The 68500-nt window shown below is 50.1% G+C and overlaps 2 protein-coding genes and 1 non-coding gene across 4 annotated transcripts; all 3 read right to left on the bottom strand.

Moving 5' to 3' along the window:
* Nucleotides 1-3452: 3452 nt before the first annotated feature.
* Dtx2 (deltex E3 ubiquitin ligase 2) lies at nucleotides 3453-43046 on the bottom strand. Of its 2 annotated transcripts, XM_032886816.1 has the most exons (11): nucleotides 42905-43046; nucleotides 41218-41380; nucleotides 26701-27042; nucleotides 24593-25229; nucleotides 15597-15700; nucleotides 10242-10379; nucleotides 8294-8367; nucleotides 7637-7795; nucleotides 5806-5967; nucleotides 5140-5229; nucleotides 3453-4038 (listed from the first exon to the last, which is right to left on the bottom strand). In XM_032886816.1, the coding sequence occupies exons 3-11, from the start codon at nucleotides 26966-26968 to the stop codon at nucleotides 3811-3813; spliced, it is 1860 nt and encodes a 619-aa protein (XP_032742707.1). In that variant the 5' UTR covers nucleotides 26969-27042; nucleotides 41218-41380; nucleotides 42905-43046; the 3' UTR covers nucleotides 3453-3810. The 2 variants fall into 2 exon arrangements, with proteins under 2 accessions (XP_032742707.1, XP_032742708.1); XM_032886817.1 differs by lacking the exon at nucleotides 10242-10379.
* On the bottom strand, nucleotides 4524-4628 carry LOC116885985. The gene has a single exon (XR_004386062.1). It is a non-coding gene; the product is annotated as a U6 spliceosomal RNA (small nuclear RNA).
* A 9095-nt stretch (nucleotides 43047-52141) lies between the features above and the next one.
* Zp3 (zona pellucida glycoprotein 3) lies at nucleotides 52142-59041 on the bottom strand. Its single transcript, XM_032886999.1, has 8 exons — nucleotides 58710-59041; nucleotides 58200-58318; nucleotides 56571-56674; nucleotides 56306-56489; nucleotides 54683-54800; nucleotides 53474-53565; nucleotides 53218-53348; nucleotides 52142-52371 (listed from the first exon to the last, which is right to left on the bottom strand). The coding sequence occupies exons 1-8, from the start codon at nucleotides 59016-59018 to the stop codon at nucleotides 52160-52162; spliced, it is 1269 nt and encodes a 422-aa protein (XP_032742890.1). The 5' UTR covers nucleotides 59019-59041; the 3' UTR covers nucleotides 52142-52159.
* Between the last annotated feature and the right edge of the window lie 9459 nt (nucleotides 59042-68500).

The raw sequence follows: 68500 nt of genomic DNA on the forward strand, positions 1-68500 counted from the left end.
AACTCACTCTGCTCCCCAAGCAGGACCTCAAACTTGCAACCCTCCTGCCTCAGCCTTATAAAACAGAGCTGGCGGACCTGCACAACCAGGCCTGGTCCGTGCTTGGATTATTCTCATGTATCGTTCATTCCATGTATTGGTGTGCGTGGGAGGAAGGTGCTCTACCATTGGGTAGAGCATTGGTGTATGCGTGGGGCTGACAGGTCAGCTTGCAGCCATTGCTTTCTCTGTCTTCACAATGAAGGACATGGAGATGGAACTAGGGTCATCAGGTCCACGATACTCAGTATCTTTTTTTTTCTTTTGAGACAGTTTCTGTGTGTAACAGTCCTAGCTGTCCTAGAACTTGCTTTGTAGAGCAGGCTGGCTTCGAACTCCCAGAGATCTGCCTGTCTCTGCCTCAAGAGTGCTGGCATTAAAGGCCTGTGCCACCACGCCCCAGTTGCTCAGTTTTGTTTTTTTTTTTAAAGATTTATTTATTTATTATATATAAGTACACTGTAGCTGTCTTCAGACACACCAGAAGAGGGCGTCAGATCTCACTACAGATGGTTGTGAATCACCATGTGGTTGCTGGGAATTGAACTCAGGACCTCTGGAAGAGCAGTCAATGCTCTTTTTTTTTTTTTTTTGGTTCTTTTTTTCAGAGCTGGGGACCGAACCCAGGGCCTTGCGCTTCCTAGGCAAGCGCTCTACCTCTGAGCTAAATCCCCAAACCTAGCAGTCAATGCTCTTAACCGCTGAGCCATCTCTCCAGCCCTGTAGCCTGATTTCTTATACAGCAGCAGACAGGGACAGCACTGCCCACAATGGTCTAGGTCTTCTCACACCGACCAGGAGTCAAAACAATGCCCGCTTGACCACAGATCCATCAGGTGCCGTTTTGAGGTCCCCTCTTGCCAAACGTAACTAGCTTTTGTCAGATTAACAAAGCAAAACTACCACAACCAAAAAACTAACCAGGACACTCAGGCTGGCCTCGGACTGGGACCCAGGATCCTCCCACCTTGACCTCTTGACAAACGGCCTGGCTTTTTCATTCAGCATCTTGCAGGGCTAAGACACGAGTGGCTCATTTTTTTAAGAATGAATGTGCTATCACGTGCAGATGCCAGACTTGGGGTTTTTTTTATGGGCTGTTTCTACTTTTTGACGATTAGGTCCATTGCTACACACATTTGCATACAACTTCTGTGCAGGCATGTTCTCGTAAAACAAGCCTCTGTAGGTCCCTGGGAATAAAACTCAGCAGTCATTAGAGTTTTTGAGGAACTGATTCCAGTGTGGCAATGTTCTACATGCCCGGCAGCAATGGGTAAACGCCCAAATTACCCACCCAGTCCCTAAGCGGTTGTTTTTTGCCACGTTGGGCTTATATTTGGTTTCTTGCTTGCTTTTGTGCTCTCTCGTTCTAGCTCCTTGAACTGGCAGAGGCTTTCCTTCCCACCTTGTCCTCCCGGTGACTAAGGACACCTGGCTCCAGTGCCTGGCATGTTTCCCTTAGTTTTTTTTTTTTTTTTCTTTTTTCTTTTTTTCCGGAGCTGGGGACCGAACCCAGGGCCTTGCGCTCGCTAGGCAAGTGCTCTACCGCTGAGCTAAATCCCCAACCCCTTCCCTTAGTTTTGAATTGCACGATACTGTTTCTGGTGCTTGACGGTCATTTGCCTTGCTTCAGACATGTTCTTAGGTCTACTGCATTTTAAATGAGGAACAAAAACCCTCATGAGAATTAGCTGCTTTTTACCGCTGAGCTGTGCCTCCAGTCCCAGTGCCGGTGTGTGTCTTTGTGCATGTGCCCTTGGAGATCAGAGGCACTGGATGTCCTGGAGCTGGAGTTACAGTAGTTGTGAGTCCTCCAATGTGGGTGCTGGGAACCGGACCCACATTGTTTGCAAGAACAGTAAGCACACTGAACTACCAAGCCACGTCACCAGACCGTGTCAAAAAAAAAAAAAAAAATCCAGCTGTGGCACACATCTTTAGTCTTAGCACTAGGGAGGCAGAGGCACACAGATCCCTGTGGGTTCGAGGCCAGCCTGGTCTACAGAGTAAGTTCCAGGACAGCCAGGGCTATACAGAGAAAGCCTGTCTCAAAGTACAAATTCTTTTTATGGATGTGTTCACATGCCTGAGGAGGGCGCTGGTGTCTGGGGCTGGAGTTGCAGGCGGTTCTGCCCTGCGTGACAGGAGTGCTGCGGGTCAAGCTTGGGCCCACCCTCTGGAGGGGCAGCACGAGCTCCGAGCAGCTGAGCCTCTCTGGCTCCCCTGCCCGTTTCTGATGTGTTCTTCTGCGCTCTAACAGTTCCTGACACCACTTCCTTCCTCATCAGGTGTGTGACATCCTCTCCCTGAATCTCACTGTCCTTCCATGGTAAAGCACTAACACTCCGTCAGAGACCAGGGGGTGATGGGATTTGGGGATGCACCCCAACTGCTGTCCTGAGGCAGCGTAAGCTTGGGGTCTGGGGTGCAGCTGAGTTAGGGGCTCTGCCGGGGAAACTGATGGCCTTCTCCCCAGAGCTAACTTACCTGAGTCTTGGGCTCACAATATTTTAGGGCCACCTAAAAACATCCTTTAAAATCAGAAGAGGAAGAGGGGAAGAGATACTGTGAGAGCCAGAGGCTGGAGTGCTACGAAATGCCGTCTTCTGCACATGACACGGTCACTGCACTAAGTCCCAGTGAGGTCTAGTGACAATCCACCATGGATAGGGAGGGGGACAAGGAGGGGAATGGAAACCACACCTCTCCCTGAGGAGCTTCGGAAAGTTAGTGATGGCTGGGGAGAAGGAGCCACGTTCCCCAGTGGTATGCCCAGGGCTGAGCTACCCTTTGCAACGTTTCTCTAATGAAACTCTGTAGCTCACAAACACGGGACACCAACATAGGATGGGGCTTGTTAGGGAGAGGGGGTTTAGTAGAAGGGGGCGGGGTGATGGGAGAAGATTAACAGGAAGGGAAAATAACCAAAATAAGGGGAAAAATAAGAACCTGTCATGTGTGGTGATCTACACATTGTAATCCCAGGACTGCAGAGGCTGAGGCAGGAGGATCATATGGATTAAACAGTGAGAACCAGTCTCACAAGCCAGGGCCTTAGAGGAAGGCCTCAGAAGGTCCCTGCCAGTCACCTCCAAGCACCCTGATCACTGGGAAACACCAAGGCAGCACCCTCCCTGTGTGAAGAGCACTTTGTAAGAGTAAGGGGTGGCTGCTGTGACAGGGCCACCGTGCTGGGGACCACATGGCAAGAATGTGTGTGTGTCACAGGAGTCTCGCCATGGAGCTCGGCGGCCTTCGTCCTCACTTTCTAGATGTGAGTTGAATAAGCATCAATGAAGATGGCTCCTGCTCCACCATAAGCCACTCAGTGTTATACACACATCACCACAGACAGACAGACAGACACACACACACACACACACACGCACCCAAACTTCCCCACAGATGCGTGTTGGCTATAGAGTCTTTATTGCAAATAAAATCTGAGGTACGAGAAGCTGACCAGAAGCTGGGAGTGTGGTAGTCCCTGCTGATCCCTTCCAGGTCACCAGGCCGGGCCCACCCGTGCACTGAGGTAGCTCCAGTCCAAGCTCCCACAAGTACAAACTGAGGGCGCCCCTTTTCCAGGCAGACCCCAGCTCAGACAGGATGGTGGCAAAGAGACAAGAAGAAGCCCAAACTTTAGGGAGGTGCAACCCCAGTGGGCTACACAAACCCAACAAACACTCTTGCCTCTCAACAAAGGCGCACCTTCCTGCCCAGCCGCCAGGGGCTTTGGAGTGGTCCACAGAGGCAGGCCTGAAGCTGTCACTGCTGCTCCAGGCAGTCTTCGGTCACTCCCTGGGCAGCAAGCTCAGCCAGCACGTTCTGCAGGTAGTTGGGGTCTGGATAGCCATGGCCTGTCACATTTCGGTCCATCTCGGTCTTGTGGTGGATCTCGTTCCACACTACGGTGTCCGTCTCACCTGTGGTGCTGGAAGTCCCCACAGTAAAGATGAGCCGTCTCTTCCAGGCCACCTTCAGGAGCTCCAGGACCTGCCGGAAAGAGGAAAGGACATCGTTTTGACAGCCACTGGGGCTCTGCTCTGCCACACTGCGCTTGGCTGATGAGGTGGGCCCACGTAGGCCCAGGTACTGAGCCCCACGTGGGGACTGGAGCCCTTCCCACCAGCCTTGGGCCAGCCCAGCCCTCTCCGCCATGGTTTCACCCTGAGCTGGCCTTTCCTCCAGATCTGACTGGACAAGTGGCCTCCTCTCCTGCCCTGAGGTCCTCCACACAGATCTTGAGGCAAAGAGTGGACCTCAGTGGTGGAGCACTTATTTAAGAACGGCACTGTGAGCTACATAAACCTGATGAACCCAGCTTGGTGCCCAGAGCCAAGTAATGGTGAGAGAAGGACTGCAGGGCTGTCTGACGATTTCCACATGAGAGCCATGCGTAGCCCTTACTGCCCCGTTCCCAAATAAAAGAAACCAACCAAGTCCAGCTCATCACACCATAGTCGGAAGAGTTTACTTTTTTAAATATGGAAGCTTTGCTAATTTGCATGCCCTCCTTGAGCAGGAGCCACGCTAATCCTCTCTGTACTGTTCCAATTTTAGTGTATGTGCTGCCAAGTGAGCGCTGTGCTTTTGTTTTTGAGGGGAATTGGGGTCTTGCTATATAGCTGAGGATGGCTCTGAAATCTTGATGCTTCTGCCTTTAGCCCTGAGTCCTGGGACTGTAGAGATGTGCCGCTGTGCTCGGTTCATGGGCATCTGTGTACACCGGGCAAGCACTCCGCACCGAGCAGCCAGGAGAGCTGCCCTTGCTGTGGCCTCAGAATGCCTGGCCTGGGGCAGGCCTGGAGCTTCCTCACCCTTGTAGTTTGGGCCCTGCCCTTCCCAGGCCTATACCAGGCTCCTAGTCAGCCCGTCTATGGCCCTGGAAGCCTCCCTCTTCCTTGACTCTGAGTCCTCGCTGAGGTCCCAGGCTGGCAGGTGTCCCTGCTGTTTCCTGTGGCCACCCAGCATGGAGCCTGGCTCTCCTCTCTGCAGTTACTGTTCAGGTCAAGTCTCCCCACACTCGGTGGGTCCCTGGTGAGGGGCAACAGGCACGGGGGTGGGGGGGGGCAGCGTCGAGGCGTGGGGACTTACCTTGCGGCCCTGAGGGCTATCTGGCAGGTAGCACTGCCGGGGAAAGCCTCGGGCAGTGAATGGTTTCCCAGGGCTGGGGTGCTCCGGTCCCTGTGAGAGGAATGTGACAATGTGATGGCAGAACTGTGGCCGGCCACAGCCTAGCCTTCCAAGCTGGGTCCACTCCTGTGCCATGCCTCACAGCCAGTCGACATGGCCTCCCAGCCATTCAGCCTACTGCCATGGCACTGGCAACTTCCTCTTCCCTAAAGGCTCTCAACTCTACCAGGGGCAGGGTGGGTGCTCCTGCTCTGCTTGTCTTTCTTCATGACCCCCTGGATTGGGTTTCTGACACCGAGCCTTGAACTGAGTCCCTTAGGAACAAGGGGCCTGCCCCACTCTTCAGTCTTCCTGCCCTATACCCCACCACCTACACAGCACACCTGTGGGCCCCCAATCCTCCAGCCCTAACACAGTGTTCCTCGTGTTTTATGCTTGGTCTCCTGCTCAGACCACATGAGCTCAGCCGACTCCTCCTATGGGAGCCTTTGTTCACTCGGAGAAGGGCTGACACCCAGCATTCTTCCAGGCAAGGCCGTCCTGACCCGGTACTGGGTGCAGATGGTGAAAAGCATGCTGGGCAGGGAGAGGATGCTCAGGAATGGTGCTTCTGGCCAGGCCCCTCACCTGGATGCCATGAGGGATGTTGTAAACAATGAGTATAGTCCCACAGTCTTCGTGGCCTGGCAGGGACATGTGGAACCTGAACACCTCCATCTTCCCCCACGGCTGCGTTCCAGTCTTCTCCCCATAGATGGTTTTGCAGGACGGACACTGCAGACTCCCATCCTAGAGAAGCGGGTGAGACAGAATGAGCCAAGCCCCAGTCCACAGAACAGCCACGTCCAGATGGCAGGAGGGAGAGGTCAGCAGGGGGGACTCCGGCACTGTAGAAGGCCGCACTGTGTACAAAGTCCTGATCCCCTAAGACGCCAGGAGACCTGCACATGGCAGGAAAATGAGGGTCAAGTCCCCACTTAGTCACTTTCCCAGACCTCCCTGCACATGGCTGTCACGAAGTGGACAAGGAAGTGGGCCTCGATGACTACTGTGTGACTGACTTGGTTCCCTTGAGTCCACATGCCCAGGCTGACTAACAGGCCCGAGGAGGGCTCTCCCTGTAAGGGGCATGCAGCCTGCAGTGAGGAGTGCACTCTAGACAGACGCCGTTTGTTTGTTTGAGCTATTTCTTTATATTAATATGTGTGTGCATGTGCATGTCAAGGTCAGCAGACAACTTTATGGCTGTCCCTCCATCTTTACTACATGGACTCGAGGTTAGACTTGTTCTGGAAGCTCCTTTACATGTTTGCCCTGTTCGTTTGTTTGTGGTCTGAGGCAGCAGCCTAGGCTGGCCTTGCACCCGTACCTGAGTGCTGAAAAAAGCAGGTGTGCATGCGTGCAGCCCTGAGCCTTTTCATCTGTGCATGGCTTACACTTCGGGACTCTATACAAGATGTGTGCAAACGACATATATGGAGTGGTGTGTGCAGGAGACAGAAAAATAACGCTCAGAGGAGCTAGGATCCCTCCCACAGGCGAGCTGGAGAAGTCATGTACTTAGCCCTGTCAGACATTCCTAAAGCTTGGGGTGGGGCTCAGGGACCCAGATGCACACTCAGAAACATCTTTTTCTAATCTTGTGGGTGGAACCTAGGGCAGGGGCTCTCCCACTGAGTCACGCCCCCAGCCCCTCACTGGGAGATTCTAGGCAGGGGCTCTCCCACTGAGCCACACCCCCAGCCCCTCACTGGGGGATTCTAGGCAGGGCTCTCCCACTGAGCCACGCCCCCAGCCCCTCACTGGGGGATTCTAGGCAGGGGCTCTCCCACTGAGCCATGCCCCCAGCCCCTCACTGGGGGATTCTAGGCAGGGCTCTCCCACTGAGCCACGCCCCCAGCCCCTCACTGGGGGATTCTAGGCAGGGGCTCTCCCACTGAGCCACACCCCCAGCCCCTCACTGGGGGATTCTAGGTAGAGGTTCTACCATTGAGCCATGCCCCCAGCCCCTCTCTGGGGGATTCTAGGCAGGGGTTCTGAGCCACGACTTTGGCCTAGGTAGGCCCTTATTGGTCTAATTAGGAGTGATTCCAAGTCTTGTCACCCCATGGCTTAGCAGCTGCCCTTCAGCCTGCTGCTGTACTAGCACCAAAGATATCTTGGCTACTTCTCTGTTTTGTTTTGTTTTTTTTTTTTTTTTTTTTTTTTCGGAGCTGGGGACCGAACCCAGGGCCTTGCGCTTGCTAGGCAAGTGCTCTACCACTGAGCTAAATCCCCAACCCTCTGTTTTGTTTTCTTGAGACAGTCTCTCTATATAGCTTGGGCTGACCTAGAACTCAATGTTCCTACTGCCTCAACTTCCAAAATACACAGGTACATGACAGCATATTGAGCCAGTAGGTTTAAAAAGGGCCATGGGGACAGGCCCCTGCTGCCCTACCCAGACCGACTGTGGTACCTTGTTCCCGTTGCAATACATGGCCAGCAGGCACAGCAGGTGGAAGGCATGGCTGCACTTGGTGAGGCGGCCCACGACCATGGGCCCAAGGGCCTTGCTGTCAGTCACGTCACTGTACCCAGAGGCCACAGACAGTTTCTCCATACAGATGATGCAGTCCTGCAGGGAGGGCACACAACACACTCTTGCCACCGAGCACCCACTGTATGGGTCACAGTGATCCAGTGTAAGGGATCAGTCTTAGCCCTGTCAGCAGAGGATGCTAGGCCATCAAGTCAACCCAGAGACTATTCTAGAACATAGGACTACACAGGTATCTCTTACTTATGTTCTTGAAAGACTGACCAAAAACCATAGGCCAAGAGGCCAAAATAACAACCCAATGGTTCTTACTAGAGACAAGAGCCAGAGGAGAGTGTCCCTTAGACAAGGCCACCTTGTTCTTTCACAAAGCTGGCCTGAGTAGTCAGACAGTCATGCCTGCCCGACAGGCCTGAGGGGAAAGCACACTGCTCAGGACACCTCAGCTTGGCCATGAGGTGAGAATGAGCTCTAGACACTGCGTCTGAGTGATGTCTACCTAACCATGAGAGGCTGGACCCAGTGTCAGCCCCTTGAAGGCCCTGAGGGCTGAGTTCCTCCTCCTAGGACACATACCTCTTCGGGGGCCACTTTCAGCTCCTCCGTGTACTTTCTGATCACCTGCTCCGGCTCGGGCTTAGGCACCCCTTCTGGAAGAGAACGGGATGTGAGTGCTGCCCCAGACATGCAGGAAGTGCAGAGCAATGCTGGGAGGAAGGAGGCAGGCAGGCAGGCAGAAGTTCCGGCTGCGAGGAGGAAAGGTTAGCAGGGCTGAGACAAGAGAGTTAGCTTGAAAGACAGGGCAGGCACCGGACACCTGACCCTGGCTACCCGCTTACAGACGGGACTGGTCCAACAGGGGAGACCACAGAAGCAGAGGACCCGTAATAGACCAGCATGTACCCCTGAGCAATGTCCCCCAGGAAGCCACCCCAGAAGTGTCAAAGACACTTTTAATATGAGAGCAAAGCACCCCAGGAGATCCTGGAGGTGCTGCCTGTCCAACTGTCAATTCAGTGAGAGTGGCGACGGGGAGGGGCGACATGAGCATCTGTGTGCACTGAGAATGCTGTCACACCTCACTCCTACCTTGGGACTGGAGGATCTGGGTCACGAGCCCACAGGGTTCAGGAACCCAGTGATCCTGGAAGTGGCTGGCTGTACATGGGGCTTAGGGGAGCCCTGAGCTGGGGACCAGAACTCTCCAAGGAGCAAAAGAGTTGAGACAGAGGAGGCAGCAGGGTCTCAGAGTCTCAGTCAAGCTGGAGGAGCAGAAAAGGGACCAGAGAGAACAATGTAGGAATGAAGCAGTCACCCCACTAGGGCTCCACTGTCACCGGAGGTCACAGTCCGGCTCCTGTTTGAGGCCAACTTGAAGCCTTCAACCATGGCTGCAGATTTGTAACCTGAGAGCCGGACCACAGGACCCCTCCAGCACAGAGAAGCAGGTGACAGCCACATGCCAAGGTGGTTTAGTGTAGAAGCTGGAATCAGGGGCCGAAGGGCTTGATCTAGTTTAGATCCGACCACCTCAGAGATCCTGTCACTCATAGGAGGCGCGGGCCGTTAGTTAGCTCCTGGGGAGTGTAGCAACCAGCATCGGTACTACATATATCTCATGTGTCTTATACTCACCAAAGATACACACACAACACAGACACACATGCACACCCCTACCCCTCACAATCCCTGCAGACACACTCTGGCCACTGGTAAAGAAACCAGACCAAAAGGTCAACGGCACTGTAGCTACCACAGAGGGGATCAGGGAGCCTTTAGATCAGCCCAGTCAGTCAGGCCTGGTGGTGCAACGCCTTGAAGTAGCCTTGGGTAACCAGCAATAGTTTGTCTCAAAAACAGGTCAGTGGCTACAGAAGTCTCGGGAACCCTCTTCAGCACTGGCTCCTGAGTCCCTGTCTGGACCAGCTAAGCGCCCCTTGCCCACAGCTTTCCAGAGCTGAAAGGAGCTTCTGTTACCAGCATTTCCCAAAGCGGGCAGGCCAGCCACTTCAACCCCATGAGAAGCCTACACCCAAGGAGGCCAAGTGTCTGTATTCTTCCCAAACTGGCTACACTAAGAAGCTGCCAGCCTGTCCAGTCCACAAATCTGCATCTACAGAAGCAGAATACTAGTGTGTGCAGACAACTAGGACTTTTAGCTTAGCTGGTAGACTGCGTGCCCGGCATGCATAGAGCCCTCCCCGGGTTCCACACTCAATGCTACATGAACTGGATGTGGTGGGAAATGCTAGCAAGATGACCAAAGTTCAAGGTGGGTGAGCCCCCCTGAAGAGACAGCAGTGTCACAATCGGCAACAAACACTGCAAAGTCCCATGTCCTCGGTGACAAGCCCATCATCCAACAATGCCAACTGCGAAATGCCAGCAGCCACCTGTGCTGGCAGACAGGGCAGGGAGAAGAGGTGCAGGAGAAAAGGGCCACGGTGGGCAAAGAACAGAGTCCAGGCAGCAAGATTTGGAGGAAGCTGAGCAGGGCTAGAGAGTGTGTGTGAACCAGAACTACCTTTTACGGACATTTTCCTCAGCCTCTTAACTGAGCTGTGACTTTTAGAGGTCGGACGGGAGGCGGGAGGGCCGGTGGGCCGGGGTGCACGGCTAAGACACACAGGGAGTCCAATGGCTGACAGCACACTCGTCATGCCTGCACGGGTGCGAGATCAGACATGCAGAGGGACAAACGTTAGAAGGAGGCATTTCACACTTGGTGCTCCTGACCCTGGCCATCAAGACCAAAATCTCCCCAGGAGAGGGGATCTGATCGCTGGAAGGGTACCAGTGCCTCCCCAGACCTGCAATGCAGTAAGTACTCCAGGGCAGACACCAGAGAACCTGGACTCCAAGCTCCCCAGGAGTCTGCATAAGCAACTGTGCCCACGGTATGTGGGGATGGAGTAGGGGACAAGGATGGTGGCTTTACGAGAGCAAAGGCAAACAGCCCAGGGGACTCCTGAGTGATGTCTCTCATGCCAGGCGCAGGGAAGGAAAAGACAGGAATGTGGGAGTGTGCAGCCAAGCTGTGGCAACAGGGGGCAGTCCCAGCAGCGCTGGCTCCAAGAGACTGGGGCCTTCCCTTGACCCTTTGCTAAAGCCACTTGGCCTGGTTGCCCTGCAGTGAGACGCTGTCCACAACCTGCCCACAGCCCTTCTGGACACTGGGTAACCATGGCTAACACTAAATGTCAACCTGATGGGCTCTAGAACCAGCAGGAGACATGCTTCGGAGCACATCCATGAGTCTCCAGATCAACTGAGGCAAAGCCCCTCTGACTGTGGGCAACTCTGTCCCTGGGCTGCTGTCTGGACTGACAGGGTGGCGGTGGGGGTGGGGGTGGGGGTGGGGAAAGCCAGGCCACCAGTACTCATCTCTGTCTTCCAAACTAGGATGTGACGTGACCAGCTGCCTTCCCCACCACGTCCTCAAACCAAGACAAAATAATCCTGATTCTTCCTTCCTCTCGCCTCCTAGCTCTTTTTGTCTGGTATTCTGTCACAGGAAGAGGTAAAGTAACCATCTACAGCTTCAGGGACACTGCTGAGGTGGCACCGCTCCCCCAATGAAGCCACCCCCAGGACCCCCAGCTGTGGCCTCTTTCATCTACTGAAAAAAAAAATCCACAGTAGGCATTGATGTTGACACTGGACAGGCTCCTGTCTCCACAGGACTATCCCATTGGGACCCATACTTCCAGATGGACACTCCCTGAGGATGTCCCTTCTTTGCATTCTCTAGTAACCTGACACTTCCCGGGAAAGAATGTGCTCTTGCAGGAGGTCCTTGTCCCTCCCACACCCTACACACACACACACACACACACACACACACACACACACACACACACACACACACACACACACACACACAAGTTCTCCCAGATCTCCGTCTGATCCCAAAGGCCCTCCTTTCAGGAATGGATGCCCTGGCTTCTTAGCCACCTTGAGGGCCTCCAGAGCTGGCACAGCTCTCCCACGCCCCATTCCTTTCAAGGACAGGTTGAACTGGAGAGCACAGCCCGCAGCAGAGGTGCGGTGGAAGAGCTGAGGGGCAGCCAGGGCCACCGCCCTCAACTAGGTAATGAGTAGGCTGTGCTGGGGACAGAAGCAGAAGCCAGGCGCCACCTGGGCAGCACAGCAGAGGCAGGCTGGGGACTGTGTGGTGGCTTCTCACTAGGAGGCATCAAAATGCATGCAGGAGAAGCTTACTGGGAGGGGCCATCACAGTGGGTCACCCATGGGACCCCACTCTAAGGATGCTCCTAGGGTCAAATGAAGTTGCCACAGGAAATGGGGGTTTGTGGCAAAAGGACAAGGAAGTGCAAATGGCAGAAAAATGAAAGGGACAATCAATGGACTGGCTTTCCTCTGGAGAACCCTGACATTTACTCTTTACCTCCCGACTGTGTGCAACGCGACCAGATGCCTCACGTATTCACTGCTGTACACCCATGAAGAGCTGTACCCCGTGGGACCATAAGTTGAAATCAAAGCGCTCCATACTTAAGTCTCAGGCCAGGCGTTTAGTCACATGGCAAGGAAACCAATACGCAGTGATGCAAGTATGCTCTCAGCCAGCAGGCATCACTGCACACACTGTGGGTGAGACCCCACGTCACCTCCACCAGCTTCTTCACTGTGCACCATCTTCTTTCCATCTAGCTATCTGACAGCCCTCAGGCCTGTTTTAGCTGGTAAATTTCCTCAGCATGGGCCCCATGAGATAAAGACGCCACTGACCTACTATATCTGCCCAGCATTCCGGGCAGTTTATCTACCTGTGCAGGAGGCGTGGTAGGTATCTGCAGAGGAGCACAGGGGTCCCTGCACCACCACCATCAGCCCCCAGGAACCAAGTCTCATGATTCCGGCCCCTCTGACAGTGTCCAGTCCTACCACTCCAGTCATACAAAACCCACACAGGAATAAGGAAACCGCTCTGGCGTGGGGCTGTGGCTCAGCTGGCGAGGTGCTTGCCTAATGTGCACGACGCTGAGTTCCCTCCTCAGTGCTTCACAAGCCGGACGCGATGGTGCACCCCTCTAATTCCAGACTCAAGAGACAGAGGCAGGAAGACCGGGAGTTCATACTCATCCTCAGCTACACTGAGGTTGAGTACACTAGCCTGGGCTATGTGAGACTGTTTCAAAAACAAGAAGTTCCCACTTCAAAGTTATGTAATGACGAAACAGGAACACCCAGGACCACACCACTCATCACAGCCGACGCTGCAGGGTGACCCTTTCCCACCTCACACCACCTCTCCAGATGCCAAGTTGAAAGGGTCTTCTTCCCAGATGGCTGAAACTAAACCTCCTCCTGCACTCCGCTGAGACAGACTTTACCTAGGTGTGAGGCGAGGCCAGGCTGCATGTGACTTCCCTGGCCACAGCTTGCCATGTCTAACTAACTACCCAGGGTACCTATAGGGATCTTACTGTGAACAGGAACTCCATTGTCTAACCCCCTGGTCAGCTGTAAAGGACCAAGAGCCATTGCTGTTCCGGTTTCATCTAAAACGATGTTTCCTTGCCAAGCATGGCGGTGTATTCCCTTAACCCTAGCACTCAGGAGGCAGAAGCAGGCAGATCTCTCTGAGTTCAGGGCTAGCCAAGGCTACATAGTGACTCAAAAATAAATAATTATTTAAAAAATATTTCTTTTTCCCTAAGTATCTCTTTGTGTCAGTGTTTGGGTATGTGTGTGCACAGGAGTGTCACTCCTACAGAGGGGGTGCGTTCCTGAGCTGCCAGTGTGTATGCACAGGACCAAAAACAAACCAAACACCAAACCCCAACTCGTTTAAGCGCATGAGCGCTTTGCCCACACAGATGTATATTTCCATGTGTGTGCCTGGTGCCTGCAGGGGTCAGAGAGAACACGTGAACTGCAGTTGTTAGCCTGTCACGTGGGTGCTGGGAACTGAGGCCCGGACCTCGACAGTAGCATCAAGTGCTCGTAACTGCTGAGTCATCTCTCTAGCCTGTCTTCCTTTCCATACACCCCAAAAGTGGCAAATGACCTCAGTGGTTCCCCAAAAAGGTCTGATAAAATAGCAGCACGGATGGTTACAGAGTTCTTCAGTGTCTCCCACAAAGCCAAGGGCACCCACACTTCCTCTGAAAACAGCTCTCCTGAAATGGACGGCCACACTCGTGGTACCTCTGGGCTCCACCTGCCTGTGGCCTGGCCATCACCCCATCAATGCTCTTGACATAACTCAGAACATCGATGCATCACAAAGTAGCTAAGGAGGGCTGGAGAGATGGCTCAGCGGTTAAGAGCACTGACTGCTCTTCCAGAGGTCCTGAGTTCAATGCCCAGCAACCACATGGTGGCTCACAGCCATCTATAAAGGGATCTGAGGCCTTCTTCTAACATGTAAGTGTACGTGTAGACAGAGTACTCCTACATCTAAAAAATTAAATAATTAAGTAGTACAAAATACTAAGAATTGCACTGTGTCTTAGTCCACAGTGGGTATTAAAAAAAGAAAGAAAGAAATGGACTTCATACCAGACAGAATTCAAGAGGCTGAGGCAAGATGATCAAGTCTTGGGTTATATACTATGTTAACAGTCAGGAGGTTGAGGTATTGGGCTAAAGCGTTTAGGGCCTAATGGAGTCATGGAGTCTCAAACAAGACAGGCACAGTGCTATGATAGTAACTCTGTCACTTGAGAAGTGCAGGTAAGGAGGGTCAGGAGTTGAAGGCCTTCTGTTACAAGGCTGGGCACATAGGCCTTTAATCCTAGTGCCTAGAAGGCAGAGGTAGGCAATCTCTGAGTTCGAGGCCAGCCTGGTCTACAGAGTGAGTTCCAAGATAGCCCAGGGCCATGCAGAGAAACCCTGTCTTGAAAAAGAGATGGGTGTATCCAGAAGACGAAAGGACAAGGCACTTCATCAAAGCCCGATGGCTTGAGTCTGATCCCTGGGACATGACAGGAGAAAACTGCCCCCACAGGCTGTTCTCCGACCTCCATACATGAAATTCCTGAAAACTGCACAGCCTGCCCACCGCTCCTACATATAAGTAAATGTAATTTTTAAAGCTTTTGAGGCCTGGGAAGATAGCTAGGCCACATGAAAAAAGCTAGGCCCAGTGGTGCTCATCATCGTCCCAGGCGCTGGGGAGGCGGGAACAATCAGATTCCTGGAGCTGGCTGGCTGGGCAGTCAGCCAGCCTAGCAGAAGCTGTGAGTCCCCGGCCAATGAGAGACTATTTTAAAACACAAGCTGATTGGCTGCTGAAGCCTGAGGCAGTCCTCTGGACCCACCTGCATGCGTACTCACAAACACAAACCCAAAACGAAATGCCAAGACCTAGGGGCTGGAGAGACAGCTCAACAGTTAGAAACACTGGCTGCTCTGACAGGTCTGGTTCCCAGCACTCAAACCCGAATCACACAACTGCATTTCTAGTTCCAGGAAGTCTGATGCCCTCTTCTGGCCTTTTCAGGAACCAGCACTCATATGGCACACATACACCATTCTGCTGCATACATATACATAATAAACAAATCATAAAACACACACATAAGACCTAATTGGGGCCAAAAAAAAAAAAGGTCTCATGAGGGTCCTGTAAGGAAATGTTCTAACTGTAGTTGAACTGGATGTTGAACTAGTTGAACTAACTGTAGTTGAACTAGAAAGGTCTCCACCAGGCCTGACACGCCCCAGGGCTAGAGAAGCTCCTAGACTTGCTCCCTGGAGGGTAGGGGAGGTATACCAATCACCCCAAAGAAGCACTGATCCCCAAGAAGTCACTTTGGATTTCCCTGAGGACTCAAAGGGTGATGGGGCCTTCACTCCACCGCTCCCTCCCCAGTAAGCCGGGTGGGTCACCATCTGTTAGGACACTTACCTGCAAGCGCCTGCTGGACCCTGCTGGGCTTTGGCATCTGCACGGGCACAGTGGTGGGGGCGCTCCCTGGGCTGCTGGAGGAGGGACCGCTGGGGAAGGAGGCACTTGAGGAGAGAAGAGAGCAAACTCAGTGAGTGATGCCACAGAGCACTCAGGCCAATGAGTAGCTCAACCCTTTATTGGTGCACTTCCTGTCACAGAACTGGCCACTCTGAGTTTAATTCCCAGAACACAGAGTGGAAGCAGAGAACCAATTCCTGAAAACTGCTGGTCTGCATGTGGGCTGTGGCACGTGACTCCCTACACACTAAATAAATAAATAAATAAATACACGCAAAAGAAATTTAAGGAAAGCTCTTGGCTGGGTATCATGGCACACACCTATAATCCCAGCATTCAAGGGGCCAGCCTGGGCTATATGAGTTCAGAAGCACCCAGGGGCCAGTCCAGTCTACATCTCAAAAGACACAGAAACAGAAACAAGACAGGAAAGCTCTTGGGTACCTACACAGACAGCGTTCAGCAGGCGCCACTTTAACAACAGAGACCCACAGTGCCAATAAGGCAGAGTCAGCATCGTACACTGTGCTCCAACACAGTTTCTGTACAACTCCTAGCAAAATAAAATGATGGACTTGGTAATTTTAGTGAGTGCTTATCTTGTGTGTAAGGCAAACTCTGGGTTCTATCAGCTCTGCAACAAAAAATAAAAATCTGTAAAGATTTTAGTATTAACTCAATGCTGTGTATGTACGTGGGTATGTACATTCATATGCGTGTGAGCGTGTGTGAGCGTGTGTGCGCGCGTGCGAGTATATGCGAGTGTGTGCGTGCATGTTTCACTCTTGCACAGAGGGAACCTAAGTCACAGGCAGCTCTGTATCCTCAGGGCTTCTAGGCCAGCCAGCCTAGCCAATCAGTGAGCTCCAGGTTCAATGAGAGACCCCATCTCATTGAAAAACAAGCCAAACAAACAAACAATAAAAACAACAGAAATGAACCAACCAAGCAAACGAACAAACAAAAGACAGAGGCAGGTGGGTCTCTGTGAGTAGGAGGGCAGCCTGGTCTATGAGCAAGTTCCAGGCCTCCAGGCCAGCTAAAGTCACCCAGTTCAACAGCAGCCTGGGCTACACGGGTGTGTGTGTGTGTGTGGTGTTGGGGGGGGGCGTGTGTAGGGCCTGCCTGGGCAGCTTGCTGAGACCTTGTTTCAAAGTAAAGAAAACCTGGGGCGCTGGTGAGATGGCTCAGTGGGGAAAGGCACTTGCTGATGAGTTCAAACTCTGGAATTGATCTGGTAGAAGAGAGAACTCACCCCTGAAGGTTGTCCTCTGACCTCCATGTGCACGTGAATTAGCAGAAACAAGTACATGTGTACATATGCATGCACACGCACACAAAATACATACATGTTGTAGCTCAGTGGTAGAGCCTTGCCCAACACGAGTGAGGCCCTGGGTTCAATCCCTAATACTCCAAAATAAACACATCATAAGGGAACACCACACGCAAGACACTCTGGTTTGGGGCAGAGCTCTACTTCTAGAACAGTTAGCTAAAGGCGTGAATTCCTTCCTAGCAGCTCCCCCTTCCCACACAGAGATGCTCCTCAGAGCAGGAACATAGAAGGCACTCGGGCACAGAGGTTAGGCACTATCTGGCTCCTGTACAGCTATGGGCATACCAGCCCCTGCCTCCCGGGTCTGCCCCAGACCTGCCCCACAGACAGCCACAGATCACAGGAGTGGAGGGTGGAAGCTGCAGGCAGCTGGTGATCTCATCCAGCTGGGAAGCCACACGCCCAATTGGAGCTGGGCTGAGGGAAGGCCTCCTGCGGGGTCTGGAACAGAGCAGTGCTCCAGGGTTGACCTCGGTGCTAACACAGGTTTTATTTGCCAGGCAGTGATGGTACAGCCTTTAAACCCTCCTGCACTCAGGACGCAGAGGCAGGTGAATCTCTGAGTTTGAGGTCTACAAAGTTCCATGACAGCCAAAGTTACACAGTAAAATCCTGTCTGGAAAAAATAACAACAAAAAAGGTGTTTTAAGTTTCTTGAATGTTCTCTGCAAATAAGCCTCATGTGGTAGGGCTTCCTGCCCCCTCTATTCTCAGCCCCAGAGGAAGGTGAGGCTGACGGCATTGTGGGTGAACTGATAAAGCCAGAGCTGGGCTGAGGTATTGATGCTACCCCAGCTTGCAAGCTCCACCCCTCCCTAAGTCTGTTTCTACCTTCTTTTTTCCTTTAGCCATGGTAACATGCAGCCGAGGCTGGCCTAGAACTCACTGAGTAGCTGAAGATATGATGACCCTCAACTCCGGCCTCCAAACTCTGGAGTGTTAGAATTACAGCTGTACACTACCACACCATTTACACAGTTCGAACGATTAAACCAAGGATGCTCTAGGCTCTGCTAATTTAGCTATAGCCCCAGCCTACGAGCCCCTCTTTAGATAGTCACATATATATTCCAGGCTGTCCTTGAACTCAGCCCGTACCCCAGGCTGTGCCAGCTAAGTGCCAGGATTACAGATGCACGCCAGCACAGCAGGCTGCTTCCTGTACCTCTCCCCGACCCCTCTCAAGAGGGCCATCTGTGGTGTGAGCCATTCAGATGCTCTGTACCTAAGCGAGGGCACTCAGCCCAGCACGATGGCACACACTGCAAACCCAGCATTCTGGGCAGCACTGCAGAGGCAGGGGGATGGCCCAAGTTTGAGACAAGACATACATAGTAAATTCCAAGCCAGGGAGGGTCAACAAACACAACAACCATGCCCTTCACCCACTTCACCTCTCCAGGGAGCAATGAACTTGAGCCCAGAATCAACACTGCCAGAAAAAACAGAGTTTGGCTCTATGGCTTCCCAGCATGAGAATGCTGTTTAGAGAGAAAGCCCAGGGCCCCACATAAATGGGGTCCCTGGCTACTTCCCCATTCCCAAGCCTTCCCTCACCAGAAAGACACATGAATGGGGACACTCCACACCAAATGTAGCTGAGAATAAGAGACAAGGACTTTGAGTCTGTGTGTGTGATATGCACATGTGTGCATGTGTGTTTTTGTATGTATGCAGGGGCATGTGGACATCATGTCCAACATCCCACTCAATTGTTCTTCCTCATTTACTGAGGAAGAATTTCTCAATCAAACCCGGAGTTCACCAATATGGCTGTTTGCCAGCCACCTCTGGTGGCTCTGAGGATGGAATTCCAGAAGAGCCACGCCCTTTGTGTCTGTGTTTCCAGGGGCTCTGAACCCCCATCTTTGCACTGAACAGCCAAGAGCTGTAACCACAGAGCCTCCTCCCCATCCTGACTTTCAGTTTTCCACACAGACAGAACCTGACAGTCCCAGGCACTAGGGGCTCAAGTCGAAGAAAATCCAAGGTCGACCATTCCCCGCCCTGGACTTGGGCTACACTCAGCCCCAATTTGGACAGACTAACGACAGTCTGAGGTGACACTACAAAATGGCGGGCCAGGTCCCACTCCAGAGCTGCCACTCCTGTACAGGGCGATGACTACAAAGCCCAATATAAAAATCTCCAGACCCCTCATGTCTTCCGGGTGCAGAAACAAGACAAAGCAGACCCCCAGAGCCCTCACTGTGGGAAGATCCACAGCAGCATTAGAGGAAAAGGAAAATTCTGGGGTCAGCAAGATGCCTTAGCAAGGGAAAGAGCCTTGCCACAGGCCCAATGACCAGAGTTGGATCCCTGGGAGCCGTAGGAGGAGAGAACTGATTTCCACAAGTTACCCTCTGACCTCCACACTTGTGCCATTGCACGATGTATACTTGTGAGTGTGTGTGTATGTGGACACACACAAATGTAATGAAAAGTATTTAAAACAGCTGAGCATGGTAGTGCATGCCCTTCACCCCGGTCCTCAAGGAGGCAGAGGCAGGTGAACTCTGTAAATCTGAGGCCAACCTGGACTACACGGTGAGCTCCATGACAGCCAGATCCTGTCTCAAAAAAATAAGTTAATGAATTAAATAAAATGTAATAAAAAGAAAAATCCTGAACCTGCAACATACAACACCCAACTCTCACACAGGACAGTGGCTGACACAAGGACCCACGGCAAGAATAGAAACAAGGCAGAGAGAGTATCAGTTCTAATCACACCGGCATGGGAGCCAGACTCCCAGTGCAGAGGCAGCGAGGAAGGGGGCCCCTCAGAGCAGTGGTGAGAACACAGCAGATGCTGCTGGGTGTGGTGGCTCCCGCCTGTACTCCCGACAGTCCGGAGACTGAAGAGGACTGAGTTCAAGCCAACTCCTGAGTTACACACAAGGCAGCTGACTACACTGCAAAATCGTGTCTCAAAAAAAAAAAAAAAAAAAAAAAAAAAGTGGGGGGGGAACTGGGGAAGGTGGGGGCAGGGTAAGAAGGCTCAGTTGGTAAAGGGACACGCTGAGGGCCGGGCCTGATCCTTGGTACCCACATGTTGGAAGGGGAGAAGCAACTTCATGAGGAAGCCTCTTATCTACACTTGGAGCGTGGTGAGCGAGTGCATACTGGTGCACACACAAAATACATCAGCAAAATTAATATAAAAACTATAGTCAGGGGCTGGGGAGACGGTTAAGAGCATTGGCTGCTCTTCCAGAGGACCCAGATTTAACTTCCAATTCCCACAAGGTGACTCACAACCTTTTATAACCCCAGTCCCAGGAGATCTAACACCTTCTTCTGGCGACACACACACACACACACACACACACACACACACACACACACACACACACACATCATTTTTTTAAAAATTTTAAAAACAAGGTGACTAGGTCCTCTGACTTTCATGTGCATATAAACCATGTCCACAGCACACATACACTCTCTCGTCTTACATGAGTTGATAATCATGTGTTAAGCCACATTCATGGCTATCCTCAGCTAGAGGAAGCCTCTGGAGCACAGGCTAGACACACCTGGCTAATGTTTCAAAACTGCCAGCTCTCGTCACCGCCCTTCACCAAAATGCTAGGCAAGTTGTCCCGCCCGGCTTTACAGAGGCGGGTGGCGCATGACACATTTTGGAAAGTTTTCCAGCACCCTCATTAGAGCACGTGTTTTGCTGCTTAAAGGGATAAGACTTCAGCTAGGAGGAAATGTCGCCTTACCCAGAAGCTCAGTTACAAATGACACAGCTTTGTCTGGAGTGCACGTTCCCAGGGGGCACAGCCAGTTTCACCTAGACTGAGCACAGGGGGAAGGGAAACCACAGGAGCTTTACAAAACGAAAACCTAAAGAAAGGGTGTGAGTTTCCACAAAAGCCTGGGGTCACTTTTAGTCAGGGCTCAGCAGCAGGCGAGTAGGTCCCGGCTCCCCGAGAGCTGTGCTCTATTTCAGACTGGCCCTGCCTGACTGCTGCTGCCTCCCCCCAGACAGCTCTGCAAACTCTCATCTAGTACAGCCGACCCTACCCTCCCGTGGCTGTAAGGCCTGTTACCACAGCCCCTGGGGAGACCGAGGGGCCAAATGTTTGCATTTCTCCCGGTGCCAGCTGGGGGAAGAGACCAGAGGGTTAGCTAAGCCTCATGCCTCTACAACCCATCAGAGCAGAGAGCTTGAGGAAGGCCACAGAATAAATTAGACATGGGAGGCTGGCGACATGCCACCAATCCTGACGGCCTGAGTGCAATTCCCAGGACCTACATGGTGGAAGGGGAGAACTGACTCCAACAAGCTGTCCTCTGACCTCCACACACACCAACCCACCCACACCTATGAAACAGACATGTAATGTTTCAATCTGAAAAGATATGGGTAAACGTTTGCTAGTTCAGACTGGATAGGTTCGAGCAAGTGAAAGGATGCCCCTCCCAGCCCCTGAAAGGCCTGAGGAAACACGGATGCAAGCAAGGCACTTACGCCAGGAGGCAGCCAGCTTGCTCTGAAGCTGTCCAACCAACACAGCAGGCTGGCCCAGTTCCCCTTGTCTCCTGCCACCCAGCAAGTAACAACAGGTAGCAGCTACCCAGCAGCAAGGTGGCCCAGTGACCTCCATCATCCGCCTGGCTTGCCAGGGAGTCTAAGCAGGGTCTGTAGGCCTGATGTGGGGAGGAGAGGCCCCAACCTACAGAAGCCCAAGCTGAGGAGAAAAGATCCAAGACCAAGGCTGACTCATCCCAAGCCGCCAGGTAGAGGCTCTGTGGACGCCTCGCCTCTGTGAAGGGCTCACAATTATAACCCTGGTCCTCGTGAGCTGAAGGATTGAAAATGAGAGGGAGCCTGAGCTACAGTAAACTCTAGGCCAGGCTAGAGAGAGAGTGAACTATTACCTGGGAGAGGAAGAGCGAATAAAGGAACAGGGAGGGGAAGGGGAGGAAAAGAGCAGAAGGGAAAAGGAGACAGGAAAAGAGAGTGGGACCGAAAAATTGAATTCAACAAAGCTGAAGCTGCTTCAGTGTCCTCGGCTGAGCACAGAACCCCATCCCCTCAAGGACTGACCACACGCTAGGCCTAAGAGCAAGAGAGGGGGACATCCCGGGAGCCCTGCAGGCTCATGTCCACGTAAAGCCTGCCCAGGGCCGGTGGTGCCTGTTTGGACTCCCAGTTCCCAGTGGAGATAGGCCCACATGTCCCGGAGTATGCACACATGTCCCAGAGTATGCCCACATGTCCCGGAGTACGCACACATGCCCCACCGCAGGAGAAAGACAGGGAGGATGGTAATCCAGGCCCGACTCCGCCTCGTCCAGCAGACATCTCCTCGCACTCCGCACACTCAAACCAGCTTCCGTGCCTGTGTCCCACCCAACTACCTGCTTTTCCTTTTAGGGAGCCGGCAGACACCTAGGCACCACGCTAGGCAGACAGTATCCCACTGAGCCACACCCGAGACTCTCACTGGGGGATTCTAGGCCGGTGTTCTACACTGAGCCGCGCCCCAAGCATGGAAGATTCTAGATAAGTCATTCTAGTGCTCTGCCGACCTGCAGGTCCTGATCCGCAGACTCTAGCCAGACATCTCTGATGTCCATCTCTGCCGAGGTATCAAACCCCTGGGCAGCTCGCCCTTGTTCAGGTGGGGTTTAGAAAACACCATTAGCTTTTCTAAGATGCCTGTGTGTGCCGGGCACCTTTATCTTTTTATTTTATAATTTTTTAAAAAATTGTTTTAGTGGTGATGCTGAGGATGGTAGTGTTAACACTCCAACGGGAGGAGGAAAAAAGAGAATGGAGAAGTCCAGGCCAGCCGAAATACAGAGAGACTTCTTTCTAAAAACAAAATGAAATTAAAACAAATAAACATAAAACACCAGAGCTGGTGAGATGGTTCAGTGGGTAAAGAAGACTGCGGTCAAGCCTGATGACAAGTTCAATCCCAGACCCATACACGGTAGGAGAGAACGGACCCACTCCGTGCACTGTGGCACCTGCAGCAGTGCGCGCGCGCACACACACACACACACACTCTCACGGTGATAAAATTATTTTTAAAAATTACTATCTAAAACCAGGCATGGTGGCACACGCCTTTAATCCCAGCACTCAGGAGGCAGAGGTAGGCAGAACTCTGAGTTTGAAGAGAGTTCCAGGACAGCCAGAGCTACACAGAGAAACCTTGTCTTTAAAAAATAACAAACCAAAAAAACATGATCTGGTTTGGGGGCTGGAGAGATGGCTCAACAGTTAGGCATTGGCTGCTCTTCCAGAGGATCCAGGTTCAATTCCCAGCATCACATGGTGACTCAGTCATCTGTAATTCAGTTCTAGGGGATGCGACATCCTCCCCCGGCACCAGATATGCATGTGCACAGACACAGTACAGGCAAACCACCACACACTTAAAAACAAAACAAAAAAAACTATTAAACCAAACCACAACAGCAATTCCACCTGGCTGTGCATGAGGGCATAACCTATAACCTCAATACCTGGAAGACCGAAGCTAAAAGACTGAAGGCCAGACCAGCCTCAGCCGCTCAGCAAGCAGAGCTGGGGCCCAGTGCAATGCCGTCCTGGGGGCCAAGCGCAGAGCCCAGGCTCCTCCATCTCTAGCACCATGAGCCAACAGAACTAAAAGCAAACTGCTTGGTTTGGATGGGCCTCAGACACCACCACCTTTCTCGGGCGCTAGATCCCAGGCCGTCCACCTTCCCCACTCACCCCAGAACAAACTGTGGGCTCAGGGTTCAGGGTTAGAACTGCTGTTTCCACCCCCATATCTGCACTGCTGGGCACAAGGCAGAAGTCAGTGAGTTAGTCCCAGTATCCTCAGGGCACAGAGCCCCTCAGATAGTATGGAAGCCCTGGGAGAGGTCTGCTGCACCCTAGGACCCTGAGAACGGACTGCTGGGACGTGAGTAATGGCCTATACTCCCAGCACTGAGGCTGAGGGGGAAAGCTTGACGAAGGTTCAAGGGCAACATACTGAGTTCTGGGTTAGCCTGGGCTACAGAATATGTCTGGGTTTTTTTTTGTTGTTGTTTTTGTTTTTTTTTTTTCTTTTTTTTTTCTTTTTTTTTTTTTTTTTTCGGAGCTGGGGACCGAACCCAGGGCCTTGCGCTTGCTAGGCAAGCGCTCTACCACTGAGCTAAACCCCCAACCCCAATATGTCTGTTTTTAAAAAACAAAAACGGAGTTGGGGCTGTGCTTGGTTGGTAAAGTGCTTTCCTGGCAGGCCTGAAGCCCTGGGCTTGATCCTCTAGTACTTGAGAGTTAGAGACAAGAGGATCAGAAGTTCAAGATCGTCCTCAGCTATTCAGGAAATCTGAGGCCACCTTGAGCTACATGAGACCCTATCATCAAAAATACATAAAAATTAAAAAGATTCAAAGACTGCTGATCACAGGACGACCAGGATTCAACAATCAAAGTGCCATGGCCTGGTAGCTCCATGGGACGTCAAAGTGGGAAACCAAGGAGGCTCGGCACATAGGTGGCACTTGCAAAAGACAACACACAAGGGGCACGCAGGCCTGGAGGTGCAAGGCTGAGGGAGAAGCTTTCCACAAAAACAAAGTTCCCACCGGGAGGTACCTGGTTCCACTGGAGGTGGACGGTCCTGAGGGCAGGAGCTGTGGCCCCAGGTGGGAGAGGCTGGAGTGCAACAGGGACTGGCTGCCTGGAACAGGAGGTGTGGCACCCCAGGGGTTGGTGGTGTTCAACCTTGGCGCAGATCTGGCCCCAGACAGTGAAGGTTTATTGTATGGGGCAAAGGCCTGGTGGGCCCCGGAGACAGTGGCGGTCCGGTGGGGTGCTTGGGGGGCAGGATAGGCAGGCAGGTTGGTCATGGAGTGGCGGTAGCGACCTGACACAGGGCCAGTTCCGCTACCATGGAGGCACTGTTGGCAAAAGCAGATGAGTCCCATCTGACGTGGGACAGCGATGTCTGAAGTCACTGGGTAAGCTGGCCCCACTTGGCGTCGCACGCTCCGGCAGAAGCTGGAAGTCTTGTTGGTTTGGGTTAGGGTGGCATAGTTGACAGTGTAGTTGTACCCCAGTGGGGCCAAGTCCACGACCTGGATGCCCCGGGCCACTTGCTGTTCCAGATAGTCACAGATTCTAGCTTCGTAGGCTATCCAAGATCCGTCATCACCCAGCCACTCCCAGACGATGCCCTGGCCTGGGGCAGAATTCTGTGAGAACAGGTGTCTGCGCACGGACCGCATGGTGCCTGTAGAGAAGGATCAGGACCCATAAATGAGAACCCTCCTGCTGCTCCACACGCTGACGCATGCTGACATGGCCACACCCACTTTTCTGTTGAGTATGTGCCCGTGTGACACCATGGCATGTCCATGGTGTCACTGTCTGTGTGCTTCTGTGTTGTGTATGGATGTCTGTACTTGTAGGTGCGTTTGCCTATATGTCTAAGTATCTATGTCTGCATATATGTCTGCCCACACCATGTCTGTGCACCTGTGTTTGTGTATGTACATCTGTGTATGAATGTCTATATGCGTGTGTGCCTGTGTCTACGTGTTATCCATCTGTGATGTGTTTGCAGTGGTGTGTCCATGGTATGTATATGTCATGTTTGAGTATGTATACACTTGTGTCTGTGTATGTGTCTGTACAGGCTTGTACTTGTACCTACATGTGTGCATGTGTCTGTGGTATGTGTGGCATGTCTGGGGTGTACTTGTGTCTGTGTGTGCGTCTGTGTCTGCTTATGTCTGTGTTGCTGAAGTTGGACCCCGGGGACCTCACATGTTCTAGGTATGGGTTCTACCACTGAGCTACATCTCCTGTCTCAGGTCTTTCCCCGCAATAATTCAGCACCATCACTGTTAGGAGACGAAGACGATCAAATGGCTATTTGACTCAGGACTAGCAGATCCTATTTTATCCAGATTCCACTGTAGGGTATAGAGGCTCACAAGGCAAAGGGTGCCAAAGGTCCAAGTCACAAAGCAAGAGCCCACTCTCTATAGCAAAAGACGTTAGCAGCTTTCTTGTCAAACATGGCTGACACTTGATGAGGCTTTCTTTTTCCCTGCTTTTGAGACAATTTATTCTCAAAGTCTTACAAATACTCCATCCTCGGCCTCCCAAGTACTGGAATTATAAGCAACAGAAGACTCTTGAAACTACCACGGCATACTAACGCATGCCAGCCAGTCTGCTGGAGGATGGAGCCAAGAGAGCCTCCACATGTACTCCCAACACATCTGTCACCACTACAAGGTCCATTCCTCCCAGGTAATGGCTGGCTTCTTTTAAGACAAGATTTCGTGCGTCCCAGCCATACCTAGAACTCACTATGCAGTCGTCAAGGAGAGCCTTGAACTCCTGACCCTTCAGTCCCCACCTCCACAATGCTACAATTACAGGTACGTAGTCAACGAGGGTTATGCAGTACTGGGGCTAGAACCCACGGCTTCCTGCACAAGAGGTAAGCACTCTCAACTGAGCTACATGCCCAGCACTGGGTGCTATTATTAATTAAAGCACCCAATCAGATGTGATCATGTAAAGAATAGGGATGGAAGGTGTGTCAGTCACATCCATAACCTAAAACCTAGCTTAATACCAGCCCAAAGCCAGGCACTGTAAGGTATAGAGACTGTAAGGTAAGGCAAAGGGCACCAAAGGACCAAGTCACAAAGCAAGGGCTCACGCTCTATGAGGCAGAAGGGTCTTACCAGTGTCCTGGCGGAACTGAGTCCAGCTGGGGAGGTCGATGATGTAAGGGGCCAGTGAAGGATCAGCTTGGCCTAAGGGGATGCTGTGGGCCAGGCTCCCCAGTCCAAAATGCTGGCCCCTCTGCCGGATAAACTGCTGCTCAATAAAGGAGCAGACAGTGGCACTGTAGGGGTGCCAAATGCCAAGACCATCCTGCCATTCCCACACAGCCACCACCACATGGCTAGGGTACACCTGCGGCAGAGACGAGCTTGGGGCCATGGCCATCTTCCGCTTTCTCTGAAGACTTCACACCACTCTGGGCTGCAGGCTCAGGTTCATTGCCCAGCACCTCTGGGGACCTAGAAAAAGACACAGCATTTACTCATAGACATTAGGGACCTGTCAAACAGGTAAAGAAAACCAATTTTTATGTTTTCCTTTTGAGACAGGGTTTCTCTATGTAGTCTTGGCTGTCCTGAAATCCTTCTGTAAACCAGGCTGGTTTCCAACTCAGAGATCCACCTGCCTCTGCCTCCAAGTGCTGAGGTTAAAGGAGTGTGCCACCATTGCCTCGCTGCCTGAAAACCAGCTTTCCTCTACCACCTTCAGGGTACCTTGGATCAACTCTTGATCCCCATGTCTTGCTCTAGCAGACAGGATAATTAAAAGTCATTCTTGGAGAGGGTGAGCCAGCCCTGAGGGCGTGAGAGCTGACCCCGCCCCTCACCAGCTACAGCATGTGGGAGAGCAGCCTCGCCTGGGCCCTGGGCGGCACAGTAGAGCTGGTCCTGGTGACTTGGGTGAGAGTGAGCTGGCCCAAGGCCAGGAGAGTGGGAGAGCTGGCCCTGCCCCTTGCTGGCTTCGCCACTGGGTGAGCTAGCCAGGGCAGTGCTGGAGAGTTCACCCTGGTGGTGTGGGTGTGGGAGAGTTGGCAGCCTGACCAACTCAGCTACTACCCAGGCCTAGCTCCAGGGCTCTGAGTTGGCCCACTCCAACCTCCACCGCTTCTGTGAACTGTGGGAGCACGTGAAGGGGGTGGTCCCGCAGATCCAAGCTGCAGAGTATCTGTGGGGTCCCAGTGAAGATCCAGTATCGGTACTGTAGCAGAAGCCAGAAGACTCTAACCAAGGACTCACTGCAATGAACATTTTTAAGTAAAGATATCTGAACAAAAGGTTATACTGTGGGACACACCATGACACACTACAGCTTCCACAATGGAATAATTTTTGTTTATTTTTTTATTCTTATTTTCTATGTTATGTTGGTGGGGAGGTTGCAAGGGCCAAGGGTTAGGTACGGAAGAACAGGGAGATGAGTGAGATGGGGTGCATTATGTGAAATTCACAAAGAATCAGTGAATTCTGATGTGTACACAAAAGACCCACACAGGCCACGTAACCCGGCTCCTCTCTGCCAAGCCCTGCCCCTGCACTCAGTGTATTTTTAAGTCACCCCAAGTCTTTGTGGACCAGGCCACGATGACCTTGTACATTTGTGTTGTAAGAGTACAGTGTATCAGGCCTTATTTGTCATACAGTAACCCTGCTGCACCATCATCCTCCCAGATGCTCAGAACAAGAGCTCTGAGACAGTAGCTTCACACACAGGTTCCTAGGCTGGGGAGATGGACAGTTTGCTATAGGAATTAAGGACCCAAGTCCAGACCCACAGACAGAGCCCACAGAAAAGCTGGGCTTGTGTGCTGCCTGCATCTGGGACCCCAGTGCTATAAAGCAAACAGGAGAATCTCAAAAGCTCGCTGGCCACCCAGCCTAGCCAAGATGGCAGGCTTCAGGTTCAGTAGAGCCCCTGCCTCGTAGCAGTAAGGTAGACAGCGATAAAAGACATCGAATCCTCCTCTGACCTCTGCATGCACAAGCAAGCACACACGCACGCACCTGTGCACACACACACCACACAAAAACAGAGCAGCTAAGGACTATCACTCACCACAAGAAACCCTAGATAAAAAACTGGGAGAGAGGGGGCGGGGATTTAGCACAGTGGTAGGGCGCTTCCCTAGGAAACGCAAGCCCCTGGGTTCGGCCCCCAGCACCGGAAAAAAAAAAAAAAACTGGGAGAGATAGCTCAGAGTAACTGCTCTTTCAGAGGTTCTGAGTTCAAATCCCAGCACCCAACATAGTGGCTCACAACCATCTGTAATGAGACCTAATGCCTTCTTCTGGTGTCTGAAGACAGCTACAGTGTACTCACATATAATAAATAAAGAAATCTTCGGAAAAAAAACCAAAAACCTAATGTGCTGCTAGGTGGTGGTAGCAGTGGAACACGCCTTTAAATCAGCACTTGGAGGCAGGCGCAAGCAGATCTCTGTAAGTTCAAGGCCAGCCTGGTCTCTTATCATAGCCAGGACTGTTACACAGAGAACCCTGTCTTGAAAAAACAAAAAACAAATAAACAAAATTCTGAAGTATCCCTCAGCTGTCTCCACAGCCCTCCCTGTGCCAGGAGCTCAGGAGCTGTCTCCCCTTTCACTCCATCTTCTTTTGAGAACTTACATCCTTCCTGCTCAACTTGTGTGACTCAGGGGGCGTGGGTGAGTGGTGCACCGCCCGCCGAGAATCCCCCAGTGTCACATGAGCTCATGACCCTGCACACCCTCCCTGTGCCAAGCAGAACTCTACTGAGCAGGAACACACACAGACACAATACTGCCCAAGTCTTCCTACCCTGCCACATGACCCCAGCCCAATACTCCATTCACAGTGGTAGGCCAGGCACCAGCAGGCATTCCACACATGCTAGCTAGACTACAACACAGCTGGAGACACTGACGTCATAGCGTGCCAACAGCTGTGCCATGAGAGATTGCTAGGGCACAGGCCTGTACCAGCTCTTAGACCCTGAGCTGACGAGTCTCCTGATTCCCACAGCCAGCTCCCAGAGCTCCCATCAAATTCCATCCCCATTTCCCAGGTTCTCAGTCATATGGCAGCACACTCTGTTGCGTCCCAGACCCTGCTATCCCTCAAAGCTGAGAAAGGGCCAAGGAATGGTTCTAGAAGGGACAAAACCAAGAAGCACAGGCTCCACTGTCCCTAGAAGCCCTTACTCTCTCGGCTTGCCTGGTTTCATTGAGAAAATGGAGATGTTGTCAATTATGTGAGGTTTTCTTCATGAGAACTAAGCCAGACAGTTTAGAGCACCGACCCAGCTGGGTGTGGCAACACATGCCTATAAACACCAGCACTACAGAGATGGAGGCACAAAGAGTTTGAGTTTGAGGCTGGTCTGGACCACATGGGGACTGTCACAAACAAACAAACAAACAAACAAACAAACAACTGTTAAGGGCTGCTGAGGTGGCTCAATGAGAGAAGTGTTTGCAACACAAGCAGGGGGACCTGAATTCAGACCCCCAGAGCCTATGCTAAAATGTTATGTCTATGACCCCTGGCCTGGAAGGGTGCACACAGGCAGGTTCAGCTGCTACCCAGCTTGTCTGGCGGAAATGAAACACAGGTGAGCTCCTCAGTCAGCGAGAGACACTGTCCCAAAAGATAAATCTGGGAAAAGGGCTAAGGAAGACATCTTAACATCAAGTTCTGGTCTCCAAATGCACCCTCCCAGGAGAGAGTAACACACACACACACACACACACACACACACACACACACTTACTTTAAAGTTGGGTATAGTAAACACACCTGTGATCCTAGGACCTAGGCAGAGACAGAAGGATCAAAAGTTCAAAGCCAGCCTGAGTTATAGGAGAGAATGCCTCTAAAACCCAAACTACAACAAATTAGCCTACAGAGTATGCACCCAGCACAGGCTCGAGGCAGAGTTCAACCCCAGGCTTTGGCCTTCCTGCTGTCTACTTCAGGTGCAGAGGGAAGGGAGGCCACAGTATGTACATCTGGCCCATGAGGACTCTGAGCAACTCTGGGTGCCAGGCTGGCCACCAAGCCTTCAAGGCCTCCAATAAAGGCCCAGACACTGCCTGAGGATGAGACCTGGGGTGCCCTGGGCAAGGCTGGTTCCCCTCAGAATCTACAATTTAAAGTGCCTATAACCTAGGCATAGACCAGATGTTGACATCAGAGCCTGTGACTCCAAAATGTCACTAATGGCTTAGGTAGCCAGGTCCTGCAGTTTACAGGTATGTTCCAACATGTGTGTCCATCCTCAGATAAACCAACTTCTAGAGCTCTGCACAACACCAGGGGTATGGTCAGAGATGCTGGTTCCAGCCTTCAGTGAAGGTGCGGCCACAGCAGACCCTGGGTCCACTACCACTACCCTCTGCAGTTGGCCAGTGCCCTCTCATAACAATCTCTCCATCTCTGGGACCTCATGCCCAGCCACAGCTAACTCTAGCAAGTTCCAGACCATTCTAAGTCTTTGATTCTATTGGTGCCTCACTAAGCATGCATGCAGATCCTTCCAGAATGCCACTAAGTCTTCCTCCTGAGCCTTCTGGACCACATCATCACAAGGGAGGTGACAACACTCCCCTGTCCCCTTTAACACAGAGGCCACAATCATCCCAGTAAGCCTGCATGTCCTCAAGTCAGTCTCCTTGAGGGAACAGCTGCTACCGACCCCCATATGGGGCTATAGAACTTCAAATGCCCCACAACACAGAGGGTCTGAAACCCTAGGACAAATGAGATGGCTGAACGGGTAGATACCTGCCACTAAGCCTGGCTACTTGAGTTAGATCCCCAGGACCCACACAACAGAAGAGAACTGACTCCCGCAAGCTGTCCTCTGACCTCCACCCACAAGCTATAACACACACATGCACATGCAAAGAATGCAATAAAAATATAGGGGGAGAGCCACATATGCCAGGGGCCTGGGCTTTTTGAGTTGGTGCCTAGACAGGCCCACCAGGTTGCCACTGGAACCCTACAATCATGCGTGGTAGCCCCACATCCATGCTCACTCTCTTACCACAGCCCCGGCCGCACTTCAAAAACCTAATTTGTTTCAGCACCTAATGGTGGGGCTATTTAGGGTATTCTTAATTATGGAAATTACACTAATTAGATGTGGGGAAAAGCCTCAATCTGGAGGCAATATAAACATACTATACAATATGGGAAGTTCTTTTAATACTGGGGATGGCACCCAAGACTGCCACTGAACTAAATACCACCAGCCCTAATAATGGGATTTTCTGAGATGGGGTCTGGCTCCAAATTGACCTTGAAGTCCAGGCAATTCTCTTGCTTCAGCCTCTAAGTGATGTTGGTAGGTAGGTAGGTAGGTAGGTAGGTATGTATGTACACTCAGCTCTTTTAAATTTTTTATTATTTATGCTTTTAATTATGTGCATCGGTGAGTCCAGGTTCCTGCAGAGCCGTCAGATGCCCCTGGAGCTGGAATTACAGGCAACTGTGGGCTGGGCTAGGAACCGGATACTCTGGAAAAGCAGCAGGCACTCTTTAACATCTGAGCCACCTCTCCAGCCCCTGGTTTTATAAGACGGAGTCTCACTTGAAGTCCAGGTTGGCCTGGAACTCTAGAAAACCCTCCTGCTTCCGACTCCTACAGAGCTGGGATTATAGGCCTGGCCACCACTGGCCCTACACACTTGACTCTCTAAGCTGTTTTCTAAGTCGTCTGAGTTAGGTGCTTTCCAAGGAACATGGGTCTGAAACTCCACCCCCAAGCAGCTGACAGTTACCAGACCTGTAAGCAGAGGCCCGAAGAGACTTTTCAGAGGCCGAGAAAGCCTACAGTTAGATCCCAAGTACGAATCTAAGAAGTTGTTTTACTTTATTAGAAAATCCAACTTAGGGGTTGGGGATTTAGCTCAGTGGTAGAGCGCTTGCCTAGGAAGCGCAAGGCCCTGGTTCGGTCCCCAGCTCAAAAAAAAAAAAAAAAAAAAAAAAAAAAAAAAAAAAAAAAGAAAATCCAACTTAAAACAAACAAATAAAAAAAAAAAAAAAAAAGGGGCTGTTGAGGTGACCGGAGTTCAGTCCCTGGGACCTGCATGGTAGAAAGAACAGACACTGTCGGTGTCCTCTGACCTCCACATCTGTGCAGGCCACATCACGAGCACATGGAGAGTACAGACACAGTATGTAAGAATGGGATTCTTTTTTAAGTTAGGGATGTGAAATCACAGTGTACAGCACTGCCTCACATGCACACTGCCTGGTTTTCAAACCTCAGCACCAGACCAAACAAAACAAAAACCACGAAATTAAAAATTGGTGCTGAGGGGGCTGGAGAGAGGTTAAGAGCACTGGCTGCTCCCTCAGAGGACCCAAGTTCAATTCTGAGGACCCACATGGCTGCTCGCAACATCTCTAACTGCAGTTCCAGGGGATCCAGTGCCCTTCTCTGGCCTCTCTGGGCATTGAGCATGCACACAGTGCACATACACGCTTGTAGGCAAAATACCCACAGACTGAACGATTGTTTTAAATTGATCCTGAGGGTGGAACCCAGACACTCACGCTAAGCGTACAATCTGCCAGCAAACCACACCTAACCTCAGCTCCTAGTTTCTCACGTTTTCTTAAGTAAGAAAGTACTTTCTTCCTTTAAAATAAATATAAGGGGCTGGAGAGATGGCTCAGTGCTTAAGAGCACTGGCTGTTTTTCCTGAGGTCCAAGGTTAGATGTCCAGCATCTACATGTAACCCCAGCACTGGGGGCAGTCAGGCAGTAAGCAGAGCGGTCCTGGGAGCCAGCAGGCTGACCTGCCGAGCTGAAGACGTGAGCTCCAGCTGAGTCAATGACCCTGTCCCAAGGCAATAAATAAAGGAGAAAGCAATAGAGGAAGACAGCCGATGTCCTGGTCTAGCTTCCCCACACACACACAGGCACACACACACAGGCACACGTACCTCGATCACGTGCATGCGACACCACACAGATTAAACAATCTTTCGCCGGACGGTGGTGGCGCACACCTTTGATCCCAGGACTCGGGAGACGGGCAGGTGGATCTCTGAATTCGAGACCATCCTGGTCTAGAAAGAGTTCCAGGACAGCTGGGGCTACACAGAAAAATCCTGTCTTAAAAAACAAAAATGTTTTTTGCTTTTTTTTTTTTTTTTAAATCTCTTTAACATGCAAAACCCTGCTAGAGGTACAGCTCGGTGACAGCACTTACCTAAAATGTCAAACACATTTAAAAGGTCAAACTCACCACCAACCACGCCAGTGCCCGGCTGTTGCTCAGCAGCGTTGCTGTACACAGCTGCTCCGATCCCTGTGGGGTTTCACTAAGGGGTGGGGATTGGGGGAGCTTGATCAACTCATCAGAGCAACTCCCTGTTAACACCCCCTTCCCATCCCTCAACTCCAAGAAAAACAAACCACCCAGGTGCCGCCTGGGGATTACAACAGTCCTGTGACAGCAGACAGATGTGTAATCTTCCCTCTTCTTTACTGTTCTGCAGGGATGGGGGGTCAGGCACGGTGACCTGACATCTACAACTTACTGTGACTTTGAAGTTCTAATCTTCCTGCCTCTGCCCCAAGGGACTGGGATGCCAGGCATGCTCAAGAGCTGAAAGTGTACCTTAGTGGTAGAGCATTTGCCTACCATACACAAGGCCCTGGGTTCTATAATTAGCATAGAACAAAAGAGAGCAAAGAAAAGAAAAAAACCAGCAGCAAGCTGCTCAAAACTACATGGGCTCCAACTAAGCAAGCAGGATCTGTGAGTTAGAAGCCAGCCTGAGGTGCTAAGGCCCTGGAAGTGCCCTAAGGTTGAACATGGCTCTCGCGACTGCCCAGAATAAGGAGGAGAAAACAGCAAACCTGTCAACACCAAAAGCAAATATTTTAGAGTGTTCTAGTTACAAATCTGCTGCCGTGAGGCAAAAATAATATGTAAACTATCAGGAGTGACTGCATTCCAGTCAGACTGTAAGAACAGCTGGAATGGCTACCTAGAATCCCCCAGAGAAGGGCTGGGAGTCGTGGCTCAATGAATGGTACAGCACTTACCTAGAATCATCCAATTAGAGGTTAGGGGCATGACCCAGTAGTAGAGCACCTCCCTAGAATCCCCCAGTGAGGGGTTGGGCTCATGGCTCAGAGGTAGAGCACCTGCCTAGAAACACACAATGAGGGGGCTGGGAGCTTAGCTCAGCTGTAAGCAATTGCCTGGAATTCCCAAGGAAGCGGCTGGGAATGAGATTTAGTGGTAGAGCATTTTATTTGCCTAGGATCATCCAATTAGAAGTTGAGGGTATGCCCCAATATTGTACTTGCCTCCTCACCCCTCAAGGGGTGTGGCAGAATACCGCCTTAGAATCCTCTAGTAAGAGGCACAGTGGGGGGCTGAAGAGATGGCTCAGTGGTTAAGAGCACTGACTGCTCTTCCACAGTTCCTGAGTTCAAATCCCAGCAACCACATGGTGGCTCACAACCATCTGTAATGAGATCTGATGACCTTTTCTGGTGTATCTGAAGACAGTGTACTTATATATAATAAATAAATCTTAAAAAAAAAAATAAGTCTTTAAAAGAGGCACAGTGGTAGAAGACTTGCCAAGCACATACGAGGTGCTGGGTTCAATCCTCAATGCCTATAAAAACAACAAACTCCACAGGTGTGGAACTAGGCATTGGTGGTTCAGCGCTATAAGTTACTCCAGCCCCTGGAAAGCGCAGGTAAAACACTGCAACTTAAAGGATAGCCTGGGCTACAGAGAAAGACTGCCTTAAACGCCCTCAAAAAGGTAGAAATAAGGGGCTGGAAAAATGGCTCAGTGGTTAAGAGCACCAACTGCTGAGTTCAAATCCCAGCAACCACATGGTGGCTCGAAACCATCTGTAATGGGACAAGATGCCCTCTTCTGGTGTGTCTGAAGACAGCTGCAGTGAACTTATATATAATAAATAAAGGGGTTGGGGATTTAGCTCAGTGGTAGAGCGCTTGCCTAGCAACCGCAAGGCCCTGGGTTCGGTCCCCAGCTCCGAAAAAAAAAAATCTTTTTTAAAAAAGTAGAAATATGAATTACAAACGTGGAGAAAGACTAAAATCAACAATGTATGCCAGTTTTTCTAGCACTTGGAGGTATCAGGATCAAGAGACCAAGATTGGGCAGGGCACAGCTGGAGACAAGAGACAATCGGGGGCTGGAGATGGCTCAGTGGTTAAGAGCACTGATTCCTCATTCAGAGGTCCTGAGTTCAAATCCCAGCAACCACATGGTGGCTCACAACCATCTGTAATGAGATCTGATGACCTCTTCTGGTGTGTGTCTAAAGACAGCTGCAGTGTACTTATAATAAAGAAATACATCTTTTAAAAAAAAAAAAAAAAAAAAAAAAAAAAAAAAAGGGCTGGAGAGATGGCTCAGCGGTTTAGAGCACCCGACTGCTCTTCCAGAGGTCCTGAGTTCAATTCCCAGCAACCACATGGTGGCTCACAACCATCTGTAATGGGATCTGATGCCCTCTTCTGGTGTGTCAGAAGACAGCTACAGTGTACTCATATACAAAATAAATAAATAAATCTTTAAAAAAAAAAAAAAGAGAGACAATCGCTTTTCTGTTTGTTTCTTCAAACAAGGTCTCTGTGTAGCCCTGGCTGTCCTGGAACTCGCTCTGTAGACCAGGCTGGCCTCAAACTTGTAGAGATCCACCTGCGTCTGCCTCTGAAGTGCTGGGATTAAAGGCATGCGCCACTAAAGTTGGGACAGCAAGGTGACTCCGTAGGCAGAAGTGCCTTCGTGCAAACCTAACAGCCTGAGTTCGAGCCTCAGGACCCACATAAAGAGAGTAGAGAACCGGCTCTGTGAAGCCCAACAAAAAAAAAACAACCATAATGGGTGACAGACGACTCGGCAGATAAAGGTGCTTGTCACCTACCTGAGCTCAATCTCTAGGATCCATTGGCTGAAGGAGAGTCAACTCTTACAAGCTGCCCTCTGACCTCCACTGGTGTGCACCCACAAACAAACACACACACACCACACATACACACAAAGTAAATAAAATATAAATTAAAATTAAAAATTTTAACTAAATAATTAAGAACACACAAATACCACACACACACACACACACACACACACACACAGAGTCTGAAAGCATGCTGGCTTCCCTTCTAGTTCTCCTTTGCTCCAGGGATTTCCCAGGCTCCACTCTGCTTCAGGCCACCTTGAGAAAACCAAAGATCGTGCTCCCTCTGAACCTCTGAACCTTCTGCCCACCCCACCCCCACAGCTGCCTCGAGCCTACACAATCAACAGCAGCCACATCCAGCACATCCGTTTGGCTCATCCATCTCCCATATTCATAAGCACATGCTCCCAGCTGGCCTCACCAACTCCTCTCTCCTAGATTTACCTCAAATCCAGGTGCACCATGAAGCCTTTCAAATGTCTGTTCTGATCTGAGTTTGTCCCTTCCTCCCCTCCCCACAATCTGCAGAATGAACCTCACATTCTTTTTTTTTTTTTTTTTTTTTCTTTTCTATTTTTCGGAGCTGGGGACCGAACCCAGGGCCTTGCGCTTGCTTGCTCTACCACTGAGCTAAATCCCCAACCAGAACCTCACATTCTGTAAGGGCAACGCTCACAGCCATGATGATACTGTGGCACACACGTCGAGTTCCAGCACTCTGGAGGCAGGGGCAGGAGCGTCAAAGTTTGATACTCTAGGTAGCCTTATAACTGCGTAGAGAATCCCAGGCCACTCTAGGCAGGACAGGGTCATAAACCACCGAAAAGAATTTGACTGAAGATCTGTGTTCCCTCTCCCTCCACCCCAAAGACTCTCCTCACCCACCCTGAACTGTGTGGATGGATGTAGATGCAGGAGGAGGTGTGGGGCATGTGTGGAAGCCAAGGGTTCACACTAGGTGTCTTCCACAAGTACTCTCCGCCTTGTTATCACAGTACAGACGGATTTTGCGTCTGAGGGCCACAAGATGGGCCCCAGGAATTACAGGATTTTGTGAGCCGGCTGATGTGGGTGCTGGGAACTGAACGTCGGTCCTTAAAGAGAGCAGCAAGTGCTTTTCCTTCACCACTAAGCCAGCTCTCCAGCCCTGGCCTCCTTACGTCTCGAGATAGGATCTCTCTCATTGGACCTGGAGCTCAACATCACCAGGACAACTGGCTGGCAAGCCCCTGGGGTTGACCTTCGCAGTACTGGGATTCCAAGCATGAACCGGCACACCCACTTCTGACAGGGGTTCTGCTGACCCAAACTCACGTGCTCAGCTCCTGTGCAAGTACTTTACCCACGGAGCCAACTCCTCGGCCTCCACCTATATTTTCAATTACAATTTATTTATTTTCGGGCTGAGAGATGGCTCAGCGGCTAAGAGCACTGACTACTCTTCTAGAGGTCCTGAGCTCAATTCCCAGCAACCACATGGTGGCTCGAAACCATCTGTGATGAGATCTGATGCCCTCTTCTGGTGTGTCAGAAGACAGTGACAGTGTGCTTATACATACAAAATAGATATATAAATTTTTTAAAAAAAGATTACTTCTGGTGCTAAGAATAGAACCCAGATCCTTGACTGTGCTAAGCAAGGCTCTCTAACTGACCCATGCCCACACCCCTCCCTGGCAGACCATAGGCAATGTTCTACCACTAAGTTACAAGTGAGCCCCAAGGCCCAATTTAAACACCACACTCTGATGTGCCCGATGGAGAGAAAAGACGTCCTTCGTTCCTACAGCTTTCTATCTATCCTTCACAGAATTCTGCTAAAATCCTCCTAGTGCCCAGAGCTTTGGTGTAGATCTGTGGTGTTGAGGAACTTATAAGCTAAGTGGTGGTGCAGGCCTTTAATCCCAGCACTCAGGATGCAGGGGCAGGCAGATCTCTGAACTTGAGGCCAGCCTGGTCTACAGAGTGCCAGGACAGCCAGGGCTACACAGAAACCCTCTGTCAAAAATAGAAATACAAATAATACAAAAACTATTACTACTACTACTACTAATAATAATAGTAGTAGTAGTAGTAGAAATAGTAGTAATAGTAATAATTTTTAAAGCTGAAAACACTCTTTTTGCTTTGGTTTGTTTTTTAACGTATATACTTTTGAGACAAGGTCTCATGTACTCCAAGCTGGCCTAGGTACCTAAGGATGACTTTGAACTTCCTCCTGCTTCCACCTCCTGCATACTAGGGCCACAGGAGTGAAACAACGCACCTATGCAGAGCTGGGGGGTGGAACCTAGGGTTTGAGCAAGGTAGACAAGCACTCTATCAACTAAGCTACATTCCCAGCTCCAAAACAACTGAGTTAGCACTCATTTAAGGAGACAATTCACAGCACGAGGTCAGCGTTAATCTGCTCACGAGTGAAGCCCCCAAAGCTGATGACCTCTTTAAAACACATACAGACATATATACAAACACACATGTATAAACAGATACACAGATCGATTTGCTATTGTATATTTTAGGCCATACTCAGAAGGGTGACAACACAGATAGGAAGAGGGCACTGGATCCCCTGGAGCTGGAGTTACAGATGGCTGTGAGCTGCTTCACATGGGTTCTTGGAACGGAATTAGGGTCAGCTGCAAGACCAGGAAGTGTCCTTAACCACTGAACCATCTCTCTACCCCTAGGGTAGTGTGCATAGAACCACAAGCACATTGGAGACCAGGTTCCAGTGTATGCACATCTTTGGGTGACAATTCAAGGCCTTCAGAACCGGCTACATCTGCCTGGTGCCCACAATCCCAGCCTCTCCACTTCTCAGTCACTCTAGTTCTGGCTGGTACAGCTCCACTAACAGCAGCCTGGCCCAGCCCTGGCCAGCAGCTTCCTGACTATGCAAATGCTGACACTCCTTCCCGCTTTCTCCCTCTGACGCTACAATTACAGTTCCATGCATGGCCTTACTTTAAAGCGAGCCTTGGCCATCGTCACTTTCACAAGTCCTCCTGACCCTGCCTACCTCCTCCTGGAGGAGAGGGGCTCACCTCATAATTCGCCTCAGCTCTCTCTACACGTATCGCAACTCCATGTCACTAACTGGTGCATCTGTCTTTCCACCCGAGGAGCTGCCAGAGAGACAGGGATCTCGTCTGGCACCCAGCAGAGGTTTGTGCAAACAGAGAAATGAACATTTCTGGTTCATATGCAGTGATAGTGACCCATTTCTCTGGCCCATAAAGCATGGGTCTGTTGGTCTTTTTTTTTTTTTTTTTTTTTTTTGGTTTTGAGATATCTCCCTGAGTAGCCCAGGCTGGGTTAGATATACGATTCAAGGATGGCCCCACACTCACAATCCTCTTGCCTCAGTTTACTGAATGCTGGGATTGCAACTTACAACACCATGCAAGGGTGAACTGGCTACATACCCCAGGCTAACCTCAAACCTGCAGTTCTACCTAAGCCTCCCGAGTGTGGGATGGCAGGCATCCATCACCTTGCTAGGCATTATTTTATTTTTAATTTATTATTTTTGTGTGAATGTGGGCTTGTGTTTGAAATGGAGGAGTGTAGAAGTAGGGGGGATGGTTTTCGGGAATCCAGTCTCTCCTTCCACCGTGGAATCCAAGGATAGAAGTCAGGTGGTCAGGTTTGTGCAGTAGGGATAGTGTTATTTTTTTTTTTTTTTAAAAAAAAAGCAGAACTCAGTCAGATGGCTTGGCGGGTAAAAAGTACTTACTGCCAATCCTGATCACCTGACTTAGATCTCCAGAACTCACCTGCTAGGGAGACGTGACTCCTGCAAACTGCCCTGTCACCTCCACACGTGCACCAGGGCCCGCATAATAATAAAAAATAAACGTTTTGGGGGTTGGGGATTTAGCTCAGTGGTAGAGCGCTTGCCTAGCAAGCGCAAGGCCCTGGGTTCGGTCCCCAGCTCCGCAAAAAAGAACAAAAAAAAAAAAAAAAAAATAAACGTTTTGGGGTTGGGGATTTAGCTCAGTGGTAGAGCGCTTGCCTAGCAAGCGCAAGGCCCTGGGTTCGGTCCCCAGTTCTGAAAAAAAGAATAAAAAATAAAAAAATAAAAAAATAAACGTTTTGAAGTGCTGGGGCTTGAACCCAGGTCTTGTATGCTGGCTAAGCACTTTACCGAAGCTGTTTCCAGCCCATAAGGCATGTCTAAGGAAGGATGCATCCTCTAAGACTGGTTAGACAGAAGCAGTGCTGGCAAGGAGCCAAATGAATTTATTTGCAACAGCTGGCAATCAACAATCAACTCCCAGGCCTCACTTCACTCCTGGAACCCCAGAATCCCACCGTCCATGCGGCCTGCTTCGTTATGTATGTATCTGTAGAAAAGCATGTGCGTGTGTGCACAGATGCACTAGGGGTTCCTGGAGGCTAGGGGACAGCCTGGGCTACAGTTCTGCAGGTGCCATCAACCTAGGCTGGTTGACTGCCTAGCACACCGCAGGGATTCACCTGTCTCCTCCCTAGCAGAAAAGCACAAGCACAAACCACCATGCCAGGCTTTTTACGTTGGTTCTGGAAATCGAATCTGGACCCTCCTGCTTGCCAGACAAGCACTGTATGGACTGAGCCATCTCCCTTCCATGCCCACACCCACCTTCTCCTTTGAAACCAGCTTTCAAAAGCAGCAAGGTTGATTTCCCCATGGCTCTCACCTCCTCTTCACTGAAGGGCTGGCACCAAACTGTCCCTTCTTGATGGAGGCACCAGATCGTCAGAAGCAATAACTTGTCTGAGCTCCCATCTTGATATGAACAGCAAACAAGAACCGGGCAAATCCGAGGGCTTGCTGACTCAGCCACACCAATTCCGAGGTACCTTTGCCAAAAAGATGATTAAGTCCTCAATGAAGAAACGGCAAGAGAAAACGAGCGCACAGATGTTGGGTCCCATGTGTTGTGACTGGCGACTGGAAACCACCAGGCTTATTGTACAACAGCCTGGGCAGGGAGCACAAAGTAGGGACAGTTTTTCTCAGTCCCCTTAACTAAGCCCTTTCCCAGAAAAGCCCGTATGAGGACCTCAGAAGGAAGTCCCACGGGCGGTCCGTGAAGTAAATCAACACACAGAGAGGGTAAAAATTTGACCAAAGTCACACAGTAAATAAGCAAAGAGACTAGATACCCAAGCAGCTGACGTCAACCCTCACTTTCTTGGCTACTGGGAAGTCTACATCACAGAACTCTTACTTTTTGTTTCTTGGTGGGTTTTTTTTTTTTTTCTTTTTCTTTTTCTTTTTTTCGGAGCTGGGGACCGAACCCAGGGCCTCTACCACTGAGCTAAATCCCCAACCCCTGGGGTTTTTTGTTTGTTTGTTTGTTTTTGTTTGTTTTATTTTTTTTTTTTTTTTTTTTTTATCAGGGTCCACAGTATATAGTTTTTGGGTAGAATGGAAATCCTGAGTGTCGTTCTTTGCCTCACAAGTACTGAAATTACAGGCATAAATCACCATACCTGGCTAACACTTTTTGGGAGTGTGGGGGTGTGTGTGTAATATAGTATCTTGTTATGCAGCACAGGCAAGCTTTAAACTACCCTCAAGCCCTAGTCTCCCAAATGCTGGGATTACAAGCATGCAACACATCGCTCGGCTCTCTAGAACTTTAAAGGGGCCAAGATGGTATGGAGAAATAGAGTTCCTTAAATGTCTTGCCTGTGTACACATTCGTATTTATGCCACTGTGGAGGCAAAGCTAATATGGGCAACCCTGCTGTCAGAGGAATAGGATGAAAGGGAGCTTCAAAACAGAGACACCCCAAAGTGCCCCAGGGACCCAGTTTGACACAGACCGAGAATGGAAAGGCAAACGCCCCCAAAGTCCAACTCTCAGCCAGTGGTGGATCACTATCGCCTGGATGAAGACACACACACACACACACACACACACACACACACACACACACACACACACACACACACACACACACACACACACACACACACACACACACACACACACACACACGCTCCAGAACTAAAACTGTCCCCTCAGGGAACCAGGGTAGCAATAGCCTCACGGCTCTTCCAGGTCCTATAGGACTCAAACTGCCAGAGATGCGAGCCCCGTCTCTGCAAATATAAGGCTCTCACCACACCCAGCCCGTCCCCAACGCTCAGAGCGTCCCAACTGCGACTTCCCGCCTCCAGGACCCTGGTACCCGGTGCCCAGGGCTCCCAACGCCCCCAGGACTCACCCAACCCGCCGGCACGGCCCTCCCTCCCTCGCACGACCGCCCCCTTCCGGTCTCAGCTTGGCTCAATAGCCCCCTCTCCTCAACCCACCCACCCACCTTCAGGACCCTAGCCTGGGCGCCAGCAGGTGGCTCGCCCGTCCCGCTCACCGAGTCTGAGGGAAGCAGAAGGAACAGGTTGAGAGGAGCGCCGACCTCCGGGCTCAGCTCCGGCTCGGCCTGGGAAGAACCCCGAGTATATCTCCGACTCCGAGCAGGAGGCAGCCGGAGTGAAACTCGGCGTCGCAGCCTCCAAGCGCCGCGTTGCGCATGTCCCCCCCCTCGCGCGGTGCCTTCTGGGAAATGTAGTTCTGGTGAAGCTGAGTGGGCTGAACCAAAGCGCACCAGCTGTTGTAAAGGTACCCAGCCTTCCTTCTCTTTCTCCTTCCTTCTTTTCTCCTTCATTAATTACTGATGCATTTGATTTTTAATAATTTTTATATTTCTTTTTATTATTATGTGTGTATATTCTGGAGGTGGGTGTACTTATAGAGGTCAAGGAACAACTTTAGGAGCCCCTTCTCCGCGTCCACCTTCACGTGGGTTCCACGGATCGAACTCAAGGTGTCAGGCTTGTCAGCAAATGCCTTTACTCTCTAAGCCATATTGCCAACCCCTGATTTTTCTTTTTGTGGTGTTGAGGATCAAAGTTAATGCAAGCACTTTAGACGACCAAAGTTATTGCAAGCACTTCAGACAAGTGTTCTAGTACTAATGAATCCCCAGCTGTAAGATTCACCTTTTGGGGGTGGAGGGGGTTCAGGATCTCATATACCCCCTCTGAATTTGCTATGTAGCCAAGGCTAGCCTTAAACTCCTGAATCTCCTGCCTCTGTTTCCTAACTGCTGAGCTTACAAGCACAGTCTTTTTTTTTTTTTTTTTTCCGGAGCTGGGGACCGAACCCAGGGCCTTGCGCTTGCTAGGCAAGCGCTCTACCACTGAGCTAAATCCCCAACCCCTACAAGCACAGTCTTAAGAAACGTACATTTTAAATTTAAAAATAAGAAAGTAATCTATTAAAAATGTTAAGCCTTGTCTTATGGTGGCATGGCTCAGTGGTAGAACACTTATCTGGCAAGTAGGTAGGAGACCCTGGATTTGCAAAAGAAGTCCTTAAAATTCACGTGACAGAGCCTGTTCCATTCCCCAGAATCTGCTCCCAGCTCACCCAGCAAAAAGGAGAGCACAGCCAGAGAAGTCAAGGAGACCTGGCCTCAGCACCGTCACTGTGGAGCGCGCGGGGCCGGGGGGGTGGGGTGGGGGGGGTGCTACTGTTTTGCTTGGAAAGGCAGAATTGTGTTGCTTCCTGCCTCTGCTAATTGGTCTCCATCTGACGCTCCAGAGGGACAGTCTGATAAGACAGAGCTGCTTTGCTCATTACTTCTGATGAATGGATGGCACCTGGCATTTCCTGGTGCAGACGGCAGCCACCCAGGACCCACATATAACCTATACAGCCAGAAAGAGCTTAATGACAGCCCCAAGGAAAACATGTCTGTCCCCAAAAGCTCTGCATAAGAAGTCCCTCCTAGTGGGGCTAGGGGGGTCGTTTGTTTGGGAGACAGGGTGTCAAATAGCCTCAGCCTGGCTTCAGAGATGACCTGAAACTACTAATCCTCCAATCTCTACCTTCTGAGCAGTGGGATTGCAGGTGTGGACCGTTGGACCCAGCTTCATGGGTGCACAGGGGTGGGGACCCAGGGCTTCCTGCCTACAGGCAAGCTCTGTACTAACTCAATCATATCCCCAGCCCTCTAAGGAACTCCTGTCTGCTCATTTCCATCTCACAGATAAGGATTCCTGTTTTTTGTTGTTGTTGTTTGGTTGGTTGGTTGTTTTTTTTTTTTTCTTTTTTCTTTTTTTCAGAGCTGGGGACCAAACCCAGGGCCTTGCGCTCGCTAGGCAAGCGCTCTACCGCTGAGCTAAATCCCCAACCCCAGAACTCCTGTTTTTTTATTCTTATTTTTGTGTGCAGGGATAGGTCACGCCACAGCATGCATATAGACGACTGAGAACGTGCCCTTCAGTTCTCTCCTCCCCCACGAGTCCAGGGGTAGAACTGAAGGCATGAGACTCGGTGATACGAGTCTCCACCTGCTGACAGAGCCATTTTGATGATCTTGTGTTCATACTTAATTCATCTCCAGAGTTTAAGTGTAACCAATCTTCCTTTCGTTCTTTTTTTTTTTTTTTTGAGACAACTGTTCCCTATGTAGCCAGGCTGGGTTGTAACCCAGTTTGTTTCGCCCCCCTAGCCTCATATTTTGAATTGTGTGCATAAGCACATAATTAAAACTGTGTTTTTGCTAAATCTGCCTTAAGTCAACTGAATTCACGTCCCAGCCAAATATCCTAGAAAAATGGAGAAAACACCCCCACCCCGTCTTTAAATTCTTTTCGGTAAGAATGCAATTGCTTTCTGCCCCATGGATTGACTTCTAACTAGTTTGATGGTACCTCTGGGCCACACCTCTAGCCTATTTTTCTAATATCTAAGCAAATGAATTAAACAAGATTTTTTAAAAATTTTTTTTACTGTTTGAAACTAAAATGTAACCACCGAACTCCCCTGTCTTTCTTCCCTTCTACTCCTTCCAAGCACCTTCTCCTGCTCTCTTCTCAAATCCATGGCCTCTTTATAATTTAGATTATATACGATATATGTCATGTGTTACTATATATTTACAGTTACATATTTGCATATATGTATATAATTATGCAACCCATTCAGTCTGTATGTTACCTATATGTACAGGATTTTGAGGCTTAAACAAGATTTTTGACACTTTCACTGTCTAAATGACAATGACTCCCCTCTTTATCCAACTCCCCTGTCCCCTCTGGCTTCCGTGAAGCACAGAGACAGTTTTCAACCCATCCTTGAAGCTTTTCTGGAGGATGTGCTTGAAGCCTTTGGGACAAAGTCAACTGTAGGAAGCTGCCAGAGAGACACTAGAGACAAAGGGGGTTTGGGTGACGTGTCAAGATAGCCTTCAGCTGCCGGCCAGTGTCCTTCCTTGGCCCTTTTGGGGTCAGGAAGAGCCCGTGCTCACCCCACACTCCCTGTGTAACTAAAAGTGGGCTTGAACCCCTGACCCTCTGCCTCTATCTCTTGAGTGTTGGGGTTACAGCTACACACCACCAGGCCTTCCCGGGGACTCCAGAGTTTACTCTTTACCAGCAAGCGCTCGACCAACTGAGCTATATTTCCTGGCCCTGATTAGTTTGAAATTGTCTCTGGCTAGAGGGACACAAATCCTTACATGCCACTCTAGTTAGCATTTTGGAGACCGCAGCCTAGGCCAAACCAGGACTCATGCTTCAACAGAGAAATGAATCTTAGGATGAGCCAAGTATGAAGCAAAGCTGGGATTTACTAAAATTTAAAAAATGGAGCTGGGCGTGGTGGCACACGTCTTTAAACCTTGCACTCGGAAAGCAGAGGCAGGTGATCTCTGAGTTCGAGGCCAGCCTGGCCTATGAGTGAGTTCCAAGACAGCCAGAGCTACACAGAGAACCTCTGACTTGAATATACACACACACACACACACACAAATAGAACCAGCAAAATGTGTCAGTGGGGAAAGGTGCTTGCCACCAAACTTGATGACTTGAGTTAGATCCTCGGAACCCCATGGTGGGATAACCAACCTCTTAGTTGTTCCTTCACTTCCATATATACATTCACATACATGTACATACAGTTTTTAAAATGTATTTTATTAAATAGAAAGGTTCTCCAAGAAAGAATAACATATACCCAACAGGACTTGTATGGGCTTCTTACAATCACAATTGTTTCTTTATGATGGGTCTATGTGGCATTATTGGTGGCTTACAAGTTAACATCTCTAAAGGTTGTAGAGAAAACACCACATGTCTCACATTGCCCAAAGAGTGTGACTTGTAACAACCTTAAAAGCTAATAAACTTTCCAGTACAGGCAGAGGCAGGTGGATCTCTGAGTTGGAGGCCAGCCTGGTCTACAGAGTGATTTCCTGGACAGCCAGGATTACACAATGAGACTCTGTCTGGGGCTGAGGGGTAAAGAATTCTAGAGGCTGAAGAGAGACAGCTCAGTGGTTAACAGTGCTTGCTACTGTGTAGAGGACTTGAGTTCAGTCCCCAGTACCCACATGACAGCTCACAACCATCTGTACCTCCAGTTCCAAGGCCACCTTTCCGTGGCCTCCTCAGGCTCTGGGAGAACATGGTGCACAAACGCACGTGTGGGCAAGACGCTTGCACACATAAAATAAGCTTTTTTTTTTTTTTTTTTTTTGGAATTTCTCAAGAGCCTACTTCCACATAGAGAAGTAGAAGAGGCAGACTTTTTTTTTTTTTTCTTTTCTCTTTTTTTCAGAGCTGGGGACCGAACCCAGGGCCTTGCACTTGCTAGGCAAGCGCTCTACCACTGAGCTAAATCCCCAACCAAAATAAGCTCTTTTAAAGGTGTTAAAGAGGGGTTGGGGATTTGGCTCAGTGGTAGAGCGCTTGCCTAGGAAGCGCAAGGTCCTGGGTTTGATCCCCAGCCCCGAAAAAAAAAAAAAAAAAAAAAAAAATAAAGGTGTTAAAGAAACTGTCTTAGTAAACAATGCGGTGAGGTATATCTTTCTGAGGAGTATAAATTAAGTTACAAGAGGGATGGAGTAGAAACATGAAATTAAAAAAATAAAGTTATGGACGCTTCGATGCCCCAGCATAGGGGAATGCTAGCCTGTAGGTGGGTGGGGGAGCTCCCTCATAGAAGCAGGGGGTGGGGGGATGGGATGGGGGTTTGCAGAGGGGAAATGGAGAAGGGGATGACATTTGAAAGGTAATTAAATAACCAATAGAAAGAAAGAAAGAAAGAAAGAAAGAAAGAAAGAAAGAAAGGAAGGAAGGAAAGACAGACAGACAGACAGGAAGGAAGGAGGCAAGCAAGCAAGCAAGCTGGGCAGTGGTGGTGTTGCCTTTAGTCCCAGCATTTAAGAAGCAGAGACAGGGGTTGGGGATTTAGCTCAGCGGTAGAGCGCTTGCCTAGGGAAGCAAGGCCCTGGGTTTGGTCCCCAGCTCCAAAAAAAAAAAAAAAAAAAAAAAAGAAGCAGAGACAGGGGGTTGGGGATTTAGCTCAGTGGTAGAGCACTTGCCTAGCAAGCGCAAGGCCCTGGGTTCAGTCCTCAGCTCCGGAAAAAAAAGAAAGAAAAAAAAAAAAAAAGAAGAAGCAGAGACAGGTGGATCTCTGAGTTCCAAGCCAGCCTGGTCTACAGAGTGAGTTCCAGGACAATCAGGGCTAAAACAAGACAAAACCAGGTCTCTCTCTCTCTCTCTCTCTCTCTCTCTCTCTCTCTCTCTCTCTCTCTCTCTCTCTCTCTGTGTGTGTGTGTGTGTGTGTGTGTGTGTGTGTGAGAGGACACCTTGCCCAAATCCACCTTTTGGGAACCAGGGATTGAACTCGGTCCCTCAAGCACTGAGCCATCACACTAGCCCAGGTTACACATCATTTCACCTCTGAGTAATGACAGGCTAATCCCCACCTTGCCACCTTTGATGTGTGTCTTAGGAACACATCGTTCCGCCCCTAAGTGAGCATAATCTACCTTCCTCATGAGTTAAGGGAAATCATACAGCCAGAGCAGAGACTCTGCCCTCTCCCGTGTATCCACACTGCTCCGTTTTGGTTTTGGTTTTCCAGGACAAGGTTTCTCTGTGTAGCCCTGGCTGTCCAGAACTCACTCTGTAGACCAGGCTGGCCTTGAACTCAGAGATCCACCTGCTTCTGCCACTCAAGTGCCAGGATTAAAAGCGTGCACCACCACTGCCTGGCCACTGCTCTTTTCTTTTTTTTTAAAGTCTTTATTTTATTTTTATGTATGTGAGCACACTGTTGCTCTCTTCAGACACACCAGAAAGGGCTTCGGATCCCATTACAGATGGTTGTGAGCCACCATGTGGTTGCTGGGATTTGAACTCAGGACCTCTGGAAGAGCAGTCAGTGCTCTTAACCACTGAGCCACCTCTCCAGTCCCACTGCTCTTTTCAATTGCCTAACTATCACTGATGGAGGCTGCCTCTCCCGGGGATGGGAGAGCTTTTCAGCTGAAGATCAGCAGACCCCACCTGCACTCAAATCCTGGTCGAACTTCCTCTGTACCCCAGACACAGCTACTTCCTCTTTGTTATGAGGAAATGAAAGAGTTGAATGAAAGACACGTTCTCAGACGGTTACAACACTCAGAAACTTGAAGACAAGGAACAAATGAAGTTTCATTAAAGAAATGGTCCCCACTAGAACAGTGCCTACTGGGGCCTGGAGAGAGGGCTCAGCCGTTAAGAGCACATCCTGTTCTTCTGGAAGACCCAAGTTTGGTTCACAGCATCTGCATGGGGCAGCTCAGGTCCATCCGGGACCCCAGCTTCAGGAAATGCAATGCCCAGTTCTGGCCTTAGGCTGCTCTTTCAGAGGACCTGGGTGTGCTTTACAGCATCCGTATGGTGGCTCACGACCTGCCCTCTTCTGGCACTGCAAACACACACATGATGGCCCACAGGCATACAAAGCAGGCAACATACACATAAAATCTTTTTTTTTTTAAGATTTATTTTATGTATGTGAGTACACTGTAGCTGTCTTCAGACACAGCCAAAGAGGGCATCAGATCCCATTACAGATAGTTGTGAGCCACCATGCGGTTGCTGGGAATTGAACTCAGGACCTCTGGAAGAGCAGTCAGTGCTCTTAACCGCTGGGCCATCTCTCCAGCCCTACATATAAAATCTTAAAATATTTTGAAAAATCTTTTTCTGTGTATTTTTATATGGGGGTCACATATAGAGGTCAGACATAGACTGACTTGGGGCAGGCGATTTCCCTCTACCATTTGGGTCCTTGGGACCTAACTCAAGCTTTATCCTTCACAGCAAGCACCTCCAAAAATTACTGCCTCCAAAAAAATATGTTTGTTTCTTCAAGACAGGGTTTCTCTGGGTAATCCTGGCTGCCCTGGAACTCACTCTATAGACCAGGCTGGCCTCAGACTCAAGAAATCTGCCAGCAAGTATCTTTGCCAGCTGAGCCATCTCCCTAGCCTGATCTAATCTTTGACACCCCCACAGCCTTTGCTACAAGTCACATTTCTGGACAACACTGGAGTACCAAGGCCTTTCCTTTCCCTCCACAGTAGACCAAGAATCAATCTTGCTCTATATATAGTCACCTGGAGTCATGTGGTGACACAGGTTTATAATACTAGCACTTAGGAGATGGAGGTGGGGGTTGGGGAACTCAGGAGTTTAAGGCTAGGCTTGGTTTAGTGAGACCCGCATCTCAAAAAGTTGGAGAAATCCGTTTTGTGCATGCTTTTTTTTTTCCGGAGCTGGGGACCGAACCCAGGGACTTGAGCTTGCTAGGCAAGCGCTCTACCACTGAGCTAAATCCCCAACCTCCGTTTTGTGCATGCCAAGCAAGCATTCTGCTCCTAACTTCAGCTCCTCCCCAAGCCCAGTCATGCACCAGCCTTGAGTGTGACCCCGCCCCCAGCTGCTATATTCCAGCATCTTCTGGTTCCCATAGGTCTACACCTAACGACTGTACCTAGCAGGCAAATGTTCATGTGTCCCCTTAAAGCCCCAAGTGTCACATCCAGTTGTTAGAAAGGCTGAGCCGGGGTTGGGGATTTGGCTCAGTGGTAGAGTGCTTGCCTAGGAAGTGCAAGGTCCTGGGTTCGGTCCCCAGCCCCCCCCCGGGGGGGGGGAGGCTGAGCCTAGTATGGTGCATGCTGGGAGCTCTTGCTCTTGGGAGAAAGAAGCAAATGCACCAGGAAACAAGGTTGTCCTCAGTGCTGAGTCTAGCTGGGCTACAGGAGATGCTATCTCAAAGGAAAGGATTGGGAGTGTAGCTCAGTGGTGGGGCACTTGCTTAGCATGTGCTGAGGCCCTGGATTCTACCCAGTCTTACAAAAAGAAAGGCTGTGTGTGCCTGGCAGCTGCAGCACCAATCTTAAATCCCAGCCATCATAAGGCAGAGGCACGCGTATCCGAGTTTGAGTCCGGCTGCTGGTCTACAACAGAGGGAGTGCTGGAACAGCAAAAGTTACACAGAGAAACCCTGACTTAAATAGCTAGGCCAAGTGGTAGTCGGCCCACTAATAAGTGGAGTTTCAAACCCCGCGGGAGGGAAGTAATTCTTCCCACTGGTCTTAGGAATAAAAACAAGAGATGCTGAGGTAGCTTTTAATGAAACCAAAGGAAATCCCAGCCACCCTTCCTGAGGCCTCCAACTACCAGCGACTCCTCAGGACCCACAACCATAAACCTCCAGAAATTCTACCCCACACACCTCGGTGACCACCCAGAACTACAATAGACAGCCTAATTAGAATATTTTTCCAGCTTTGAGCGTGTTGTGTAGAGTTCTTAAGTATTTATGTGTACGTTATCTGTACACGTAGGTGTTCACGGAGCCAGAGGACGGCATCAAGTCACCTGGAGCTGGAGGTACACGTGGATCCCAGCATACACTGGGACCCAATGGATGTTGAGTGCTAGGATCTGAAATCGGGTCCTAACCTCTGAGCCTCTCTCCAGCACCTATACGTTTACGTCTATCAGTGCTTTGCTTCCACAGAAAGCAAAATGCCCATGGAGGTCAGGAGAACCAATCAGATCTGCTGGAACGGAAGTTATAGATGGCTGAGAGGTGTGCTGTGCGGGTGCTGGGACCTGAGCCCCTAGTCTTCTACAACAAGAACAGTGTCTTATTCACTGAGCCATCTATGTAGCCTATTAGTTGTATCTGTCTATCCATCTATTGATAACAGGGTCATGCATAGCCTAGAAAAGCCTCCAACTTGCTCGAAGACCAAAAATGACCCTGAACTCCTGGATCCTCCAGTCTCTACCTCCCCAAGGGTTAAGATCAAAGGCATGAGTCACTGCTCCTGGCTTTAGATAGGTAACTTTCCATCTGCTGACCTAAAGAAAGGGAACAAGAGGTCCCCTTTCCTTCCCTACCCCACTAGAGTCAGATTCGTGGGCAGTGTAACAGGATTCCTTGATACCCTAAGGAGTCAGTCTGAGAGCCTACCTGGCTCTTTCAACAACTCCCATCTCCATATTGATCTCTTGGAGTCACATCACACAGCTACTCCTGGACAGCTATGTTGCCCAAAGCAGGAACTACAAGTCTACATAAGTACACAAACCAGCTTAGCCTCTCACCATCTAGATGGCGGCTCGCCAGAGGTCCAGCTGTGTTTACTGCATTACGCGGTTAGCACACGTGTGCAATTGTGACGTCTAGTCACTCTGCCCCCGATGCAACCAACAATCCCACGGCGCCCCATCTCAGACATAGGCGTTAAACCACACTCAGAACTGAGCTTCTTTTATTGAGGAAGGGATACAAGGTAGGAAGAGGTATGACACTTCCTGGTGACACCAAGGACAATAGCAGCCAGGGTCAGGAATGCCACTGTGGCCAAGCCTAAGCCGAGAGCCACAGAGGTTTGAGCAGAAGAGGTCCAGCCCTCCACAGCCTGGTCATTTGCTTTTCCAAGAAGTATCAGGGGCCCTACAGTGACATCAGCTTCGTCGGTCACTGAAAAACCAGAACATGGGGAAGGTTTTTGTTTTGTGCTTAGTGCTGGAGAATCAAACCAAGGTCCTCAGGAATGCTAGACAAGAGCTCTACTTGATGAACTATACTTCCAAGCCCCTCACTGGGGGATTCTAGGCAGGGGCTCTACTGCTGAGACATGTCCCCAGACCCTCACTGGGGGATTCTAGGCAGGGGCTCTCCCATTGAGCCACGCCCCTCACCGGGGGATTCTAAGCAGGTGCTCTACCACTGAGCCACGCCCCCAGCCCCTCACTGGGGGATTCTAGGCAGGGGCTCTACCACTGAGCCACGCCCCCAGCCCCTCACTGGGGGATTCTAGGCAGTGCTCTACCACTGAGCCATGCCCCCAGCCCCTCACTGGGGGATTCTAGGCAGGGGGCTCTAACACAAAGCCTTTCTCCCAGCCTTTCATGTTTGGTTTCATGGGTTTCCCTATGTAGCCCAGGCTATCCTTGAACTGTCTTTCTCTTGTCTTAACCTCCCCAGGACTGGGGTGACAGATGTAAGCCATCTCTCTCAACTTGTGTCAAATTCCCAAGGATTCAAAGTTGGCAGAGCACTGCCTCCGTGGATTTGGATAAGGGATCACCAATCATCCACACGTGCTCTCCTACCCCATAATGTTTTGAGAGACTCTAAAAGTTGACAGAACTACCCCACAAGCCACTGGGAAGAAACACTCAGCACCCTCCCTCCCACTTGAGATTCACTATTTATCAGACCCAGAAGACATTCCCTAAGTCAACCATCTCAATGGAGGAAAAGGAAGTGACAGCAGATGTCTTAAAGAGGAAGAGGAATAAATGTCCCATGCCTGCGACATACCGTGCCTGCGGTTTCGAGAAACTAGCTTGGACCACTGGGCTGGTTCATGGGTCTCTGAAGAGCTTGAATTACTACAGTTGCCATTGCTGCAGCAATCACAGATGTCAGCATCGCCCTCTACTGGCGACCAACTGAGTAACAAGACAAAAGGCTTAATTAGCTCAGCTAGGGGCAAGGTTTGCCATTGTGTTATTGAAGAGGTCGATGTGAATAGCCTCCCGGGTGCCTACACACACTGAGAGCCTGGTCTCCTCACCTCTGGGAAGTCTTGTTGAAGGAACAGGCTTTGTTGAGCTTATCGGGGATCTGGTTAGCCGGAGCGACTTTGAGATGGCAGGTGATGTAAACCTGAAAGAGTTGTGAGTTTGAAGAGGGGTCAATGACTTTTTGAATATCGCAGGAAGCCAGATGTAATGGCACAGGCATTCAAGGAGGCAGGGCAGGCAGGCAGATCCGAGTTCAAGGCCAGCCTGGACTACAGTGCAAGGCCAGACATAGTCGTGAAGTGAGATCTTGTCAAAAAAAAAAAAAAAAAAAAAAAAAGAGCCAGGCAGTCCCAGCAAAGGTAAGAGGTAGGCGGATCTGAGTTCAAGGCCAGCCAGCTTCAGGCTTCGGCTTCAGGCCAGCCAGGACAGTCTACACAAGTGCTACTATAGAGCTCTAGGCACAGCTTAGCGTTCACCCTTTTGAGACATCACTCACAGCCAAAGCACAGCAGCGGGTCCTGGGACCAAATTCGTCTTCCATAGGAGTTCTTAGCTGTTGAGCCATCCTCTCAAGCTTGGGACTGAACTTGTTGTTTTAGGGGTTCTAGGTGGAGGGAGACAGGGTCTCACTACATTGCCTTGGCTGGCCTTGAACTCGAGATCCACCAGCCTCTACCTCTGGAGCGCTGACATTAACAGTTTGTGTTAACCCTGCATGTGTGCCAGCTATTAAGCTTTTTATTATTACTAATGATAATATTACCGTGTGTTTTGCCTGCATGTATGTCCGTGAGCTACAATGCATGCCTGGTGCTTAAGGAAGCCAAAGAGCATCGGATCCCTTAGAACTGGAATTACAGATGGTCGAGCCACCATGGGGGCTCCTGTCCTCTGAAAGAGCAGCTGATACTCTTAACCACTAAGCAATCTCTCCAGCCCCTATTTTAACCAGTTCTCAAGTTTAAGCAGCACAAACCCTTACCTGCCAGGGCCTCTCTGAACCAATAACTTCATCTACCTTTGTTACTTTATTTCCACCACGGTCAGCTGTTAGCTTAAAGGAAGCAAGTGGGGGTTGGGGATTTAGCTCAGTGGTAGAGCGCTTGCCTAGCAAGCGCAAGGCCTGGGTTGGTCCCCAGCTCCGAAAAAAAAAAAAGAAAGAAAAAAAAAAAAAAAAAAAGGAAGCAAGTGTGGGAGCAGCAGAACATTAAGGCAGACTAAGGGAGGTTCAGGCTTAGGCTTGGCTGTGGGAAAATTACCGTATTTCTGGAGCTGTTGGCGAAATGGAATACGTCGACTGTGAACTGCAGAGTCTCTGGCCGGGGTCTAGGGACTTGAAATGCTGAAAAGCTCTCAGATAGACCGTCCACAAGGCATCTTGGAAGGGAAGAAGTGAAGGATAGAATAAACAGCTAAGGCTATCTCATTACCAAAGGGGAAGGGAAGCCAGGTGTCTTAGTTTGCTCTCTGTTGCTGTGATTTAAAAATTGACCAGTAGGGCTGGAGAGATGCCTTTCGGGGGTGGGGTGGGGAGGGTTGGGGTGGGGTTAAGAGCACTGGCTATTCTTCCAGAGGTCCTGGAGTTCGACTCCCAGCAACCACATGGTGGCTCACAACCATCTGTAGTGAAGTCTTGGGCCCTCTGTCTTGCAGGTGTACATGCAGAAACTCATACATTAAATACAAAAATTGGGGGTTGGGGATTTAGCTCAGTGGTAGAGCGCTTGCCTAGGAAGCGTAAGGCCCTGAGTTCGGTCCCCAGCTCCGAAAAAAAAGAACTAAAAAAAAAAAAAAAAATTTGACCAATATGCAGCTGGCCGGTGATGGTGTGAGTCTTTAATCCCAGCACTTCGGAGTTAGAGGCAGGCAGATCTCTAAGCTCGAGGCCAGCCTGATCTATAGAAAGTCCCAGATGGCCAAGGCAACACAGAAATCCTATCTTGAAAAAAACCATAACTGACCAATAGCAACTTGCCGGGAAGCATTTGTTTGGCTTACGGGTTTATCATCACTGGTGGAAACCAAGGTAGGAACTCAAGGTACCTAGAGAGCAGGAACTGAAAGTGCAGACCAGAAGGAAAGTAACTTAAGGCTTGCTCAAGTCAACATTTTTGGGGAATTGAACTCAGGACCTTTGCAAGAACAGTCAGTGCTCTTAACCGCTGGGCCATCTCTACAGTCCTCAAGTTAACATTTTTTAAAATTATTTTATTCTTTGTGCATTGATGTTTTGCCTGCATGTGTGTTGGATCCCCTGGAACTGGAGTTACAGACAGTTGTGAGCTGTCTGGGGTTTGAGTGAGTGCAGGGGATTGAACCTGGGTCCTCCAGAAGAGCAGCCAGTGCTCTTTAACTGCTGCGCCAGCCTCTCAGTTACATTTCTTTTTTTCTCCCCCCACCCCCCCAGAGCTGAGGACCGAACCCAGGGCCTTGCGCTTCCTAGGCAAGCGCTCTACCACTGAGCTAAATCCCCAACCCCTACATTTCTTATATAGCCCAGGCCCACCTGCTCCAGTAGGCTCGATCCTCCTACCTCAATTAGTAACCTAGAAAATGCCCACAGTTACCTCAGTTGAGGCTCCCACTTTCCAAGTGTGCCAAGTTTTTTAACAGCTTAACAGTCACACCAGACAGAGTGGCACACACTTTGTGATCCCAACACTCAAAGGGCTGAGTGAGACAAGGACTTTTGACATCAAAGTTGAAGGAATTTTGTGAAAAGAAATCTACTTGAGAGCAAAAGATGAAGAGTGAATCTGCCCAAAATGCACACATATGAAAATGTCATAACACCAAATTCATCTGTTAACATATGATGCTAATAAGATACTTAAAGCCAAAGGACAATAAAATGACTCTCCAGAAAGCAGTCCGGGCCTCACCCATGGGAGTCCACGATGAAGTGATGGGGGGAGGAGTTCTGGCCTGGCAACGGTGAAGGCGTGGCCACGCAGTGGTCCACAAACAACTGCAGAGGCAGGTGGCTTCCGGTCTGGACTTCTGCCTGGAGGTGGGCTACCTCTCCCAGGTGGAAGGTGGGAGACGATTTCTCAGTATTCCAGTCCTCTGAAGGGGCACAGAGAGGGGCTAGAGACAGCCCAGAGGCATCTGCATTCCCCTACCAACTCCTCCAGCCCTCTGACTCACCCTCCATCAGACGAAGAGAGAAAGCCAATTTCTCCTCCGAGGACACAGTAGCGCTGAAGGGAACCCAGGTGGGTTGGATAGGGTGGCTGCTCACATTGCCCTGCCTGTGGGAAAAAAAGACAGCAGCTGCTTCCATAGAACCCCATCCTGGAGCAGATGGATGTGGGCTTTGGGACATTATAATATCCCTACCCAATTACAGAGACCTCAGGGATGGATAAACTCAGTAGCCCGGCCAAGGTCCCCAAAGGCTGGGCCGGTTCCTTTACCCCCTGAATGCCTACATCTGACAGCAACCAAATTATTTCAACCATGGGGACAGACACTGAAGCATGGAGAGACAGGGCTGAAGGTAGAAACTCCATTAGTAAGCTGAAATCCAATCTCTTATCTACTTAGGCCCTGGTAAAAGGCAAACGGAAGACAGAAGTTGCAGGGCTGTTAACACCCATCACTCTGGAGGCCTGGGCAAGATCAGGAGTGCCCCATTCTGACTCCCATTTCAAAAAGGACAGGCTGCAGACATAGTTGATAAAGTGCTTGCCTAGCATACATTCCACCCCCAGCACATCATAGACCATGTGTAGGTAATACACGCCTGTAGTCCCAGCACTCAGAAGGTCCAAGCAGGAGAATCACGAGTTCAAAGCTACCCTGGTCTACAAAGCAAATGCCATGCTAACCAAGTATAAAGTATAGTGAAACCCTGTCCCCCAACCCCCAACAAAACCAAAAGCCCTCCCCCTGCATAATTGTGGAACAGGTCTATCATCCCAGCGCTCCAGAAAGGCGGAGGCAGGGGCATCACTGCGAGTATGATAACAGCTCTGTCTACATAGTTAAGACACCCTCAAAAACAAACATTCATGGGGTTGGGGATTTAGCTCAGTGGTAGAGCACTTGCCTAGCAAGCGCAAGGCCCTGGGTTTGGTCCCCAGCTCCGAAAAAAAGAAAAGAAAAAAAAAAAACCAAAAAAACAAACCCAAACATTCAAAGGACAACCAGACACAATGAAGTATACAGTCCAGATCCCCAAGAGGATGTCTAAGCTGGGCATGACGACTGACCCATACCTGTAATCCCAGAGCTGGAGAGGCTGAGACTTAAGATTAGGGCAGAGTCATGGCCAGACTGTCACAGCCAGGCATATTCAACACTGTGACAAGAGATTGTCATCTATAGAATTCACCTAGAAAGCTGTTTTAGCCAGGCAGGGGTAGTGAAGTCCTTTAATCCCAGCACTGAGAGGTTAAGGTATATCATCAAGTTCAAGGCCAGCTAGGCTACACAATTCCAGGTCATCCTGTGACAACACAGAACAGAGCCAAATCTGCTAGCCTATACAGGCTCTAACCCAGCATTTAGGAGGTGGAGGCAGAAGGATCCAAGTTCGAGCCTGGGCTTCATAGAATCCTGTGCCAACTTCATCTCTCTCCTCCTCCGAAAGGCAATCAGTCCCTTGATACAGACCCAGCCTCAGATTTTCCTCCAGCAGCTGCCTAACCATTCACACATGGGACAATAATCAGCACAGCTGCAGAAAAGCACCCTTGTCAGAGCAAACTTCCTCCTTGCAGGCAGCCATATTCCAAATCCAGGAACCCAGCAGCTCATCCATTCCACACTGACCTGGGGTATCGGCACTCAATGGGGACCTCCACCCGGTTAGTCCTTAGGATAGACAGGCCATTCACAGGGCGAGGGTCGTGGAGCAGAAAGGTGCTGTACACCAGGGCGTCTTCTGTCACCTGAAACGAAGGTATAGTGTTAACCAGGTCCAAACCTCACACCCTGTGGATGCTTGCCTGGCCCATGGGAGGGTACAGGGAATCCAGCCTAGGAAGGCAGGCAAGACCCAGGTCAACCTGCCCTCTGCTGGCCAGTAAAATCAGAGCGCTGGGTTAGAGAGCATATCAAGTGATTAGGGGCACTTGAGTTCAATTCCAGCCCCCATATAGTGGCTCACAACTGTCCCAAACCCCAGTTCCAGGGGATACAACCACCCCCAGCGCCATCTTCCTTCAATAACCACTCTCTAGTCACAGTGAAAGGAGACAATCCCATCCCTTAACAGCTCCATCACCAGATCACCCCCCAGCATCCATTGCCCTAAGCAAGCCCAAGAATGCCACGCCTCACCTGCACCCCGCTGCTGCACTCATGCAACTGGGCGTTGAGCCTGACCACGTCAGTATCCACGGCTACAAGGGGCTGACAGCCTTCTGAGCCAAGGGTGAGGTCCCCGGGCTGCACGAGCTTCCCTGTGCCAAAAAGGTCTCTACGGACAGTCACTACTAGCTCAGCTTCCTTACACTCTACCTCCACGGGTGATGAGGACCCCGCTGGGGTGGGGGTTCCACCCGGTAAAAGCCATTGAGTCTGGGGATAGCACAGTTCTGGGCCTCCGCACAGCAGGAGACAAAGGAAGAGTAGACAGCTGGGCCCCATGATGCTCCCTGGGATACAGCCGGGCGCAGAGTAAGGGGCTGACTCTACCCGGTGTTGGTGTTCTTATATTACTGAATAGATCGCCCTCCCACCTGAAATCCCTCTACTTCTCTCAATCTTGGGTGGAGCCCATCAGCGGCACATTAGACCTGTGGCCTCAAACCTCATCTGGATCAACGATCAGAATCTGGGTTTTAGTTGTAAAGATACCCCACGTGATTCCTATTCAAGGTTTTTATTTGTTCGGTTGGTTAGGGGTTTTGCTGTTGTTTAGGGATTTTTTTTGGTTTTGTTTTGGGTTTTTGTTTCGTTTTGTTGTTTTTTTTTTTTTTTTTTTTTTTTTTTTCTTTTTTTTTGGAGCTGGGGACCCAACCCAGGGCCTTGCGCTTCCTAGGCAAGCGCTCTACCACTGAGCTAAATCCCCAACCCCTGTTTTTGTTTTTTTCAAGGCAGCGTTTTTCTGTGTAGCCATGGCTGCCCTGGAACTTGCTCCATCCTTAGACCAAGCTGCTCTCAAATTCAGAGATCTGCCTACCTCTGCCTCCAGAGATTAAAGATCTATGCTAATTAAAGGTCTATGTCACCACACCGGGCTCCTATTTAAGTTTTATTTCTTTTCCCTGCGGAAAACATGGGGCTTCCTGAAAGCTAGCCAAGTGCTCTACCACTGAGCCACGCCCCCAGCCCCTCATTGGGGGATTCTAGGCAGGTGATCTACCACTGAGCCACGCCCCCAGCCCCTCATTGGGGGGATTCTAGGCAGCCACGCCCCCAGCCCCTCATTGGGAGATTCTAGGCAAGCGCTCTAAGCTTTAACCCCAGCCTTCTTTCCTTTTCTTTTCTTTTTCTATTTTAAGATAGTTTTATTAAATTGCTCTTCCTGGCCCCAAACTCACGCTGTGGCTTGGCAAACCAGGACTTCACAGTCTCTGGCCTCAGTCAGTGACAAAAGGCCTGGGCCACCGAGGCTGGACTTTGCACATTAAAACCTGGTCGGCCATAGTTTCTCTCTTTCTCCCCATTCTCACTGTGTGTTCAGAGCTGTGCTGCTGGAAGAAGGAAGCTCACAGCTCCATCCGCTAAGAGTCATCACCAGCCTGAGGGGACCCTGGAGAGATACTTTGGAAGACACAGGGACTTTCTTAGAAACAGCTGGGGGATTCTTGCCAAGTGACGCCTTAAAGAGGCATTAATTAGGTGTCAAGAGAAAATATATGTGCCTGGGACTTCTTCAACAGCTTGTCCCTAGGGGTAAACTCTTCAGTTATGATCAACCCCTGCCTGTCAAAAGCAAGTCAAGTTCATTTATTTGTCTATTTTATTTATTCATATTTTTTGTACTTTGTATTTCAAGACAGGGTTTCTCTGTGTACTTCTCGAACTCACTGTGTGGACCAGGCTGGCCTTGAACTCATAGAGATCTACCTGCCCCTGCCTCAGGGTGCTGGGATTAAAGGTGTTCGTGGCTGCAGCCCCCCCTTCCTCACTTATTTATCATAATTTTATTTTACTTTATTCTTTTTTTTTTTTTTCCTTTTCTTTTTTTCGGAGCTGGGGACCGAACCCAGGGCCTTGCGCTCGCTAGGCAAGCGCTCTACCACTGAGCTAAATCCCCAACCCATTTTACTTTATTCTTAATGGGGGAATAACACAAAGTCCCACAACCACTAATCCTGCAGTCCTGTTTCTCAAATCTGGGGAACCTGCAGGGGTTGGCATATTTGCAGTGCAATGGAGGAGACACTTTCCTGAAAAAAGAAAGGAAGAAAGGAAGGAAGGGGGGGGGGACCCACACACATTCCTGATCATGGTATTTCTTCTACCAGGGAAATACTGATTTTTGCTTTTTCAGACAGGAGCTTGCTATGTAGCCTAGGCTAGCCTACAACTATTTTAGTTCAGGCTGACCTTAAATACATAACAATTTCCCTAACTTAGCTTTCCTAGTACCAGGATTGCAAGGTATAAGTCACCACACCCCGTTTTATGTTAACTGATTAAAAAGACATCTGTGTGTATTGAGGGAGTACACACATGCCACAGCATGCATGTAGCAGTCAGAGGACAACTTTTGGGAGTCAGCTCTCTCTCCATCCTGTGGGTCCCAGGGATCTAACTCATCTATTTGTGCTGAGCCATTTTTCCAGCCTCAATGTTTCTTTCTTTCTTTTTTTTTTTTTAAACTTTGGATAGATTAACCATGCTCCCGGACTATGGTTTTTCGTTTTGTTTATTTTACTTTTTAGAGCAGTCGTCTTATTATGTTGCTCGGTCTAGCCTTGAACTCTGGGCTAGAGTAAATTTTCTGTCTCAGCCTCCATATTTTTTGTCACCTCTTATCTTAGGCAGCAACATTTTCCCCCAGTGGCTATATTCATGTAGCTTTTTTAGGGGGACAACAGGGTCTTACTATGTATCCTTGGCTGGCCTAACGAATCAGAATCCTCCCACTGCTGTCTGTGAAGGTACACACAGTAGGGAGGCAGGTGGATTTCTGTGAGTTCCAGGCTGGCCAGCGTTATATGGTGAGCCTCTATCTCAAACAAACAAACAAACAAACAAACAAACAAACAAATGAAGGGCTGGAGAGATGGCTCAGTGGTTAAGAGCACTGACTGCTCTTCCAGAGGTCCTGAGTTCAATTCCCAGCAACCACATGGTGGCTCACAACCATCTGTAATGAGATATGGTGCCCCCTCTGGTGTGTCTGAGGGCCTGCAGTAAACAAACACATAAAACCCCAACAACTGGGGTTGGAGATTTGGCTCAGTGGTAGAGCGCTTGCCTCGCAAGCGCAAGGCCCTGGGTTCAGTCCCCAGCTCCGGGGGGGGGGGGGCAACTCAGGAGGCAGAGGCAGGTGGATCTCTGTGAATTTGATGCCGATTCCAGGCCAGCCTGAGTTACATAGTGAGAACCTGGCTTAAACAAACTGCAGAATCCTCCTGCCTCTGCCGCTGAGTGCTAGGACTATATGCAGGCCACCCTCCTCCCCACCCAGCTTTGATTTCTTATTTTATTTTTGAGACACTGAAAATAAAACCCAGGACCTTGTGCAGGCTTTGGTTTTAGTTCGTCTTGGCACAAATATCAAAAGGACAAACTATTCACCCGAGTACCTCCGAGGGGCGATGCTCCCTATGTTCGTTTTATGGGAAGTGGACACGGAGCTCTGCTTAGGCAGAGGCAACTGTGTGAGCCAAGATGGAGGACACTCAGGTGAGCCTGCAGAAATGCTAAGTTCCTGGATCCCGGGTCCTGGGAGAGGAGCCTACGAGGCTGGTGAGGTGGGCCAGGCAAGACCCTGAAGATGCCAGGCTAAGATTAGCCTTGGTCTGTGAGAGTATTGACATGCTCAAACAGGTACATGATGGGGTCAGCGCTGGTTGGGAGGAGGGAATGCACGGCTATTAGAGGTAGGTGTCTGCAGCACCTCTCCTGGCAGGAATTACAGACGGGCTAACGGTTCCTAGGAGTCGGGGCCTGGGCTTGGGACCCCGGCCTTGGCAGGCTTGTTATCCGCCATTTTGTTTGCTGGTTGTGCTGGGAACAGAATGAGGGCTGGAGATGGACGATCAGGGTTAACCTGTGCTTCGAACTCACATCCCCATTTCTCCCTAAACTAGGGTAACCTAACAGGACTGCAGGGGAAGCCAGAGATTTGTAAGGTGGGAGGGGGCATGGGGGTGACACACTCCTAAAGTCACAGTACTTGGGAGACTGACGCAGGAGGATCACGTTTGAAGCCAGCCTGGGTTATATAGTAAGAGGGAGCCTCGCAGTAATAAACTAGGGGAGCTGTTGAGATGACTCAGCAGATAAAAGCGCCTGCCTCACAGTCTGAGGAGCTTCCTTCAAATCCTGGAATCCACACGAAGAGGGAGACAGACTGGAGAGGTGGCTCAGTGATTAAGAGCAAGTCTTGCATTTCCAGAGGACCTGAGTTCAGTTCCCGGCACCCATATGGGGTGGCTTACAAACCACCTGTAAGTCCAGGTACAGGGGATTTGACCTCTCAGGGCCTCCTCAGACATTCATTTGCACATGGCATACACTAATACACACACACACACACACACACACACACACACACACACACACATAACCCTTTAAAAATAGCCGTGTAGCGCTTGCCTAGCAAGCGCAAGGCCCTGGGTTCGGTCCCCAGCTCCGGGGGAAAAAAAAAAAAAAAGAAAAAGAAAAAAAGAAAAAAAAAAGCTGTGTAGTGGCAGCGGCTATGGTAGCATGCATCTCTAATCCCAGCGCCTGGAGGTAGAGGCAGGTGGATCTCTGAGTTTGAGGCCAGCCTGGTTTACAGAGTGAGTTCCAGGACAGCCAGGGCTGCACAGAGAAAGGGACAGGAGAGATGGTCAACATTTAGAAGGTTTGATGATCCTAGATGGCCTCGGTCTGGTTCCAGCACCCACATGGCAGCTCACAACCATCTCTAACTCCAGCAGGTACAAGATGCACATAAACTTATGCAGGCACACATACATATGCATAAATAAAATATATAGGGAGGGTTAGGGAGATGGCTCAGTGGTTAGAGAGATTGTTACTATTGCAGAGGACCCAGGTTCTAGTCCCAGGGCCTACAGGGCCGCTCACAACTGACTGCAGTCCCAGTCTCTAGAGATCCAACCCTTCTCTTGTCCCCAAAGACACTAGGCATGAATGTGATCAGAGACATATATGCAAGCAAAACGCTCACAAAGGGGAAAGTTTTAATTCTTCTTTTTATGAGGTATGATCCATGCTGTGATCCTTCTTTTTTTTTTAAAGATTTATTCATTTATTATATATAAGTACACTGTAGCTGTCTTCAGATACACCAGAAGAGGGCATCAGATCTCTTTACAGATGGTTGTGAGCCACCATGTGGTTGCTGGGAATTGAACTCAGGACCTCTGGAAGAGCAGTCAGTGCTCTTAACTGCTGAGCCATCTCTCCAGCCCGGAAAGTTTTAATTCTTCTAACCAGATTATTTTGTTCTTCTTGGTGTTGGTGTTTTGGATTTGTTTGTTTGGGGGGCTTTTTGGTTTTTGTTTTTTGAGACAGAGTATCTGCATAGCAGAGACTGGCTGTCCTGGAATTTGCTAACTCACAAAGATCCACCTGCTTTTCAAGTCCTGGGATTAAAGGAGTGTGCCCCGCAGCCTGGTTTCTCTGTCTCATGTGGAGTCTGAGGATTGAACTAAATGGGCCAGGCATATGAAGCCAACCGTCTTCACCCTCTGAGCCATCCCACTTGCTCTGAATCCCTTTTCCCCCATCCCACCTTCATTTCTTTATGGCGCGAGAGGGTCTCACTAGGTAGCTGAGGATAAACTTGATCTCACAACGTAACCTAGTCTGACTCTCCATCCCCCATGTCTGATGTTCGGCTGTCCCACAGAGGGGTAGGGAGCCATTCGGGCTTTTCTGCAACCTGAGCCCGGAGGGGAGCTGGCAGAGGAAGGCGGGGCCACCAGACCTTCTAGCTCCTCCCCTTCCTCGGTGCCCTTCCTCCGGGCTGCTCACAGCACTACAGATCACCTCCACTCTCCCTTAGCCTCTCTCTGCGCCAAAGGTCAGGTGGGGACAGGCTGGGGCCACCAGCAGCTCCATGGCCAAGGCTATTGCCTCTTCTCTCCTTCCATCTACGGAAAGAAAAGAAGAAAAGTCTGTGTTGATCTGCATTTGGGGGGCCCTTCCCCCTCCGAAAGTTCCAGTGGTTGAAACTTGGATTATCTGGAGACGAAGGGACAGAAAGAACCCAGAACATCCCCACAGGTATGAATCCTTCAATATTGTGTGTGTGTGTGTGTGTGTGTGTGTGTGTGTGTGTGTGTGTGTGTTCTGTGTGTGTAATAACAGTTTCCTTTGAAGACCTCCAGAGCCCTTTCTTTAAAAACAAACATTTATTTATGTGTGTGCAGGCATGCACATGTGACAGTCACAGGGCAACTTGCAAGAGTGTTCTCTCCTCGCAACATGTGGGTCCCGGGAATTGAACTTGGGTCATCAGACTTGGCAGCAATCACCTTTACCTGCTGAGCCAACTTACTGTCTACTTCCTGAGACCCTTCTATTTCATTCTATGACTTCATAGCCACAAATTCATTCAGCCAATCAACAAACATTTCCTGAACACTCTATGCCATGTTCCGATATTGAATGAGATCCGACTCTTGAAGGGCAGGTGGGGCATTCATAGCAATAGCTAGCACATTGGAGCAGGCCAGACACTGGGGCAACAAGTATAAGGGGAAGAATGAGACCACTTTGCAAATAAGAACAGAGGGGTTTCACGCTGGTAATCGCCTGCCCTACTAGGGCTAGAAGGAACTCTGGGAACACTCAAGGGCCCTGGATCAGTAGTTAAGAACGAACACCTGGGTTGGGGATTTGGCTCAGTGGTAGAGTGCTTGCCTAGCAAGCGCAAGGCCCTGGGTTCGGTCCCCAGCTCCGAAAAAAAAAATAGAAAAAAAAACAAAAAAACAAAACAAACAAACAAACAAAAAAAAAAACCGAACACCTGCTCTTGCAGAGGACCTAGCGCTCACATGGCCATTCAGGTCTATAACTGTAGTCCTAAGGGATCCAATGAGTTCTTCTGGCCTTCCCAGACACCGGGTATGTTTGTGGTGCCTATACAAAACACCCATACCATAAGAAAATATTTAAAACAACTCTGCAAGGCAGATGTGGCAGGGCAAGTCCCTAAACTCCTAGCATTCAGAGGTGTAAACAGGAGGTTTGAACTGAGTTCAAGGTCGTCTTTGGCTACATAGGAGTTTGAAAAAGTCTCTCAAAAACAAAAAGACCATGGCCATTTAGGACAGGGATGAAGCAACCTCTGATGCTGACCCCTGAGAACAGGACAGCACCGAGGTATCAGGTATCGGAGTCAGTTTGAAGCTGAAGGCTGTGGGGCTGAGGCCTTCTTCCCTGAGCAGGCCATGAAGAGTCAGTCAGGCTGTCACAGTGTCAGACATCCCTGCAGGTTTACCGGGGAAGAGTGGCTTTCTCTCTGGCTTCTAGGCTGCAGAAGCAGGGAATACGTGGAGAGGTGCAGCTGAGGACTTCTGGCAGGGGCCTTGGAATATAGCCACCCCTCCGGAAGGGAACTGGCTGGGGGAGGGGCTCCCTTAGAAGTGGGTGGCCTGGGAGCTATGGGAAGGCCCAGGAAGCTATGTATCCCCACCAGAAAAGACTGCCTGGTAGATGCCATCCTTCTTACAATTCTCGGTTCCCATGTCCCAGCTGTCCCCAGTCAGGGCAGGAGGAACACAAAAGGTGATTATTCTGCTGCGGGCTATCCTGGGCTTCCATGAATGGCGCGTTGAAAACCCCATGTCCACATCCAGATCTGTTTTCACCTCTCTGTCCGAATGCACTGTCTGCATGCCAGAGTGAGTCAAAAGCCAGGGAGAGATTCTCCAGGGAGGGGCACGATGGCCCTGGGCACCTCAGACTCCAAGGATCCCCCACAGGACCATTTTTCCTCTACTGATTCCTTCCATGCCAGCCCCCCGAGGTGGCTGGGAGGCAGGTGTGTGTGGAAGCCGGGTCCTGCCCACTTAGCCCCCCAGTTTTCTTCCGCACCTGTGCTGATGCTTCCGCCCCAACTCTGATTATCTGGAGTCCCGAGAGCCCAGTCGGCTTCCGAAACAGCCTCCATCTGTCCCTCCCAAAAGCTCAACAGCCAGATTCACACGCCTGCTGAAGGCTGCAAGGAGAGGGCCACACCTGTGGGACCATCTGGGGCGCTGAGAGCACAAACTATGTGAACTTTCACTGAGATTCGCAGGTAGAAGTATTTTTTCATTTATTTATTTATTTATTTATTTATTTATTTAGTTAGTTAGTTAGTTAGTTGTTAGTTAGCTAGTGAGTTCAGACAGGCCCTGGCTGGTCCAGAACTCTGTTTTAGTCTGGTTCACCAACTCACGTAAGTCTGCCTGGCTCTGGGATTTGTTTATTTACTCATTTAATCGGGTGGAGAGCTAAGCCTGGGTCTCAGTCTTTCTTTATAGCCCAAGCTGGCCTGGTACTCAGTAGGTAGCTAAGTTTTGCCTCAAACTTGTGACAGTCCTCCTACTGCAGAAGTAAATCACCATAACCAGATTTCTCCCTCTCCCTCTCCCTCTCCCCCTCCCCCTCTCCTTCCCCTCCCCCTCTTCTCCTCCTCCTCCTCCTTCTTCTCTCTCTCTCTCTCTCTCTCTCCTGTCTCTCTCTCTCTCTCTCTCTCTCTCTCTCTCTCTCTCTCTCTCCTGTCTCAGCCTCTCTCTCTCTCTCTCTCTCTCTCTCTCTCTCTCTCTCCTGTCTCAGTCTCTCTCTCTCTGTCTGACTTTTGAGACAGGGTCTCATGTAGCCCAATCTTGGAATGTAGCTGAGGATGGCCTTGAACTCTTTAAAAACATTTGTTGGGGTTGGGGATTTAGCTCAGTGGTAGAGCGCTTGCCTAGCAACCGCAAGGCCCTGGGTTCGGTCCCCAGCTCCAAAAAAAAAAAGAAAAAGAGAAAAAAAAAAACAACATTTGTTTATTTAATCTGTGGCAGTGTTTTGGCTACCTGTGTGTATGTGTACAGTGTGGGTGCCTGGTACCTGTGGTGGTCAGAAGAACAAATCGGCTCCTCTGGAATCGGAATTAGGGGTGGTTGTGAGCCACCACGTGGGTGCTAGGAATGAACCTGGGTCCTCTGGAAGTGCAGGAAGTGGTCTTAACTGTTAGCCATCCCTGGCTCCAGCGTGTGCGTGTGTGTGCGTGTGTGTGCGTGTGTGAGTGCACACATATAAAGTACATGGAAGGCCAGAGGTTGATGTCAGATGTCTTCCATAATCATTCTCTGTGCCTTTTTTTTTTTGAGACAGGCAGGCAGATCTCTGTGAGTTCGAGCACAGCCTGGTTGACATAGCCAGTTCCAGGACAAGGCAGAGCTGTATAGTAAAACTGTATTTAAAACAAAATAAACAAACAAAAACCTCCAAAGAAGTAGAGAGGTGGGCTGGAGATACGGCTCAGTGGTTAACAGCACTGACTGCTCTTCCAGAGGTCCTGAGTTCAAATCCCAGCAACCACATGGTGGCTCAAAACCATCTGAAATGAGGAACTGATGCCCTCTACTGGTGTGTCTGAAGATAGCGACAGTGTACTCACACACATAAAATAAATAAATCTAAAAAAAAAAAGTAGAGAGGTAAGTAATTAACTAAGTTAGGGTACTTGTTATTAACTAAGTTATTAGTAATTAACTAAGTTATTAGGGTACTTGTTAACTAAGTTATTAGGGTACTTGCCCATCTTGCAGGAGGCCCTGGGTTTGATCCCCAGCATAAAATGGGGCATAGTGCTATGTAATCTGGGCACTCAGGGGGTGGAGGCAAACGGATCACAAGGTCACACTTGGCTTCATAACAAACTGGAGGCTAACCTGGGCTACACGAACCAGTCTAAACAACAAAAAGAAGCAGCCATGATGCTGGGTAGAACATTTGTT

Source organism: Rattus rattus, chromosome 16 (assembly GCF_011064425.1).
Source record: "Rattus rattus isolate New Zealand chromosome 16, Rrattus_CSIRO_v1, whole genome shotgun sequence".
Lineage (NCBI taxonomy): Eukaryota > Metazoa > Chordata > Mammalia > Rodentia > Muridae > Rattus > Rattus rattus.

What these genes read in the sequence shown, in the direction of transcription:
- Dtx2 (XM_032886816.1), bottom strand. Translation starts at nt 26,968, where the DNA reads ATGGCCATGGCCCCAAGCTCGTCTCTGCCGCAGGTGTACCCTAGCCAT. An exon ending in GGTCCAGCAGGCGCTTGCAG is followed by an intron (nt 10,380 to 15,596) that starts GTAAGTGTCCTA and finishes GCACCCGTGCAG; the next exon opens with GCATGACGAGTGTGCTGTCA. An exon ending in GAGGAAAATGTCCGTAAAAG is followed by an intron (nt 8,368 to 10,241) that starts GTAGTTCTGGTT and finishes GTTCTCTTCCAG; the next exon opens with AAGGGGTGCCTAAGCCCGAG.
- Zp3 (XM_032886999.1), bottom strand. Translation starts at nt 59,018, where the DNA reads ATGGGGCCCAGCTGTCTACTCTTCCTTTGTCTCCTGCTGTGCGGAGGC. An exon ending in CTCTCTTCGTCTGATGGAGG is followed by an intron (nt 56,490 to 56,570) that starts GTGAGTCAGAGG and finishes GTGCCCCTTCAG; the next exon opens with AGGACTGGAATACTGAGAAA. An exon ending in CCAACAGCTCCAGAAATACG is followed by an intron (nt 53,566 to 54,682) that starts GTAATTTTCCCA and finishes CAACTCTTTCAG; the next exon opens with GTTTACATCACCTGCCATCT.